Here is a 69059-nt window from a genome sequence, read left to right on the forward strand (position 1 = left end):
AGTAGTTATGACTTGTGAAGAGTCAATTCAATTGTTAGAGTATTATTAAAAAAAAATTGGCAATGAAAAAATATAATACTTATGGTGCTAGCACCATATGTACCACTCAACCGACACATTAAGATAAAACATGGTCGTGGTCCTTGCATAAGTTAATTATAGCATCTTCAACCATGATCCAATCTACAACATTTTACATGGTTAGACACAAATTTTTATATGTTTTTTTTTTCAAAAATAAATAGTCACTTTATCTCTTATAATGCATTATTTTTCATTATATATATATGAGATATAAATTTTGCACATTTACTCTCTAGAAATAAATTATCTATCAATTTAATCATCTATTAAGGACTAAATTGATTCAATTCAATTATACATTAGAGACCAAATTGATCAACAAATTCATTTTCAGTGACAAAATGTGTGATGAATAATTACATTGTGAAAGACCAAAATAATTATTTACTCATTTTTTAACACTTGTCTATAGCTTAACCAACATCCATATTTTTTGTATTCAAGGGCTAAAATCATGTTACAAAGTGTGTTATGGATATGAGGATCATAAATGATGCATGATCAATGAAGATTAGTAAAAGCAAAGAATCTGACAGTGCACATTCACTTGTATGTCAGGTTTTATATTTTAACTAGATTTGTGTTTGTTGTCAGATAACATAAGAATAAGAGTTTGTTCTAAAATGGGGTTTGTCATTTTCCATGAGAAAGATTAATATGCAAGCATTTATTCATGTCTAAGATAAGAAAGCTTAGGTAAAGGTAAAAATGATTTGAAACAAGGGAATTTTCATTGGTCCTTTATAGATGTTGACTTAATTGGACAAATTGTATAATAGTAGAACAAGCCCTACAACTTGTCTTTTTCTTGCAGGCAATACAATCCTTTACTTTCTTCTTTTCTTTTTTCTTTTTTCTCTTTTTTTCTCAGATTGAATGTCACATTTATTCTTTTTGTTTTTATAAGAGATTTAAGGTCACATGGTTTTAGTATGTATGGACTAGAGGACTAGTATAAGGATATTCAAAGAGATTATGTATTAGGGTTTTCATTTTTTATCCACCTTTTACTTTTCTCTAGTTTTCACTATGTCTCAATCCAATGAAAAATTGTCATATATTTAGAAAAAGAATATAAAATAATATTTTTATTCTATCTGTGAGATATGATCGGTTTGAGAAAGTTTCGGGAACAAAGATTCTCATTATAAAATGTGAAGGGTGGGTTAGAAGTTAGTAAAATAGATTCCACATTTTACTGCATTTGCATCATTCCATGGTCCCTCTCAACTCTCTTAAGCGTGTCTATTTATTCTATCTCATTCTCCCTTCCATTTCCTCATACAACTTTCAAAGTTCAACTTATTGTAACTACTTCTCTTCCCTTTATATGAAGCTATTCTAGTTTTGCATGTAGCATGTTAGCTATAGTTTATGCATTGTGCTGACTCCATGGTAGCATTTATGCAGGAACATGGCTCTTCTTGGACTACTTCTAGTGGGAATTCTCTCCATGCTCTCGTGTGTTTATGCTTATGGCTATGGCGGTTGGACTAATGCTCATGCCACTTTCTATGGCGGAAGTGATGCTTCAGGAACAATGGGTTTGTCTTTCTTATATAATAACTCAATATGGGTTTCTCATTCTTTAGTTATTGTTTACCCTAATTGTGAGAAAATGTAGTTAATGGAAACATATTGAGTCGGAAGCATGGTTCACGTTGTTCACATTGCATAGTGCAATTTAAAACACTGGTTATACTGCTTTTAATAGCAGTTGTCGTAATGGTTTCGGAAACTCCAAAAACTTTCATGTTTCGGCTAATTACGAACATATCCAACCAACGTGGCCACAACTTTTGTCATGATATGGCATCTGCGACTACTAAAACCTAAACATACAGGCATTTATAGCGGTCGTAGACCCAGATTTAAAACCTAGATCTGTTATATAACTTAAGTTTCTTTACTTGCTTAGTAAAATCTTTATGCAGGTGGAGCTTGTGGGTATGGAAACCTATACAGCCAAGGTTATGGGACTAATACTGCAGCATTGAGCACGGCCTTGTTCAATAATGGCTTGAGCTGTGGTGCATGTTTTGAAATTAAATGCGTGAGTGACCCAAAATGGTGCCTACCTGGCTCCATAATAGTCACTGCCACCAATTTTTGTCCACCTGGTGGGTGGTGTGACCCTCCACAACACCATTTTGATCTTTCTCAACCCATTTTCCAGCACATTGCTCAATATAAGGCTGGGATTGTACCAATCATTTACAGAAGGTAACTTCAAAATATATCTTTTCTTTCATCATATGGTTTTTACATCGGCAAGGATCAGTTTCTCTATTTAAATTTTCCCTCGTTTACTAGTTAAGTTTGGAGGAAAATAAAGGAAAAAAGAATGCTAGAGAGCTATGAAATAAACTTATTAAGATGACTCTAAAGAATTCATTTTCTTCCCTCCAAAATTCAACTTACAAACAGATATTTAACGACTTAATTTTTTTATCAGACGAACCTATTTTTTAGGGAATAAATTAGGTTGAGATCATGTAGCTATATTTGCTTTGACCATGTAGCTAATTTTTTTGTTGGGTCATTGGATTTGAAGGGTAAGGTGCAGAAGAAGAGATGGAATGAGGTTTACAATAAATGGCCATTCATACTTCAACTTGGTCCTTGTCACAAATGTTGGAGGTGCTGGTGATGTACATTCTTTGGCCATAAAAGGTTCAAGAACTAGATGGCAAGCCATGTCAAGGAATTGGGGCCAAAATTGGCAAAGCAACTCCTACCTGAATGGCCAAAGTCTTTCATTTTTAGTCACAACTAGTAATGGCCATAGGGTGGCCTCATACAATGTTGCACCACCTAGTTGGTCCTTTGGACAAACCTACATCGGAAGACAGTTCAACTACTAACCGAATGTTTAATTTATGCTTCTCGATAATAATGCTGATTTTAAGGTTATAGTTGAAACTGCTAAGTCGTATGTGGTACTAGTTCTGATATATAGTTGAGTGGTGTAGATGTTTTTGAGTTGGGCTCAATGAAGATGGAGTAGCCCATTTCTTCATATATATTTTGTTTTTTTTTTATGTAGTAAGATTTTAAAGAAGGTGCACTTGCTTAAAAAGAAGAGGTGATACTTTCTCTAGTAAGAAAGAATAATGTTAAAAAGGTGATTGAATGTGTCCTTGTAGAGTTATTGAAGGTTGATGAATGTGTCCTTGTAGTTATTTAAAATTGATGAATGTGTCCTTGTAGTTATTGATGATATTGATGAGTGTGCCCTTCTTAAGAGACAACATATATTACTTTCATCATGGGTTGATTATGTAACTTACCTTACCTAGTGTCATTTGTTTGTTGTTTTTATTGCTATGATTTTTAAGATTTTCACTCATACCATAATACTTCCTGAAAATATGGAAAATATAATTTAGAATAAATATATATTTTAGTTCATCATATTTTTTGACCCTTATTAGTTTAGTCTTTTAGAAAAGAAATGACCTAAAATAATCTCAAAAATTTTAAATGTGTCAAATTAATTCTTTTTAGAGTCAAATTAGTCTCTACTAAATGTTATAAAATATGCTAAAAATGACTAATTTGACTCACATTTAAAATGACTAATTTCTTTTTTTAAGAACTAAACTAATAAGTCAAAAAATATGATGGACTAAAATAGGTATTTCCTCTATAATTTAATCTTCAAAGATTTCAAACATGACTCAAGTTAATCCCTTTGTTATTATATGACTGTTTATGTTACTAAAAGGGTATAATCTATCCTTGTCCTTGAAACTATTTTCATTAACTTGCTTATTCTTTCACCCACTTTTACATTTTTTAACCAACAAATGAAAGCATGGTGCAAGCTATATGTGTAGCAGAAGGTTGTGACCAACCACTAGTGGCTCTTAGCATGGGCTTCATTGATTGGGATCATCTAATAGTCTAATCCTAGAATTTGAGGTAAATAAGGAGTTTGATAATTATAATATTATTTTATTAAAATCCAAAACATTAAAAAATTATTTATGTCACATGTTACCATATTCATTCATTCAATACTAAGAGGATCTCTACTAGAGGGAGATAATGGGACCAAAAACATTTTTACTTGGTAGTTTGTATAACAATAAATAAGCCTAAATCATACTAGGTGATGGACTAAAAACTTTTTTTCATACTTTTTAAAAAACAAGGGCTAAGTATAATATTCAATTTAAAGTATTCTTGAAAGAAATCCCAACATGGATAAATTGAGTGTAGTAATCATGAGTCTTTCCAAAAAGTCTTCCACTCTATAAAATCAAATGTTATCATAAGTTTTGGTAAGTGATTGTGTAATAAAAAAGTGATATGTTTTCTCGTAGGAAATTAAATGTCATAGAAGAGAATATCAATGTGCCACTTGTAAACAAACTCAATTACATATATACATATATGTTAAATATGTTACCTCTGAAACGATTTCAACAATGAAGTTTATCTCAAATCCCTTCCACAAATACAGAAACTTTATCACATTTTGTAGCACCCCACCAAGAACAACAACCCAAGCCACCAGCATATTCAACAATAACACACCTGAAACTGTACAAACACAAGTAAACCAATCCTCACCGTTCAATGTTTACATGGTTTGGATCACTTTAACATTAAGCATTAAGACAATAATTGAGTAACGACAGAATAAAAATAATGAATTTTGTCCACATTATCTGTAACAACTGTCCATTATAGCACTTTAATATAATATAGAAAAAAATACATTATTCATTATTCATATAAATTACTCGGAAATAGTTGAAATTGAAAAGTCGATAATAATTAACACATAATTAAAGAAGTTAATGAAAGTACATAGTGAAGCATGATCCACGTGAGTTACTAGTTATGCGGCAATCCTTATGCACTGACAACGAAGAAGCACTTTCCTAACTTGCGTGGATCTGACGCAGATTCAAACACTGTTTCAGAAAGTTCCTACCTCGTTCATATTATAATCTCTATATATATATATACTTCTACTACAGTACTATACATATTCATACTCAGTTACTCACCATTTTCACTTGCATATACTCTCTATCAACGCATTCATTCCTTCACCAATTTCAACAACATGATGATGTGTTGTCACTCACGTTTTATCCTTCTTCTTCTTCTTCTTCTTTCATCTATGCTCTTTCTCTCTTTTGGTTATGGTATGTTATATTATTTATCATTTCATGTTTTAAATGCTCTATGTTGCTTCTTTCATTGCTAAATTTCATGAGATGAGCCTAAACTATGATTCATTTTCATTAAAAAGTTATCATTTTCAATAATTTAAAACTAAGGGTAGTATAGTCAAAAATGAAATCATTCCATTCAATTGAGTTGGTTTATGACTTTATGTAATGTTCACTGTTTTTCAGTATACATCAAATGCTGAAGGTCAATGTTTCAATTTTTACGAATGATATTAATAAAATTAATTTTTTATTCATAGAGCAAGAGAATATAATTACATTCAATCCAATACTAAAATAATAGAGTACTAATCTTATGTCATGCTTTTAGCTCCTTTAATCACTACAGATTCAAATATATTCTTCAACAAATTGTCACTACCTCCATTTTATAAAGAAAATTAAAGTTTATTAGTGTAGAAATTGATATTTGACATATTTATCTTTATTTAATATTTTATTGGTTTGTGTAAGTAATGGAAAAAAATTAATGAAAGAAATGATATGATAAAAAATACAATAAATATAATTGAAACATGGTTTATCAAATAAGAAATTAATTATTTTCAATATCTATGCATAATCAGTATATCATCTACTATTCATTTATATATTACTTATTTTATTAATGATTGAATTTGAGTAATAATTTATAAAACACTTTTTGCATACATTTTTTTCTCATTTTTTTTATTAGTTTGACTTTATCCTTTATTTATTTAATTCCTTGTTGATGTGTTTTTTTCCTTCTATTTGTAACTTCTAAGGATCAGTGAGAGTGAAAGCCACTTCTGACCATAAGTATTCTGGTGCTGAAAACGAGGTTGGTTTGTTTCTTTGCTTTTCTTTACAACATCAAAATATTATTTGGGAAAATGATATATTTTCCTACTAATTTTTCTAACTACAAGAAGATGACATGTGTCACAATAAAATACTTTAATTAGTAATGATTGAATTATAAATAACATGTATCATTTTTTTATGGGTATGAAAATTTAGTATAATGATATAACAATGCTCTATTATTTCAATAATAGAATAAATTAAAATTCAGTTTTCCTTCTCTTCCTACTTTCTTTTTTCAACCTATGATATATAAACTTTAGTTGACTACACATTAGGAAAAAAATTGGTATTGCCACAAATTTATACACCATTAACCATATATATAAACTTAATATCTATGCAGCACATCATATGTTAATTATAATTAACTATTGAATAATATTAATTAATATATATAAATGGTAGATGATGTGTCGATGTCGATAATTCGTCTAAAAGTTTAGATTTTCAAAATATTAACTAGGCATTCCTTTTTCTATTTTCAGGAATATGATGGAGAAATGGGTATAATGGATTATGCAGAGCCAGAGCCAAATACAAACCCCAGAACAGGGTATCTTTTAAGCCCTCCTTCACCTGTTCCAGCTCCTCCTCCACATAGCTGAATATAAACACAACATTATAATTTTGTAATTGTTTTTTTTATGAAAGGTTTTATAAGTGTTGTATGTAATAATATGTGATTATAATTTAGTTGGAACTTACTTAACCATTAACATATTGAGTTGAGATTAGTTCTATAAATATATATGTGATATATATATCTACAACAATCAAGTTTCAAAAGGTAAACAATAAATCTCTAGACAATGATGTGAAAACTACATTGTTCATATTCATTATTTGTATTATGGAATAATTGAAATGAAAAGTTATAATTGTTTTTCTCTACATGCCTCATTCATGAAAGACAACATTTTTACAGTAGTGCAGAACAGCTATGAGATTACAGTACTAACTTGTTTAATTAAAGAAAGGGGTGCATGTGACCCTTCTTAAGGTCCACAAATATGAGGCCAAAAAGATGTACATTCCACCATTTCAGAAAGGATAGAGAGTGTAAATGTTTTTTATACTATCAGTAAATTATGCATAGTTAATTTATTAATTATTATTGACTCTCAAACAAAAATAATACAAATCAATAGTGGATTGTGTTGACATTATAAAAAAATTTACATTATTAATGCACATATTTTAAACTCCTTCAAAAATGGAAGTTGTCTTGTGATGATTATTGGTGATGGCAAATTGGCAATTGTGCTATCTCTTACACTTGCACTTGTACTTAACCTCCATTTTGAGTAGTATACTATTTTATAATAGGTTCATGTATTCTTCTCCCGGTTAACTTATGGTAATGTTGTTGTTTAATGATTCTGATGTCAAAAGTTTCAATCATTGAAATAATCTCCTTATTTAAGGGATAAGATTGTGTACATCTATCATCTTTAGGGATGACAATGAAAATCGAACTTGTGGGTACTTACCCAAACCGAACCCAAATTTAATGAGGAAAACTCGATGTGATTGGGTTCGGGTTTTACCTAGGTTTAATTTTCGGATTTGGGTTTGGTAGAGCAAAGGCCCTAACCCGAACACGCCCCGAAGTAATGTAATTCAATTTAAAATTAAAATTTTTATCATGTATCCATTGTTTTTAATTTCTAATTTTACTTTACATACTATTGGATCCTCATACATGAAAGAAATGAAATAATATAAGAGAAAATAGAAATGTTATAAAAAAATGAAACGAAAATGGTATCATATTTTCCTTAGTACATTTATAGTCATGGTTTTTTCGGGTTCGGGAATAATATCTTTATTTTCAACCTCATTGAGTTTGGGTTCGGTTCGGGTTTTGAATTTCGGTTCGGATTTGGGTATGTGGAAACTCAATCCCAACCCACATTGTTGCCAATACTAATCATCTCCAACCCTCATTAGGTGAGAGTCTCTTACATTAGCCGATAAAAGCCCTATAGAAGAGTAATTTCCTTTTGTTTTTAATTTAATAACCTCTTCAACCTAATAAACTTAAAGTATACTCAATACACAACCTATAGTCCTTAGTTAATGTTAAGCACACTCTTTGCAAACCCATAAATCTGCCTTTGGAGGCTTTCTTTATGGTCACTGGTAAGTTTTATTCACAGAATTGATTTTGATAGGCATAAATATTGTTCTGATAAAATAGTATCAAATTTCAAAATTAATTGATCTGATAGTGTATATTACTATGATTTGAAAGGGGCTAAATGATTTAATTCTTAGAATCTGTAGCATGGAATGCAAGTTGATTCAAATTGAAACATTGATTTAATGTAGAGGAAAGTCTAGAAACACCATTGAACTTAATACTATGCATAACTTAGTCCTACATTTCAAAAATGTGCATAAAAACATCTTAAACTTTGATTTGGGTCAAGAAGTCCATTGCTACAAAAAGGTTTAAAATTTGAGCAATAAATTTCATGTGAGTAGCATATGAATTTTGAAGTGTTAAACCTTCAAGAACATTTTAGGTTTTCTATTAACCTTTCCAATGATACTCCATCTTTAACTTCACTCATAATCCCTACTCCACCATGGTACACCATCACCTTGACAACTCTGCCTCGACCTATTGTTGATATGTTGATTACAACAACAACATGGAATCAAAACTAATGGATGTTGGTTCAAGTAGTACATGTTTCACACATATTCCTGACTCGAATATGATTGCATATAGTACGAGGATACATATGAGAAACAAAAAAACAACAAGGAATCGATTTCTAATGGACACTAAGATGAGTATAATGGTTTGGTTCATATCGATTTCTAATGTAGTGTAAATAGGTTAGGTTAAACTTTACCTTAAATATACTGAATTTATATAGCATATAAGAATATGTGTTTGACCTGTTTACATATTCAACAAAATTTAAAGGCAAAAAAATATTTGAAAGTCCGATCTGACTTATTAGTCTATCTAATGTTTATTATATTATAAGATCTTGAAGTAGGTGAATATGCCTACAACAAATAAGCTAATAAACCTAATTTTAAGTATATGCATTTAACCCTTAGAATTAAATTATATTTTTATGTACATTTTATATTAAAATTACACATATAATAATATTAATTATTTTAAAATACTATAAAATGAATATCATTATATAATATAATTAAATAAGTCATTATATTAGTTTAATAGACATTTCAGATGATTTAAAGTTAAGCTAAATATGTTTTTTAACAAGCTTTAACATGACATGTGTACGAAATTTTGGCCAAACCAAACATGTTATATGCTAAATAATAAAAAAAAATATAATCCTATTCACTTTAGTTATTATTTCTCATTATATCATTAATAAAAATATAAAGTTTTATAAAAAAGTGAATATATCATTTATTATGAGTAATGTGTTAGTATATTCTTATATTTAAGAATTAATAATAAATAGTAGACTACCCACCATACCAAAAAGTAAGATACAATTATTATTTTTCTGTTGAAGAAAATCTAAAATTGGAAGAAAGAAAAGTGCATTTAAGTCTTTGAAAACAAAAAATGTGTGACACTTTTCCATTAATAATAATAATAATCACTTAATCACTCTTTTCTTCTCTCACATCTCTTACCTTTGCTTCTTCACCAGCCAAGCTTCTCATGGATGCATCCTCAATCGACATCTTCCACATTTATCGAAGATTTTCTGGTAATTACCCAATTCAATTCTTCATTTTCTTCTTTCATTTTCACTTTTTTTCTGGGTTTCATGCTAGTTCTTGATTCTCTCCCAAAATTTAAACTAACATCAACAAGTGATGTTTATTTTGCTTTAGTTTTTTATATATTATTTACTTCTTTCTATAAAAAGAGACAAATGTTTGCGCAATTGTAAGGTTGTTGCTCAGTTAACTCTAGAAAGAGTCTTTTCGGAATCTCGTGCACTTGTCCACCTTTTTTTATGTATTTTTTTGTGTGGAAAAATTTCATTTTGTTATGGGAATCTTTTGTAGACATAAAATCAGGACATGGGTGTATGATTGGGAAAGAAGGGTACAGGCAAGATAGTGATGTTCAGAAGGCTAAGCTCTCAAGGGAGGCATTGACACAGCTCTCAAATTTGGTGGAGTCCCAAGTGAGGTATGTCTTTTTGAATCTTGCGATTTTAAAGGGCGGCTTAGTCCACGAGGCTCCCACTTAGTGGGATCTGGGAAGAGGACATGATTTTATCCCTGCAAGCGGAGAGGATGTTTCCACTTTCAGGATTTGAACCTGTGATCTCTTGGTCACTATGCGTCAACCTTACTGTTGTATCGAGTTTCACCTATTGAATCTTGAGATTTTCTTAGGATAAATTTGAAGCCAAGTAGTTATAATACTGATGTAGTAACGTGTTAGGGTCCAATCCATCGATATGGACTTGAGTTCCACACAAGAAGTATGGGATTCAGTGTGGATTTTATATGGCCTTGGGCATTCCAACCACAAGAGTAACTTTTGTGGTGTGGTTCTCTTATGCTTTTTATATATTGTTTTGCTATTAGAACTTACTTTCAATGCACTGCCAAAGGACTAGTGCAATGGCAACTAAGAACTTACTTTCAAATTGTAGGAATTGTATGATTCACAACTCAAATTGTAGGAATTGTATGATTCACAATTCAGATAGTAGGGATTGTACAACTCACAATTCAGATAGTAGGAATTGTACAACTCACAATTCAAATTGTTGGAACTGTACGACTTACCACATAGATGTGGTGGGGTGAATCGGAGGCGTCAGCAAAACATTGCCGTCTGTTCCAAAAACAAAAGCCCCTTAGCGCCCCGGGACGGGAGTGGGCCCTACGCGCAGGCAACAGCAGCATCGTTGCCGGAATCGCACCACACCTGAGTCATGGAATTTGGTGGTGACCTGTAAATTTCTGGATAGAAAGGATTCGCGGGTGCTGCACTTTTGTTGGTCCGAAGTTGGACTATATAGTTCAAAATGGAAAGGGTCTGTTTTTTCCTTCTTTTAAATTGACCTTACAGTCATGGTGTGGTACGTTTTGATTAAGTGGCGACATTTAGATTTTAGTCTATTTCAGTTTGTGCAATGCTTTGACAATTTCTAGTCTAAGTGGCACTCTACTCCTGAAAATGCCTATTTAATCAAGCAAAATCCATACTGCTAGAGTCACACCCAATTCTTTCCATAATTTCTCTCATTTCCACTTTCCACAAATTGTAAGGGTCCGAATGAAAAGTTTCTTATTTTCTCTTATTTCCTTCTATTTCTACTATGAATTTATGAATGTTTTATTCATATAGTGAATATATACTCATAATATGTACTCCTTATATATCAACCCTTTTTGTTATCTTTATCAATCCTACTATTTGATACGATTTACGATTCAGAGTAAAAAATTAGCCTAGAGATTCAAGATTTGATAATCTTGCTAATATATATTTTACTGTTTGTGCTTCTTGGAAGAGAGTGAGACTCAACGCAATAGTAAGGTTGTTTCTCCGTGACCAAGAGGTCACGAGTTCAAAATCTGGAAACAACCTCCCAGGTTGTGAGACTAAGGCTGTACAATCCTCCCCATACCCCACTAGGTGGGAGCCTTCTGCATTGGGCTGCCCTTTTCCTGTTTGTGCTTCTTGGCTTCATGTGTAACTTGATGATGCTGGCTATTTTCCTAAGGCTAAAACTTTGGAATTTTGACACTAATTTATTTATAAAAATGTATTAGAGAAGCAATGGGATTAGCTCAAGTACTTTATTAGTGTGTAAGGAATTATATATTGATGATCAGTAGAAATGGTGGCTATAGATTGAAATTAGAAAGATAATTTTTGATGAAATAGTTGTACAATGAATTTGCGTCATGTTAATTAATTTAGTACGGGACTCTTGGTTGAAAATCTCTTCCATTATTTTTATGTAGATTATTTAATAGTTTTCGATGTCAAGCAATACATGCTGCATCTAAGAGACCGTGATTAATAAACACATTTAAAATGGTGTGCTTAGTTGCTTATTTGGTTATGGTATTTAGAAAATATTGGTGAATATTAAACAACATCTGGAATAAGAGAAAATTCTATTTGACTTCCCTGGGAATCATTCATTACAACACCCACATCGGAAATGTGTTATGATGATGTGGCAAAGAAAATGAAGTTTACAAAGAGAAATTGGTAAAGAATCCTTAAATTTTAAAGAGGTTTGATGAAGTATTAATGATTGAAAAATCTGTGATAATGGAGTAATAGAAATGTGTCATATGTGGAAGTAAGGTGTCACTTAAGCTTCGGGAGAAATTTTATCACACAGCTATAAGACCTGCAATGTTATATGTGATTGAATGTTGAACGATAAAATGTGAACAAGAGAATAAACTCAATGTAACAGAGATGAAAATGTTGTATTGTTTGAGTAAACACACTAAACAAGATAAGATTATGAATGAATGCATCAGAGAGAAAGTTGAGATAACTCTTATTGCATAAAAATGGTAAAATCATGCCTTAGGTGGTTTGGGCATGTGCGAAGGAGACAATTAGAAGCTCCAATAAGGAGAATAGATCAAATGGAGGTTAGTCAAATTTCTAGAGGCAGATGAGGGCCAAGAAAAAGCTTAGGAGAAACAGTTAGGAAAGACTTAGATATCAATGCTTTGTTGATGAACATGATTTATGATAGAGCATTATGGTGTCGTTCGATCCTCGTAGCCAACCCCACCTAGTGAAGCTAAGATTTGGTTGTTGTTGTGGTATCGCTTGATTTAGGAATTGAAAAATATATATGGTTATTTAGTTCTAGACCAACGGTAGTTTGGACTTTTAATAAAAATCTTTGTAGTATATTTCTAGAGCAAAAGTAGTTGGGACATAGGTACATACATTGTCTGATAGCTTTTATTTTATGGTAATTTGAGTTCTGAGATGGTACATGTCATGAAGTTATAGGAAAAAATCTTTGTTTCTTATTTAAGGCTATTCTTCAAGGAAACGATGTCAATGAACACTAAAGGGAAATTATTTTCTCGATAGTCAAGGCAAATATGATCATGCATTTATGTTTAGTAATTGATGTTTTGTAAGAATTTGTAAGCAAACTGAAATTCTCAATGAACAATGGCAACTTTTATTTTTCACTGCTTCGTTAAGACAATTGCTTTCATGACAACTTAGATAGATGATGTTGGAACTAACTACTTATTCAGTTTTCTTGGCGATTTTATTTGATGTCGCAGCATCAGATAAATGTATGAAGCTCCAAATTATGTGTATGTTTTTATGTTCCCTTCTCTGATGATCACCTGTGTTCTTTTACTATGTCCGTGGTATTTTTTATAATTGTTTATAATGTATTGAACAATGAAGGCTTCAGCTCAATCCTGGCGGTTTTCATGTTGTCTTTTGGTCTCGTGTGCTTTGCATTTGGAATCTACATTGAATCAATACTTCTTTTCTATTTTGAACTTTCTTGACATGCCGAATTTTCCAGGGTAACAATTTTTGATGAACTTTCAATGCTCATGTCAAGGGTGGGCGTGATGGTGAGTTTCGAGTTCTTTGACATTTTGTAGTTATGCAATTTCAGATATTTTTATCCTTAAAAGTCTCTTTCTGTCTTCCAGTTCACAAGTAGGTTTTATCATTTCCTTTCCTATATGCAATAGTTGGATGGATAGAACTGATAGAAGTAAGATGATAGAACTCCTAATTCTAAACTGATAGAATTCTATTTATAATGCTATTGTGATGGACCAGACAAAGGTCAGGTGCTGGGACCGAGGCCGAAACAGCATAAGGAATGGTTAGTCTACACTAGGAGAAGTAGGAGAGAGCGTATGTGTCCACGTATTGCGAGATATAGGGAAGAGAGCGTATTAAAGTTTTTATTCATCATTTTGGACAGAGAGTGATCTCTGGGAGCCTTAGGCTCTGGTAGGGTCTTTTCTATTTCCTGAAGAGCTGTTAAGCTCATTTGTTCTGAAATTAAATATATTCACTCGATATGCCATTGGAACTTCTAGAAAAAAGTGAAGTATTAAGAGAATGTGTGTTCTCCATACTATATAAGGTGAGAGAACAAAAAGAGATATGACATGTTTCAAAGATTCCCGCGCTTATTTTCTGCTCTTGTTTTATGATAATTAATTTGAATATGTGCTTCCTTTGTTCCTCATTCCAGGCAGATTATTCAGAATTCTCTCGGTTCTATGACTTTGTTTTCTTCATGTGTCGTGAAAATGGTCAAAAGAATATTAGTAAGTATCCAAGATTGTTCTTTCTACATAATTTTCTATTTATTCAATAAAGTGGTGAAGCAGTATGCAATACTCACTCTTATAAAGAAAAAAGTATTTAATACTCATTGGTCATTCTTTCTACATATTCTTCTATTTATTCACTTTTTAAATTTTGATAATTTACAGCTGTAAGCAAGGCGGTAACTGCATGGAAATTAATTCTGTCTGGGAGGTTTCCACTGCTTCATCAATGGTGTGACTTTGTTGAGGTACAATAATGCATAGAGAATTCACTAACTTATGTGGGGTTTCACTTTTCACCGATGGGGAAGGGTAGTGTTTGAGAGGGAAATTTCACCAGTTATATACTTTGCAGGTGATGTTGTGTACTAGACTACTAGTAAAAGGATGGTAATTACAGTGTTGAATCAGAGGGTGTTAGGTAGGGAAGAAGAAAAGAAGGAATAGAGACTCAAAATAATGAGATTGATAAGATGATAATGTGATAAAGAGACAAAACCCAGTAGTCCTATTTACTTATTTATTAATTTTTTATAGTAGAGTCATAGTTCGAACTACATAAGGAATCAAATCATGGAATACAAATAGCAAATAAATTCTAAGAGATCATCTAGTTAATCCATGTGCCAATCTTTTTGGTCAACCCATTAAGGTTGTGTTATTTTGCTTTTCTTTTGTTTGAATCTGATCAATTACTTTTGTTTAGAAAAACCAACGATACAATATCTCTGAGGATACCTGGCAGCAGGTTCTGGCTTTCAGCTGGTACACACGTGATAGCTTGGAAGGGTATGATCGTGAAGGTACTCCTCTTGTTTGCGTTTTCAATTAACTGTCAACATGTTTATACACACTCTCCATGTTATGTAATTAACTCATTTGTATTGCAATAATACTTGCATAGTTATTTCAATTCTTCTTATTGTGCTGTATCGGCATGTTTGTTTTGGATAGCTAGCATATGGAGTTTAAATTAAGCTAATCTCATATTGAACAAAGAGATAAAAAAATATGTCTTTTACAACCTTGGGGAATCTACATTGAAAAACAGTGAGACATGATGTTGTGACTCATTTTGATTTTTTTTTCTCTTGCAGGTGCTTGGCCTGTTTTAATAGATGATTTTGTCGAGCATATGTACAGGTTTGATTTCTCTTTGCCAAAGAAAGCTTCTTAAATTTTTATGAGGATTTTAATGGCAATTCGTTGTTGTGCTAGGGTTACATAAAAATTGTTTTGGTTGTGTCCAAGGCATTGGTTGATACATATAACCCCTTAGGATGTCAAATATTCAATTTGTTAGTATTTATCGGTTGTGGATGATGCCCATATTACATGTGTTAGAGTGAGTTACTGGGTTAATTATTTTCGTTAACAAAGAGATTCAACTACATGAGTTAGTTCCTAGAAGTTATGTAGTCTTTCATATTTTGCATATTTTGGAGGGTCGTATATAAAATGATGTCTCAGAGGGGTTAACCTATAGGACAGGGTCAGTATAAGGGTGCTGCAATTTGTCTTTGATTTTATGGAGCCTTTAGCTGGATCTGCCGATCTCTTTAATTGTTAAGCTGGTGGACTCATATGTGAGTACAAGTTCTTTATAATTGCTACAGAGTACAGATTCACGCACATCTTGGTTTCATGCAGGATTGGGTGATTTTTAGATGTTGTAGATGGGAATAAGAATTTCGGGAAGTGTCAATTCAAATAGTAAAAGAATTGGGGGATAGCAGATCACTTAGATAGGCTAGTGATCAGTGACTTGCTAATGAAGAAGAGAAGTGCCTTAAGTGGTTTAATTGCTGTGGTACTTCCTGTTTGGAGATGTTAGAGATATAAAATCAATTTTGAGCCTTTCCCTTATGGCTTAAGAGTTTACGATAACAGGTCTTCAACATTCTTCAGGCCTGAGTGCAGGGCTCTTACGTGAGAAAGTGTGTTGGAGATATAAAGGCATAACCTTCAAAATCCTGGAATTGTAGTTTAAAGAACATTTCTGGAGGCACTAATATTTCCAGAAAACAAGGGATATAATTTTTTGGATATGGGTCTAAGTTTGGGATATGGTAAGGGGGTAAGTTAAAGCGTATGGTGATATCTATGAGCTGGCTTTGAACATTTTTGGTCATTTCATGCTTTGCAATTTCCACAAAAAATGCAGTAAATGAAAGACGATCGTGCATTTTGAAAGGGTAACCATGGGTTGTGTTATATTCTGTTCATGGTGTCTCAATACGGAGACTGGGATACATGAACTTTACAACCTTACGTTTTCGTCTTGTTATATTTAAACGACAGACTTGTATAGGGTTTCCTTTCCACATTCCAGTTGGGTTTAGTTTTCCTTGCAAGTTCTAAACCTTTGCCATTTTTTATGTTTATGATTGATTTCAGTCTAGAATTTATTATATCAGCATCTCTGAACTTTGTTAAGTATATTATTATCCTGCAGAATACCGGCATCGGGTTATGTTAATTCTGACATCCATTGTAACTGTGATGACCCAGAATCTCAGTCATGTGTTTTTGAGGACCCACTTCCTGGTATGTTCATTGAAATTAAAATCATTCACTGACATAAGGAATTTGAGTCTCAATCAGTGGCAAATGAATTTGTTCCTGACTAAGGTTTTCATACAGGACTAAGATATTTTTCTGGTCTAAAAAGGAAGTCTCTTGAGGACACAGGAAACAATGACATGGAATACTTAAATGAATCTGATGAATTGATTTCCTCAAATTGTAAAAGAAGTAGAGTTCATGGTGCAGTGGATTGGGATGATAATTCACAAGAAGAATGCATGGAAACTAGTAAACAAAATAGCCCATTTTGCTCATCAAAGTCTCCATGTGCTGTTGAAGGTTGTCTTTCAAAAGGATTTGCAGGGCTATTCTCAACTAGTTCATGTGTGCAATTTGGTAGAGAAAGGAGGTCTTCCTTTAGATAAAAGAACCCATTATATTTTAAGGTATATAGAAGTTTCTTTTGCTAGTTGATATGTGTTGTATGTATTTCTAATGGCCATAATAATCATGTAATTCTAGTTTCTCCAGTTTCTCATTATTGTTAACTAGTAATTTCATGCAGTTGAGTGTGAAATGGTGATCCATTGCCATGGACAAAATGAATAAATGTCTTGTATTTTGATTTTTCTTGATACAGTGAAGTCTTGGTATATTATCAGCTGGTTCTGGAACATGATTACATGAATCATGTTTGCAAGAAACATGGATCGTTGGTTGGATGGTTGGTGGTACCAACACAACCACATGAATTAAGAATAATAACATGACTAATCTAAAACAAACTTACATTGATAGAATAGAAACAAATCTTCATATTATTAATTGTTATCAAAGGGCTAATTTCAATCCATAGAATAAGAAAACTAGTTAGGCATGTTTAGAATATAAAAACATCCATAATTGTGCAACACATTTTTCGTTCTTAAATGGATCTTATTCATTATTTTATATTTGTTTACATTTTTCAACAATTAAGTAACTCAAGTCAAAATTACTTCCAATGATGTAACTTTATTTTCGTTCTTAAATGGATTTCACAAACTAATCCCACAACTATATTTCTTTCTCTTGTAACAATTTTTTATGTTTTTTAATACTGATTCACAATTTTAAGAACGGTGCTTATTTAGCTTACCGTTGCGAAATAAGAACAAGAACGACTCATCTTCAGTAATGAACTTGGATGAAGAACATGTTTATTTCACTGTCAACGTTTTTTTACAATTATGGTGCTCTAAGTCTAGACAACATGAGACTAGACATGGAGCGACATCTATAAAGATAATTAATAAAATAAAATAGTCTTTTTGTTGACCTCCACCTTGCTGCTTTGGTCTTTGATTTGACGTGCAACTAAGATGGTGAGGTGTGGGTATAAATTAGGTTTGTGTCTTCGTCTTCTCTACTTAAAAACTTATTCGATTAGACATGGGCTCTAATTAGAAATGACAATCTAACCTGAATTCATGAATATCTATCTAAGCTCAATCCGAATTTAACGGAGGCAACCTGTTTTAATTGTTTCGGGTTTTTTCCCGATTTTAAATATTTGGTTTGGGTTTGATATAAGTGATACCCAAACCTGGCCCAATTATGATTTGTATAATAAATATCAAATTATAGAATTATCTTATATATGACATATATCTATAACAAAAATGGGCAAAGAGGTCTAAATGATAAAGGGCATGGCTTTGGGCGAATTTGATATACGTTTGGATTGCTTAAAACCAAACGAAGATAGGGATGGTTGTCTCTTTTTTAACCCTGTTATGGTAGGGTTTAAGTATGAGATTTTAGATTTGAGGTTGTATAAGCATAAACCTAGCTCTGACTCGCCTCATTACCATCCCTAAAACTGTAAAAGTATATAATAGAGTGATTGAATTATATTAAAATCCAGAGTAAAACTATCTAGAAATCATGGAAATAAGTATATATAAAACGGACCCATAATGTCTAAAGGTGGTTCGTTGATACTTTTAAGGTTTATATGATACTTTTAACTCTTATTGCTGATTGGTTTATTCAGATGTAATATTTTTATTTGGATGCCACTGATCTAGTGATCTAGTAAAAGTGAAGCACAATGTGTGCTTTCTGTTTACACTATCTTAGGGTGGTACCAAGATGGTAGCAGTCTCAATCCAACAAACAAAAAAGCTATTTCCTAAATTTGAACAAATAGTTACTCAACAACAACCTTATTATTGTATCAACTTTCACCCTCATAAAAATTGAGTTTTGAAGTTAAAAAAACAAGATACTACCAAACAACTTGCAGCTTAAAAATGAGCTTTTCATACAACTAAAATATGAATCTCTAAATCGATTGAAGGCTCAGAAGCTATAAGACACGTGTCAATATCTGGTACATCCAATCTATCAACGGCTTAGAAGCTTATAATCCTAATCTATGATTATTATTCGATGAGTGTGGATTCACTTACTCCATATGAGTAAGTTTTTTAAACTTACTCTCCATCTTATCCATCAATTCTATGGACATCTCATGGTTTAGATTTATTCACTAATTAAAACCATTGGATTTTCTTAGAATTGATGGCTAGGATGGAGAGTAAGTTTTAAAAACTTACTTTTGGACTAAGTAGATCTCTCCTCCTTTTCAATTACATGTGACAATGATAAGAATAGAATATTAATTCAATCATAACAGAAACTTTAGCCGAGGGTATAAAGTTTGCTATAGAAATTTTGCTATACCACAGTTAAATTCAAATGCTTTTTTTGCAGTTAATGCTTGTTTCCTTGCACTATGCACTATAAATAAGTTGCAACTTTTCTATTTGTTAGATCCTGACAAATAGATCCATAACATAAAACATCACCCCTCAAAGATGAAAAAAAAACAATCTATTTCATGTGATAATATCATTCAGCTATCTCTGTTTCAAACAGTGTATGTCAGAATTTCATTAAACAGCCTTAAATGTCAATCATATTCATGGACAATCTTTAAGAATACTATCCAACAAATTCTACTTGTACAGTTAAATCCTTGATTCCAGCTTCATATAATAAATTTGAAACCTGAGACTTAGTGGCTGCCTTGTCAGTATCTTCTGACACATGTAGATGCAGTGTTCCAACAACATCTGTGTTTGTGAAGCTCCATACATGAAATTTTTGAATGCCGTAAACGCCTCTTACCTTCAAAACATTAGTTAATGCACTTTTTAGCTCATGCTCATGTACCCTAGGAACTCTTTGGAGCAAAATTTCTGCTGAATTTCTGAGTAAAGGTATTACTGAGGATATAACTAAAATGGAAATGAAAATTGAGCAGGCGGGATCGGCAACAAGCCACCCCTTGTACTTGATTAATAGGGTCGATATAACAACACCAACACTCCCCATCGTGTCTGCAAGAACGTGCAGGAATATCCCTTCCATATTGTGATCAATATGGTGATGGCTGTGCTCTTGTGGCTCTTTTGCCTTGGATAATGTTTTCTGCTGTGAACCACAATTTATTTTAGAAGAACAATCGGATCCGGCTGCACTATGACCTTCCAAGAGGGGAACTAGTGATGCTTCATGACAATGGTGGTCATCATCATGATGGTGCTGATGGTCATTCTTATCATGATAATCACCATGGTCATGGTGGTGAGCATGGTCATGGTGGTGATCATGGTCATGGTGGTGATCATGGTCATGGTGGTGGTCATGGTCATGGTCATGGTGGTGGTCAGGTGGATTGGCATCATGCTTGGCGCTCTGATTGCAGTGTTTGTCTGCATGACACTCAGCTTTCATGTGATCACTGTCATGATGGTGGTGATGGCCAGAATCATCAGAGCATACGGTAAGTGTGGCTGAGTGACTGTGTGAATGTGAATGTGAGCAAGATCCGGACCCTCCATGGGCATGATGATGTTCCTCATGAAAGAAAATTAAGCCGATAACATTGACTACGAGCCCACCAATTGAAACAACTAACAAGCTATTAGTTGATATTTCTTGAGGATCCAATATCCTCTCAAAGGACTCCACCACAATCAGTGCTCCCACAAGAACCAGAAAAACAGCATTAATATATCCTGAAAGAACCTCAAATCTTCCTCGGCCATAGTTGTAGTGTTTATTTGCAGGTAAACGAGATATATACGAAGCATACAGCCCAATTGCCAAAGCAGCACAATCAAACAGCATGTGACATGCATCTGATATCAAGCCAAGGCTATTGCTCATAAATCCTGCAACAAATTCCACAACCATATACCCAGTGTTGATCAAAAGAAAAAGCGCAATTTTCCTGGACTTCCTTTCACTTAAAACATGTCGTATTGGCTTCAAAATCATGTCACTCAATAACTCCGAAGACTCCTCTCCTGACCCACGATCATTCGAAACAAAAGGATCCAACTCCCTAACCGCAACATAGAGCAACAAACCGCAAACCAACAAACCCCAAAGGGTAAGTTCAGGAAAATAGAAAAGTTCTAATACAATGGTACAAACAAAAGTGACCAAAAACTCCTTCTGAGAATCAATGGAAGTTACCAACTTATCAGCACTATAATTCTCACTCAAAAGCACACCAAAAACAACAGTATTGACTAAAGGCCATGCTAAATTCTCAAAGTCCGCATTTTTTTCTTCAGATTCAAACAAGAGAAAACTAATAACAGCAGGAACAAAAAGCACAAGTGTAGTAAAAAACAATGTAATTAGCCGAACCCTTTTATAACCAAGTTGCTTAATCGTTCCCCAATCAATCGAAAATCGTTCATAACAACCTAAAAATCCAGACATAAAAGGAAGCAACATTGGCCAAATCTTCAAACAATTCCCATTGTAAAAAACAGGTTTTCCCCATTTAGGAAAACATTCAACTTGATCCCAACCAAAAGACAACATGAACAATCCCATAAACAACACCACAAATCCACGAACCCTAGAAACCTTCACATTCCTATTCCGGTCAACAACAACCTTTCCGGCTAAATTTCCGGCGAATTCAGCTAAGATCATCGCCGCAGTACCGCAATACCTAAGAGCTTGAAATCGAAGAAGAAACAAAAGAGCGAGAAGAAGAGATTTAACAAGAAGAATCCTAAAGTGAGAGTGCGTGATTGAGGATAACGCAAAAAGAGGCTGATTCGGTTTGATTCGATAGAAAGGGTTTCTAGAATTGGAAGAAGAAGAAGAAGAGGAAAAGAGAGAGAAAGAGAGGGTAAGGAAAAAGGAGAGAAGAGAAACAAGGAAAGAGAAGGGGAAGAGAGAGAAAGAAGGAGAAGAACGAAGAAAAGGAAGAAGAGAATAGAGAGAACGAAGTGAGAAGAGAAGAAGGAAGAGGAAAGAGAGAGAAGAGTTGTTGGATTTCGAATTCAATGAAAGACGCTGTTTGGATGGAGTTGGAATTGGTCTTGGAGTGGAAGAAGAAAAGGTGGTGGAACTGGTGCTGCGCGGTGTCACTGAGAGGCGGTGCGGCCGATGTTGGTGGTGGTGGTGGTGGTGATCGGCCATGGTCGGAGGATATGCAGTTTTCAAAGGGGAAATATGAGGAAGATGTATTCCTTCACATTGCTAATATCTATATCTAAGTCTTTGCTTCTACCTTTATCACATACAATATGTTGGATGTATATAAATATTTATATTATCAGCGTTACTAGTGTAATAAACGGACCGTACCGAATGGTTCGCTGACTAGACTTGAAAACGGCTTTGGTTTACAGTCTTAACTGAAAGAGCGTTGAACTATTTTGAACCACAGAAATTTCGCATGACTATGTTAAACCTGATTAAATCAGATTAACATGTGAAGTAAATCAGACGGTTCATTTAAAAAATTAAAAAAGTGTAACACTACTCTAATCTTCTGTTTTACTGTAGTCTAAAAAAGACGAAGAGATGTTACTTCAATGTAATTTTCTATGATTATTAATTATATAAAAATTTACATTTATATATAGTTATATATTTATAGATAAAAATTATTAATTATGTATGAAATCACTCAGTCAGATCAGACAATTTAACCATTTAAATCAATTAAATCTAATAGTGGCCTCTTTTGATTTGACATCCAGCTCGGGTTTCATAACATTGATCAGCGTATAAATATATTACACTCTTATATTTAATCTAACTTCTAAAAAAGTAACAAGCTAATGTCTTTTAGATATCATAAAAAAGTAACAAGCTAAACTATTTAGATATCATAAATATATTAAATGGTATGATTAATAGCCATTTGACACATATAATTTAGTAACAACAATATAGATAATTATTTGATTTATGTTTTATTGATTCCGTCAACTTAGAAGTCATATATTTCTAAAAAATCTAATGGTTATTGTATTGGATTAGCATGGATCATTTAAATAATAATGATATGTCAATTAAAATTTAAAAAACAACATAAGTGGTTATTTTTTATTATTAGTAATTTAAAATTTCATGTATGTAGGAACCAATTGTATCAAAAGTTAAAGTTTAAGGAGTATATGAAAAAAATTAATTCATGATATTTACTTGCAAATTTAAAGGAGTTTTATGAATTTGCTTTAAATATTATTACACTTAATTTTGAATGTTTTATTTTCATATTTTATTTATAATCAGATATGGTGTATTTTATTTAGTAGGAGAATATTTGAAGCAACAAAAATAACAAGGGTTTTTAATTAGAATATTGTTGAACACTTGTCACTAAATATAAGTCACAAGATGATGATTCATCAATGCATCTCACTTTTGATTACATAACCTGTTTTTAAAATTTTATAGTTGAAAAAACTTGTTCTATAACTGCATTGTTAACTTCAAAAGAAGATAAACTAATGTGTAAACAATTCATTTTTAACAAATTATCTGAAACATTATTGATTCATTTCAAAGAATTAAATCCAATATTATTATGTTTATCAATGATGTAAATCTCAAGTTGATTATCAAACGTCACCAAATCAAATGAACAAAAATTATTTTGATAAAATTTTGCAGGTGTTTAATCAGTTTTGTCATATCAAAACTAGAGTAGAAGTCAGCTAGACTCAAACAAAATATACATAAAAATAATTAAGTATCTGCCTTGAAAAATAATCAAGAAGTTCCTAAATTGCATATCTATAATATTACAAAATAATTTAACACGATAATAATTATTTATATTTTATGAAACATGTTATATTATTTACAAAAAAAAATTGAGGGTGTTCACACCCTCACTAACATATAGCACCGTACCTGCAAATAATATCATTAATTTTTCTTCATATTGATAAATAAATATGTATAGTACCCATCACCCAAACAAAATACACTATGTTATTCTAACTCAAGATATAGCTTCCCTTATATGAGGTACAATAAAACACTAGTAATTTACTTTGCTTTTTATATTTTTAACTAATTCTACTGTTTAGAAATAAAACTTTAGTTTTGTGAGGATAATGTTAGGTATATATTATTCTTAGATTCCATTAAGATGGAGTATTAATGTCAATGCTAAGATTCATAAACATTCTGTACATCATTTAACATTTTATTTGTATTAATTCGTTTGAAGAGATGATAATAATTAAAAATAAATGATAGATGATGTAATGATAATGTATTATATACAATAATTCCATTTTTTCTTCTCATTTTTCTATTTTATAATCTATACTTTCATTAGGTACATTTGGGAATATGACAATTTTGTGTTGTTATTTTTGATGTTTTTGTTAAAACTTATATTTCATTTTACCACAAAGGATAGCTTCATAAACATCAAAGAATAAGATAAAGTAAAACACCATCCATAATCTTGACAACATGTTTCTTTTTTAAATGAAAAGGGAAAAAGAAAAGTTTGAGTCAAAGAAATACTTCAAAAGTGTATAAGTAATAAATATACCATTGACTGATAGTTTTTTTTTTTTTTTTGTGAAATTATACAAATTACTTATATTTTTTTTAAAGATACATAAGTCATCCATAATTATATATACATATGTATTAGAGATAAGTGTAATTTTTAAAATAAAAAATAATGATGAGTTTAATTAAATCAAACAAAATATGGTATATTGCAAAGATAAGTCAAAATAGTATAAAAGTCAATATTTATTCATTATCTTTGGTATGTTACAATCTGTAGCAATAATTTCAAGGATATGTCTAAATCACTTTTATACTAAACTGTAACTAATCAAATAATGAATAAACATTGACTCTTATGCTCTTTAATTTTGTTTTCATAATATAACATATTTTGCTTAACTTAGTTACATTTATCATCCTTTCTTATTTAAGAAATTATATTTGTAATATATTATCTATGTATAATTAGAGGTGGTTTGTGTATATTTAAAAGAATGTATTATTTGTATAATAATTTCACTAAAACTCAAGGGTCATTGTAATTTACTCTAAATATATTATTCGAGGCGTCTCTAATGGAAATATTACTCGTGTGATTGATGTAATTTACTTTTAATTATATATAACATTTTCAAAAGATAATAAATAAATATTAATATAATCAATAGATTTTATATTGATTATTAAATATAAAGTAATATATTACATTAATATATAATTAATAATTAACCCAAGGAAATGTTATAAATCATTAATTATATAAAACTTAAATTAATTAAAAGGATAAGTAACTTTTAAAAAAAACCATACTTTAACATAATTAAACACTCAATTGGTATCAACAAGACATTGATCTAATAGTATAATAATACTTGTTAGGATAGATAACTACATAGACGAGGGAATATCATTCGCATTTCCAACACAATATATACTCAATTGGTGTTTTTTTATATATTTTTTTGATAATTTAATTTTGGTTATTTTTTTAAAATATTTTTTAGAATTGTGTATATTAATTAAAAACTTTATAAGAGTGAAAATGGAAAGATAAGACTAAAGTTTAGAATATTATTTCCACCTTATAAACTTTATGAAGAGAAACATATTGACCTGAAAAACCAGTTTCAGAGGACAATATAAGGTTATAAACTTTACAAAGAAAGAAACAATCATATCCAAATCATACCCTTATTATTCCATAGGACAATACATTGGCAACAATATTCAAATCAATGAACCAAGATGATAAAATACATAGCAACATCAAATATATGTAACTATTCTGAAATAGATTACAATGTACACTGAGAGAGATAAAAGAGCAAAAATATGTTGCCAGAAAAGAAGTGCTGAAGCTTCACTAACTGCATAACCCCTCAAGCTAGCAATTGCTCCTAGTAAAATAGCACTTGGTGTTGTGTACTGCAACAAAAGCACAAATCTATACATAGCATCATCCAAAACTAGGAGATGAAGTTTATCGGCCAATGCCACGATCCCAATTCCGAGAAGAGGAAGCACTAAGAGTCTTGCTACAATTATACCAATTGTAGTTCTAAGTCCAAGCTTAGATTCATTTGGTCCTTCACCAATCATACCCCCTAATATGAGCATAACAGAAGGTACCATTGCCCCACCTAGTATCTCCAAACTGTCTTTGATGAAAGATAACGGTGCATCGAGTCCAAAGAACACGGATTTAAGCTGAGGCACCATGCCGATGATGATAGCTAATAGGGAAGCAATTGTCGGGGGTTGAAGTATGTGCTGGATTGGGGTTTGTTCGGCAACGATTCTAATCCTCCTCACAACTCTAGGTTCAGCCAAACACCTAATGGACCTAGGACTGTTTGCACTGGTTTCTGTTGTGGTTTCAAGATCGGGAATACTTGTTGAGGAAATACCCGAGATGCTCTTAAAGATCCTAGCAATAAAGGGTGTCTTGGAATGTTCATCCTCCTTATCCTCAATGCCAGGCCACTCAGCTTCTACGAGAAGTGGTCTGCTGATATCGTTAAGTGTCTGCTCTTCAACAATTTCGGCTCCTTCCTCAACAACCTCATAATACTGCATAGGAGGCTCCATCATGTGATAAACGAGTGTGTAAACAAGTATTACAGCAACCCATTGAGAAAAGGAGACATAAGCCACCCCTCGGGTGTAGCAACTTGGTCCAAATGGGTTATCTTTAGTATGACAAACAGATACAACTATCGAAAGTGCGAGATTTCCGGTGTTTCCGAATCCTGTCATTATAATAGTAAATCTTCTCAACTCTGGAGGAGGGCGACATATGAGCACCACTAAGTACCCAAGAAAGCAACCAATTGCCGTACTCACTAGTACATTAACAGGGATAAACAACCAATTCCCAAAGTTCTTAAGAGTAATACTTTCACCGAGCTCGGTAAATATAAGGCAAGGCAAGAACAGAGCAAACACAAGCTTACTAAGGAGTTTAAATGTAGCTTTGGGGATGAATTGTTTTCTCGGGTTTGCGAGAACCAGTCCTATAACTATTAGGCAGAGCAGCTTCAACAGAGGCATTATAGCCATTGCCACTCTTGCAGCACCTGAATTCATATTATATTCATATGAACCAGCAAAATCTCCTGACATGTTTCAAATCAAAAACTTGAAGACAAAGAACACAATCCACTCCTGCAATAAATCATACAGTGAACACAAAACTCAGATTCCAACAACATCACAAGCAAAGTCAACTGCAAAAATTATCAACTACCAACCATCAAAATCAAACTATATGACAATACAAGATCATTGAAAAAGACAAAATTGGTTCCAAATTATGTCAGCAAAAAACCAAACCATTTAATTAAAAAATAAAATTTTGGAAAACACCCAAACAGTGTTTTAGATTGCACTCAACAACTACGATTCATCTGCAACATTGCAGTTACCGGAGTGTCGGCGACAGCATCGTGACTACAAGTGCAGTCGCATCAGCCACATTTTCCTGCAACTTGCGGTCATATTTTACTGCAACCGCAATTTAAAACACTCCACTAAAGTTCAGAATTGTCCAGAAGAACAACACTGTAGTTTGAATTACAACTCCAATAACTAAGATCAATAAAAATATGATAAGATCCAAAGGTTGTGACCAAAATTTTGATCAATAAAATAAAAATTAAATAATAAAATTAGTGTTTATTGATAAGTGACAAATTGAAGAACAATATTCAGAAAAAAGGGGTGAAGAATAAGAAAACTTACAAATCAAATTTGGAGACCCTGTTGGGAAAAGATTCAAGCTTTCACGTTTATCTCACTACCTTTGAAGAAGATAAGACTCAAATCACAAAATTGTAAACAATAATAAAGGGTACAAGAAATTATCAGGTTCAGCTAGGAATAGAAACACGTGAGTTTACGTTGAGACGTATATATGTAGAGATAAATAATAAAATTCGAATGATACATTAAATATTTAATTTTAATTAAAATTTAATTATTAATTATAACACAAATAATAATGTGTTGTATATATCTCTTTACAAGTATTTTTCAATATTTTAAGTCATGAGTTTTTCTACCTATTTAATTAAAAGATTATTCATATTAAAAAATAATTAAGCATGGTAGAATTTGAAATTGAGAAAATAAGATTATTGGAGGAATTATTTGTCTTTTTCTTCAGTCTTCTTCAATTTTGCTTGTATTGAAATAGAAACATTCTATAAAATTTTAAGAAACTTTCAGATAGAATAATCAATCTGCTTTTATATATTAATTATTATGAATAAAATAGTATAAATATTAGACTGAATATGCATTTTAAATAATATAAAGTATGATGAGTATAATATGTATATAATAATAGTGTAAAATTTATACACAGTCAATGTATTATTTGCTATTCATTTTGTTTTACTTTTATTTAAGAGTCAATAATAATTAAAAAATGAATGTGAATAATATAACGACAATATAAAAAAGTATTAATATCTCTTTTTCTCAAGTATGATATGTTTAGCTAAATATGTTTTTTTGGTGTAATACTAATGGTATTTTATCATATTTGGTAAGAAATTAATATATTGCAGAATCCATAATTTATCCTCTCCATAAGTGTCCAGGAATGGAACCTTGAAATATATTCTTTTAAAAAGCCTTAATCTAACTTATTTATAAATATAAAAGTCTAACCCAATTTATTATAGAGTAAATCATAAGCTCTCATTTTAATAATCAATACATGACTAAATATATGCTAAAAATAGTGGTCATATTTTGTATCCATTAAAGAAATTGTTGGAAAGTAGCAAAATTAAAGTGACATTCTATCAAAGATATAATATATAAGGAAAGGGATTCATTCCCGTACATAATGACATATGGCAAAAAAATATTTTAACAACTATAATTACATATTATTTTCTATTAAAAATAAATAAAAACTTTTGAAAAAAATTTCATCTTCATATTCCAATACTAAAGAGGAGTTGAACTCAATATATAATGTACCAAAAACAAGATAGAATATAACACTTATAACTCATTAGTCTGAATTTCTAATATTTTATTTTTTAAATATTAAATGAGTGAATTTCATTGATGCCAAGAATTAAGTGTGTCATGTCATGTGCCACTTCTTCTGATCAGTTGAAAAATATATATTTAAGTTAAAACCAAACCCATTTCTCAAATTCCTTCTTTTTTCACAACACAATAACAACAATCCATAGTTACACACATACCCATATGCCCTAATAAGGTTCCATTTTTCATCCTCATGAGTTGGGAACCACATATGCACAGAATTATATTCTTATCATATTATAATCTCACAATTTATAAATTTAAACTATAAAATTAATATATACCAAACGCACGGTTAGTGTCCAAGAATACATGGTGTACTTTAGCATGAACAAATTGCGGTCCAAAGAATATTCTAATAATAGGGATCTCGATTTGTACTAGTTTGTAAGAATATTATTGATTTTCAAAATTACAACAACAATCAAGTCTTTATCCTACTAGGTAAGGTCGATTTTTGATGACTTTAGTGACTCTCCTAGGCATTTTCTTATGATTATCAAAATTATTGGAAAATAAATATTATGAATAGATAATAGTATTATCAATAGGATGATAAAAGCAGATAAATTCAGGTCTGATACAAAGCATAGGAACAAAAACAGTTAATTTGTGCTATTTTCATTCTTTCCTCACAAGATATGTTACATAAATATGCAGGAATTGAAGTATTGAAATTTGCAAATCAAAATATGCATATACAGAGTAATGGATATGATCACAAGATAATAAGTTCCTAGTGAAGCAACTTTTGCTTCATTGCATGCAACTCTACTATAACATCTTTTATGTTCATTCTCTGAGCAGGGAATTCATCAGAACAAACAACTCCAATCCTAGCTAGAGATACCAGACACTCCTTGAATTTATCTTCCATCTCTTGTTGATGTTGTGTAATCCTCATTTGTTCTTCATGATATACGGTAAGCAATCGCGCATCGGCTACCTCGGTTATTCCTTCTGGAATTGCCATCTTACAGTAATTGTGTAGGCTTAGACCCTCACCAAACATGCTATCTGTTGGTCTCTTTCCGGTGAGAATCTCTAATAGAAGAATTCCATAGCTGTAAATGTCTCCTTGTGGTGATTCTAGGCCACCTGCTCCATACTCTATTTGATTTGAAAAAAACATTATTTACACAATAATGAAGGAAAGGACTATTTACAACATTTGTATTGATCATAAACCAATATTTGCGAATATTAAGGTTTGTGGAACACTTTACCAGGGGGAACATATCCAATGGTTCCTTTGATTGTAGACGATTTTGCTTGCTCTCTGATTGAATAAATTGCATCCTCCTGAAGTAGCTTAGCTAATCCAAAGTCTCCTAAGTGCGCAACTATGTCATCGTCAAGAATGATGTTGCTCGGCTTGATATCGCAGTGAACAATAGCTTGCTGTGATTCGTGCTGAAGATAATCCAATGCATGAGCTACATCAAGAGCAATACTTATCCTTTGTTGAAGGTTGAGGTTTAGATTTTGAGGCTCGTGTTGCTCGTTGTTGTGCAACAAGTTTTCTAGACTTCCATTTGGCATGAACTCGAAAACTATAGCCTTGAAATCTTCGCCTTTATAATCAACACTTGAACAACAAGTTAGTATATTGACAAGATTCCGATGCTTGATTTTTCCAAGAGCGTTGCACTCAGCAACAAAACTCTTCGTTCCCCCGCGTGTTTGAAGATTCAACACTTTTATAGCAACAGGTCTTTCAAAGTAAGGAAGAGTTCCTTTATATACAGAACCAAAGCTTCCGGTGCCTACTAAGTTCATTGAAGAAAATCCGTCGGTTGCTTGATGTAGCTCTCCATAAGAAACCCTCAAGTACTTATTTTTCATTGATGGCGAAGAAGATAACACTTTGGCCTTTTTCTTGAGATAATAGAGACTGATCAGAATTATGAAAAAGATCAAAATCCCACCACTTACAATGATGATGATCAATCTCTTTTCATAAGACCACTTGTGTTTCTTCGAGCGCGAACTAGGACATGCTGGAAACTTCAACTGAGGTATCCCACCACAAAGATCCTTATTTCCAATGAGTGAAAATTTTGTGATATTACTGAACACTCCTCCTATTGGAACTTCGCCATAGAGATGGTTAAAAGAGAGGTCTAAAGTATTCAACAAGGTCAGATTTTCTAGTCTGCTTGGGATTGTTCCCGAAAATTGGTTGTTAGAAAGGTCTAAAAGTTGCAGAGATCTTAAAGTGGTTAAGAATGAAGGAATAGTTCCTTGTAAGGAATTGTTGGCTAGACCAAGCATTGTTAATGTTGTACAAGCACCAAGTTCCATAGGAATTTCACCTGAGAAATTGTTGTATTGTAGATAAAGCATTGAAAGGTGATTCATGTTACCAAATCCTGAAGGAATTAGACCAGTGAATGAGTTCTTTGATAAATCAAGATTTATCAAACCTTCTTGATTACCAAATGTTTCATTTGATATATCACCACTTAACTTGTTTCCAGAAGCATTGAAATAATGCAACATTGTGCAATATCTAATGTTTGATGGAATTCTTCCTTCAAAATTGTTACTATTCAGATATAGCTCAGACAACACAGTAAGATTTCCAATGCTAGTAGGAATATTACCAGATAATCTATTTTGTTGCAAATCCAAATTTTCTAAAAGTTTAAGACTTTTTATTGAATCTGGTATTGACCCTTCAAGGAAATTTTTTCCCATAGCAAGAAAACTTAAGCTGATTAGTTGTCCAATTCCTTCAGGTATTACACCAGATATTTGATTATCCTGCACTATAAATGTTTCAAGATTGGTAGAAAAGTTGCTTATAATATCTGGTAATGCACCACCAAATTTATTGGCTTCAAAAGTGATAAGTTCCAGTTGAGTGCAATTGGTTAAAGAGTAAAGAAAATCCAAATCATGAGCTTTTCCACTTCCAAAACTATTAGCAGCAATGTTAAACAATTCTAGTTCACTTAAGCTTCCTAAGGTTAAAGGAATTGACCCTTCAAAAGAATTTTCTACAATCTCAAGCCATTTCAACCTTGTAATATTGGATATTGAAGATGGAAAAGTTCCACTGAATTGGTTCTGTCCAATAAGGAATATCTCAAGATTAGGAAAAAAAAGGTCTATATTTGATGGAATAGTTCCAGATATTTGGTTTCCTCCTAAATCAATAACTTCAACATTTGTAAGGTTGTAAAGTGAATCAGGAACTATACCTGATAAATTATTTGAAGATATAAGCAAATGTTTCAAATTTATCAACTTACCTAAAGTATAAGGTATACTTCCTTCTAAATGATTCCTTCCAAGTGATATTTCCACAAGGGATGAAAGATTTCCCAATGAAAGTGGAATTGTACCAACTAGATTATTTGCACCAAGAAGCAATTGAGTAAGTTGAACCATAGATCCAAACCATGATGGAACATTTCCAGTGAGATTATTATATATAAGGCTAATTACCTGAAGACTTGAACAATTAGAAAGTTCATGAATAATCTCTCCTTTGAGATTATTATGGCTTAAATCAAGAACTTGCAGCTTCTTTAAATTACCAACTTCTCTGGGAATTTCACCATGCAAGTTGATATTAGAAAGATTAAGATTTTGTAGGAAAGTTAAATTTCCAATGGATGGTCCTAGAGTACCACCCCAATCTTGATTCTGCAATTGCAAACTAGAAACTCTCATGTTACTTGGACTGCAAGTAACACCTTGCCATGTACAAAATGACACAGAATCATTCCATGATGGTAAAGAATCAGAAATGGAATTAGTAAGTTTTTGTTTCAAATCAAGCAAGGCTAGTTTATCAGTATTTGAAGCCAAAGATAAAGCCTTTGTAGCTGATGGAAGAATATAGAGCAAAAACATGATAAAGGGTATCATTACTTTTCTAATAGCCATCATTTTGAAGTAGGGAATAGAAAGTGGAAGTGGAAGTGAAAGATGAAGATAATATTTGGTTCATGATGTTCCTTTCTTTTATAAACATTTTTTTACCTAAGTTAGTGAAGATATCACTTTAGTTTGGATTGACTTGAAAGTCAATGTGAAAAATATGAAAACTACTTTAGTTTGGATTGACTTGAAAGTCAATGTGGAAAATATGAAGAGGTCACATCTTTATAAGATGTCTCGTTCTCTATCTCAAACCAATCAGATATTATCAGGTGAACAAAAAGTAATATTTTGATTGATTTGGAGAGAGAATAAGACATAATTGAATATAAGTGATCTCTATCCACCATATACACCCTTTCTAACACATTAAATTATAACATAAATTGTTCCATTATATTTGGTCCATTTTATCAATAATGTTATTTAGTTGTCCATGAAATATTTATATTTACTTTATTGAGAAAAATAATGTGGATCAGTTGTTATGTTGCTGTCTCTTTTTTCTTCACATTATTATTATTATTTGGGGATTTTAAGAAAGTCAACAATGTATGTTTGATGAGTAAGTATATATTTTCCTTTAAAATAAAGTTTATAAATCCTTCTACATAAGAAAGGAAAAGATACTACTTATAAATTAATCATTATAAAAAATATCACACATAAGCTTTTCTTATAACATGAGATTTTTTTAAGAATATATATCTTTTTTCCTGTAAAATATACTAAAAACTAATAGATTTATATTTTGAAGAGAAACTTTCCTTTATTACATTCTTGTTATTTTATGGCACAGTTTTCTATAATCATTGCAATAACTCGAGAGTCAATAAACTCAACAGAAGTTGACATTTAAAGATATCAATGCAATACTCTATAGTCAACCAATACCTAGAATTTCATCCTAATAATTGCAATTATTTCAAAGTCAATAACAGAATATTTCACACCACATGTTGCATTCATTATAAACTCTTGACGTCTTAGCTGAGAAAAATTGAAATATAAAATATGATAATGTTATATGATAGGCATCTCTTTTTGATAGGGTATCTATGTAGTAGGTTTGAGATATTTTTGATATAATATTGTATTGCATACTTACACTACTAAACTAACATCTTACTAGTTGCTCGGTACAAGTTGCTCGGTATGAGATTGTGATTAGATAAAATAGTTTCTAAAATTCAAATTAAAAAGATAATTAAATTTTAACACATACATAAAGTTGACTGAATTAAACAAATATAAATAAATGCTAAGATTAGGTTTAAAAGAAATGTGAATTGAGAAGAAAGTATTCATTGCAGTTTTTATATTGGAAATATAGTATGTAGTTTTTTCAATAAAAGTATTGTATTCTTATATTATGACATCAATCTCAGAGAAGAAACCCAACAATTAAATGGAAAGTTTATCTCACGTCGTGTTTGACATAATCAACTAATCAAGTGAAATGTGCATAATGGTGTGGACATGATATCAGGTATATAATGACTGCTGTGCCTTCAAATATAAACACTCCATTTTTATATACACAATTTATCACCTCAATCTAATGGGTTTGAGGAATGAGGATATCTGGCTGCTAACAGGATTATAATAAATCATAAAATAATATGTGAGACTCAAATAAGAATGAATATTTTGGCCTAATATAACACACGATAATTCAATGAAATATTACACTATTATATAAGATCAATGTTTTATTGTTAAATAATTCAATTTTCATGTTATTAGGTATGCTTAATTACATAAACACTGATCATGTATTCTTATGCTTGGCTCTTGCAATCTAATTATTTTAAGTCACCCGTGACAATCTAGAGAACTTAATATTTTCAGCATATCAAAATTAAACTCAAATAATGACTAGTGGTTTTTTTAAGAAATAAAAACAGAGTGAATAACAATGCATTGATTTAGTGATATAAAACTCTACTAAATCCTTGGATATCATACTCGACCAAAGGTCAAATGTTCATTTGTTGAAACTTGAAAGCGGCACTTGTTGATAAAAACAATCACACATCTCCAAAGAAATTAATTTATTAATTATACTAAAACAAAAACTATTAGGCATTCTATATTTTTTTTTGTTTCTCACTCACACGTATCCTCTCGCATCGAAGGCAATCATGTCCGAGCCAGAAATATCCACAAGTATGTAGAGTTAACTCTCCCATCAGGTATTTTTTCCATCCATAAGACTCAAACCTAAAACCTTGCTTAAGGGGAATCAAACATGTACTACTTGAACCAACACTTTTTACTTTAGGCATTCTATATGACCCACACTTTTGCATATTGCACTAAAAGAAATACACTAACCCACTGCATATCCAAAAAATATTAAATGAAACTGAAACTAAGAAAGGTGGGTGCAAATAGATCACCCATAAGCTTTTATTTGAATAAAAACTGTGTCCATTACTAAAACATGTTTGCTACTATTATGCAGAAACTCTGCATTTTTTATAAACTCTCAGGGAGTATAAGATTATTATTTGGAAATTATTTTTGCTTCAACTTAGAGTGTAGTTCATGCTTCACTCAAACATATATTTATGATCAACTAGAAAAAACTATGAACGTTAAACACAAGTAGATAAGGTTAGATCTCAATGTGATTACAGAGTACAGACATATTAACAAACCTGAATCAACACAATCACTCCATCTGAGCACTACAAATATGAACTGCAAAAAGTATAGAAAAGGAGGGGAAAAGCTGCCTATACAATCACACAATCACTTAGATAAAAAAGCTGAAGGTTAAATTAAGTTAATTGTTTCCATTCCTCACCTTCTTAGCTGGAACTTTCTCTAAGCAGAGGATATAACAGTCTACGTCAGAAGCATACCGATTCCTGGAATTCATTTGTTATCCTCGATCCATGGCCAATATCATTAACACTGGTCCTCAGCATGCTAGTTACAATCCTATAATCAATTTGACAAAAGGAGGAAAAAACTGAGAAGGGCAGAAGAAGGATGCCTTTGCAAGTTTACTCTTGAGTCCCACTTTGTTGTCATTGGGTGCTGCGAGTCAACCCTCCACGTGTTACATTTCTGCAAAACCAATGATATCAAAAAATACCATCAAGAATTAGATTCATGTATGTTGATGATTGATCAACATTGTAAAGAAGTATTGATGAATGCCACATGTAGAGGGTTCTAAGATAAGAAATCATGAAAGATAGTTAGCCTAAGAGAGCCCAAAATTGCAACAGTAAAACCAACCCAATTTACTTTCTTGGTTATATGTAAAGTACAGGGGCTAATCATGCAACACCAAGTGGCTTTGTGTGTTTCTGAAACAACAACAACAATAATAATAATAATATAAAGACAGAATTCAGCTGTGAGATGCTACGAGGACATGTGTCACATGACAACGTGAAATGAACAGCCGTGTAAGATTTAATTATGGAAGAATGATTTTGAATATAAATTTGTAACATATTGCTTGATATTTTTAATACCGGACAAACCAAACTTGATTTTCTAGGCTCTTGACTGATATGTAACAATTTAAATATGGTAATTTTAGAAGTAATTGTTAAGCTCTGTTACGTTTGCAAAAATTATTAGACTAAAATTGCAGCGTCTTGGTACCGAAGTAAGAATTGTCTATCAGGTAGCAAACTAGTGGAGACATTTCTACGGACAAAAATTCAAAAACCATACATCAAAGCACATCCCAAAGCCTATTACCCAGGAAAATGAAATACTTTATATGCATGGACCATGGGCAGTTAGACAGAAAACCCTTGCAAAATATATCTTCAAAGGAACAGTAAAACAAAAAACAGAATGAATCCATAAATGGTAAAATGCCCAACTCAAACCATTTGCAGAAAAAAGCAAGTAAAATGAGCACTAAGGCAATAACTATATCTATTATGGTGAGGAATCCCATAAAAGTATCTAGATTAGTACCTTCCAGAAATCAGCTGATGCTGAGCACTGTTTACAGGGGCCTTTACATTGCTGAACCGCTTTGCTCTGCTATCTTGTTCTTTCTCCACACGCATAGCAGCCACCTCCTTCTCCATGGCAGCTACTTCCCTTCTCATCTTCTTTGCTTCAACTTCCATGGCTTTGGTCAATGTATCTACCTTCTTTGCTAACATCTGGTTGATAATGACCATTTGAAACAATTAGCTAGGATTATAATTTTAGAAATTAGAAATAGAAGATTATTATCCCGAAACAATTAATAAACTAAACACTTACTTCGATTGCATCGTCTTTATCTTTTAGGCTTTGGTCTTTCTCATGACCAGCTTTCCTCAAGGCCATGACCTCTTTCTGCAGCAGGTCATACAAAACACCTGGGACGCTATCCCCTGTACCCACTGTTGGGGAGTCACTTGGCTTATCATCGGAACTTCCTTTCCAATCATCATTTGCCTCTCTGTCTTTAGTTTCTTCAATAGATTGGCTGACTGAGTAACTAGGAGGTGTTCCATTCAGCAGAATTTTACTCCTTTCAAGTGACCTTGTGCCACCATCAAAAGATTTGGATGTTCCTTTAGCATGTTTCAAAATAGTGCTAGAGGATAGAGATGACCTCGGTTGAGAGGATGGTGTTCTCTTCGGCAAAAACCCATTAGATGTTAGTTTTGAGAAGTTATCAGCTCCCCCTAGGGATTGACGACGAGAAGAGCCATTGCTTATACATCTTCCCTCTGAGGTTCCGTGATTATTACTGTTTGAATTTCCTCTCAAACTGTCCTCTAGCACTTTAAGTCGTAAAAGATATTTTTCCTGAAAATTTAAGAAAAACTTGCCTTGAATAATGGAAACTAATTTCCTAAGTTAATAGATAGGCTGTAAAACCAGATTATTACTTTCAACTGTGCCTCAGATTTTGCAGTGCGCTCAACAATAGCAAGCTTGTCGCGGAGCTGCTGCATGTCTCCCTACAAGCAATAATAAGTGGAAACTGTATTACAGCAAAACCAAATGCAGGAAAGTTTATATCAAAAAAGAAGTGGAAGGAAGCAAAGATAGAGTAAAAGGAGCTCAACTCAACCATTAAATCCAAAGGAATCTTTACCTGCAAGAATCTACGTTCTTCAAGCCATTGTTTGACAGGCATCACTTTATCATTAGCATCTTTCCATTCATTTGCGACCACAACAGCTACTCTGTTTGCTGTTACCTTGGCACGAGCCAACTCCCTGTCAAGAGTTTTTCTTTCTTCCTAAAGAGTATCAAATAAAACACACAAAAATAAATATGCTATTAACTTGAGGCAATATGTGTATATGACAAAGAATAAAGCAACTGGTAGATTGAACTTTCTGAAGACTACATATTACATTCATTTCTTGAACTTTCCGCTGATAATCTCTCACAGCATTTGCAGCTGCGCCACCTGCAAGGACGGCCTCTTCTAGCTCCCTAACAGTTTGGGTGAGCTTTTCAACCTCTGCCACCTTCTGTCTATGCATTTTGTCCAAAATTTTATTTTCTTCCTGATAAAAATGATGATGAACAAGAAGTAAGAAGTTACATATTTATGCTTCTGATGTGCCAGGAGAGAGAAACATCATACAAGATTGCAAAATACCTGGCAAATCTCAATCTGTTTACTTAGCTCTTGATTTTTGTTTTGGAGATCATCCACCATGGAGGCCTTAGCCAAGGCAACCTGAACAGTTCTCTCAGCTTCAAGTAGTGCTGCTTCTTTAGATTTGGTAAGACGATCTAAAGCTTTGTTATCATCTTGAAGTTTAGCCATCTGCAAGGAACAAAAAGAAGGAAATAAAGTCAAAAACCCTCATGACAAACCAGACTCAGCCCCCTCCATCAATTCTTTTTCAAAGGTATTATAATATGAAGTCCATGAATAAGGTAATACCTCTTGCCGAGCAAGCTTGAGTTCAGCCTCCAAAGGAGCAAGAATTGCTTCTATCGGAGGCATGTCATCATCCTTCTGAGCAGCATGGACCCTTCGAAGAGTGGCTTCAGCTGCAAACTGAGCTGCCATTGATGCCTTCTTTTCATCGTTTATTTTCTTTATTTCAAGATTCTGCCAGAAATATTCTATTCAGTGAACATGTCATGTAACTTAGGAAAATGACCCATGCTAAAGTTGATAAAGGCCCCGAGAATTACTTTGCTTTCTAGAAGAGACTCCGTTAATTTTAGCTTCCCTTCAACCTTTGACAGTATTTCAGTAAGCTATAATTCAAGCAAAAAGCAGAAAAGTAAGTTACTATTGAAGCAGGTTTTAAGCATGCAACAATATTAAGAGAAAGTAAAACCTGCAGCAGAAATATGAATAAGCCAAAGCATGGTAAAAGAAAAAATTCCAATGAGCTCAACTAAGACAAAAAAAAACAATGCAAAGAAAAGAATGATTAAACTGAACCAAGAAAAAATTAAATTATTACAAAACTCCGGCGAAGTACAAAACTTAGACATCACCAGCAGCCAAAACATAATGACTATATTTATAGAAAATTATAATTATTATCAACAAAACAGAAGAGTACAACTGGACAAGGATAAGATACTCTCATGAACTGATAAATATAAAACAAAACAAATTAAGGAGTCTAGCAGTGCAGTAATGAAAATACAATTGTTGCATAACTACGGTCAGATAATACGACAGATAATAACCCTGCAATATAAAGTAATTATATTAAACAACAAAACTGTCAAATATCATGACTTCATTTATAGTAGACAACACAAATGTTGATAGTAACTTGGACATTATCAAGATGTAAATACAAATCTAGAATTACGAGTAAATGTATAGTGCCATGTAAAAATTGAAAACACCACATTTTTCATTTTATAAGTACTACAATTTTCTTTTTATCTGCCGTTTAAGGTGGTTGCAAAATAATTTAAAATGTCACTAAATACCTTGATAATAACAAAAAAAAATAACCACATTTGACTATATTACCCTTTATTGACATACTAAATATTATTATCACTATTAATATTCTCTCACTTATAAACATTAAGGGTGTAGTTAGAAAAAATTATTCAATGCTTCACTAATTTTCTTAAATGACAGATAAAATGAAACAAAACAAATTTTATAATGCAACTGAGAAGAAAGAACGGAGCAGTGGTGGATCTTGCATACACTTTTTTTGGAGGAGCTACTAGACTTAATCAAAAGTTAATGAGTTTCCTCTTAAAAATGCATTTTTTATGCTTGTTATACCATTTCAAGATAATTGTACCACTCCGAATACACCTAAAACAAGTCATATAAAATTTACAAGAATTTCATAAATCAAGTACCAAATCAATAGAAATGTTCCATTTTCTTTCCGGATTCACCCATTTTAGTAGAATAAAAATGATCAACTTTTTATTCTCATGCCATATCCTAACCTGTTTATAAAATACATCAAAAATCAAACAACATCAACAATCAAGCCTTACTCCCACACTACATGGGTTGAATGATGCCATAATATGCACTATTATTGTCGCGTAGCCGAAAATCAAGGCGCAACTACTGACCCCAATTTTCGGTTACGTGACAATTATAACATGGAATCAAACAAAGAATAAAATGCTTATGTTCTATTTCGACTCCTACACTTCAAATAAATGCTACACTCTAACATAGTAACCAAACACAAATGTTTCCAATTAGGCCAACAATTTGATTATACTTGGTGTAACTCAAATACAATAAACAACATTTAAATTAGTAATTACTAAATATTAATTAACGTAATAACATCTACATGGATTATACTTAGGACAATCTTTAAATAAATAAATAAAATATAAAAAAATTAGATTGACCTCTTCAACTGCTTTTTCTCTAAGCCTTTCAGAAAGTCTCAATGCTTTGATTTCAGCTTGCGCTTCTGATAACTCTCTATCCTTATCTGCACACACACACACACAAAGAGAAACACAATTAACAAACACGAAGCTAAGAAAAATTCAGCTGAAGAACTCTTCAGATCGAAACCGCATTTTCGCACCTCGAACTTCATTCTCGAGCCGATTGAGCTCAACCTTCACCGGATCCGAACCGTGCAACAGGTTCATGAAGTCATCGGCGTCCATGCTCGGCGGCCTCATCGAGCCACGTCTCCGTGATGACGAGCCTCTACCTTCCTTGCACGAACTTGACACCACCACCACCTCCTCCGTCGACCGGAATCCCCCGTCGCTGGTAAACTCCGCCATCGCCGATCTGACCGGTGCCGAAAACCTACTCTATCTCACATCCAAATGCTGAAAACCACTAGGCTTCAAAATAAGATATATAGATATACATATATATATATATATATATATATAGAGAGAGAGAGAGAGAGTAAAGAGAATGAGAATAACTGCTTTTGGCTGTTTCTTTCTTTTGTGTGTTTGTCTGTATTAGAGTGACACTCAGTTAATAAGAGAATAAGGTTCACTCACTATGCTAAATATATATATATACAAAATATCTCTTCCTATTCTTATTTAAACTTTCACCATTCCTTATCATTTGTGTTTCAAATTTTCAATAGTTATGTAATAAGGATAATAGGCCTCAAAATATTTATTTCTCTGTATCACAAATCAATCATATTATAACAAGTAATTAAAATAAATTATTTTTTATTTTTATGTTTTTTTTCTTAATTACATGACATTTTTTTGATAGAATTTACATATAATGAGACACCAAATTTTGGGACAAATAATCTCCATTCTAGTTCTTGAGGATAAGGAATGAAAACACTTTAGAGTATATTCTTTTTTTGTCATAACTCTTCTAAATCAAATTTCATTTGTGAGTTGAGTTTTAGATAAAAAAAGATTTTAAAATCATGAAATATATATATATATCTAAGATCAACTCATAAATCAATCGTAATAGGTTTTTTTGTACGATGGAAATTACAAGAGAGTAAAAAACAATAACAACTAGGAAAGCAAAGAAAGATCCAAGTCAGGAGCTCACTTTTCTTTCCTAAATAATGGAGCTCACTTTTTAACATCTATCTTATAGAAAAAATTGTAACATAAACATACTATATTTTAGAATAAAACTACTATTTTACAATAAAAAAGAAATAACTGATTTTGTTGAGAAATGATTCCAAATTTTGATATGGAAAATAAATTTAAATTTCATAAATTATTTATAACACTTAATGACGCATGTGAATAAAAACTGTGAATAATTATACCCAAAATATATGTTTATATTGAATTGAGTACTAAACAAAGTAGTCTAAGATTAGCTCTTACTCGGATTCAATAAAGAGGTCCAGTTTACTAACATGTTAATTGACATTTTCATATCTGCCGACCCATATTCTCATTGTTCGGTCGAAAAAAATGATAGAGTTTGATTATAATTTAATTTGAAGAGCTTATATTGGTAAGACTGCAATAAATTTATACAATTACTATACCAATGATATGACAAAAACTCACAATCAAAGTTTTAAGCCTAGAAAAGCAACAAAAATCAAAATATAAAACAAATACAAGACAAAAGAAATACTAGTAATATTTATCATAATAACAACCTTGATATTGCATAAATCTCCTCCATTTACTAAATATATTTTTCCTTCTTTGCTTTGATATCCTTAACACTTATCCATTAAAATTTAACAATGTTAAGGCTTAAGTTTAAAACATAAAAATAACACCAGACTCATACAAAGAGGACATTAATTTTCAATAGGGTCATTAATTTTCCATTACAAGTGTTTATTTCCCTTGAGAATATTGTACTTGCAAAGAGGACAAATTGCATTCATCTTTAGCCATTTCAATATGCATGCAGAATGGAAATGATGGTTGCAAGGAAGAGCATGAAGCTCTTCTCCATTCTCATATGAACAGAGGCATATGCAGCATTCCTGAAAAGCAAAACAACATGAATGAAATGCTCTACTCCGATTTAAACCGACATCAAAGTTCAAACATTTTTCTCGGTTTCTCTCCTCCTCTGTTGCTAAAATAACTCAAGAAATAGTACCGACAGATTTTTGTACCCATGTATCAGGATTGCGATATCTCGGTATCTTCTAAGTTAAAATCCAAGCAGGAAAAGAAACAAAACAAAACAAAACAACCAAGCATTTATCCCACTAGGTGAAGGAATATCTTCGCATGGTTCATGCAGGAAAAGAAAGAAAAAAGTTATAAAAAAAGAGGCAGAAAAGCTTCTAATCCACACAACAAGATTTTAGATATATTCTCATGGTCTATCATGTTATTAGACTCCATGTCTTTAAAGCTATTTGGAAAAAAAGTGAAGTGTTATTTGGTATGAAGGCTATTTTACAAAATGGTTAGCAATGAAGTGAATTCATAACCTACTAGGTAGTATCTCAAATATGAACCAAAATAAGCATCTGAACCTACTATTTGAAGTTGGCAAAGGCAATTTCAAAACTCGGAAATTTGATTTATTATTTTTTCCCCTTTGGGTAACCAGATTTTGACAAACAAGGACATATACAGCAACGATATGAATCATTATGCGCATTGACGAAAGTATAAATCAGTTCGAAGAAAAGATGAACCACACAAGGGTGAAATAAATTGTGTTTTAAGTAATGCATACCATATCCTCTGGTAAAAGTATTCTTTCCTTTGCTAAGTAACCACTGCCATTTTCTATGGGAAACATTGCTCCAGCTCCCGTAGTAGCCTTTTCGTCGTTGCTTAATATTCGAAATCTGTATCTTGGAAGTATAATAAGATTTGCATCGGACGCAGCTTCCTATATTATCCAAAATGACAAACCAAAACAATTAGAAAGCGTACAAGTTGTTTGAACTTTGAAACTTTTCTGTCAGTCTAAAATGTTCTGTGTTCATACCTGTAATGCAAGAGCATAGAGAAAAGCGAAGATGCACGGAAAAGAACAACAGACGGCAATGCCAATCAAGCATGCCAAAAGAACACACAAGATCACAAAGAAAACATCAAATCCCAGAAAGACAACACCCAACCTGTACAAATTTTAAAACATATATTCCCTTTCATTAATGTCAACAAACTTTGCAGAACTCGTCATACAATCTATCAAATAAATATAATCAGAGCGATGTCGTATGTTGCACATACACGTACGGATACGGACCAGTACCATGTAAGGAGAAATCAAAATAAGATTACAACTTATCCCTAATATACAAGGAGGGATTACATGGATAGTTTCTTCGGATATTGAACGAATATAGTAAGCATTGATATGAGTGGTTTTTATAGAAATTCAGAAGGAGCATAAAAATGTAGACCATAGAAAAGGATATTACACTTGCTTGCAGGTTGTGCTGACACATAATAGAGTACATAATCTGTAAGAAAGAGCATTAAAGTGAAGGATCATGGTAAGAGGGGAGAGAGGATTTGAGATGAATTTAGCTGTCAATAACTAAATCTGAGACCTGAAACCGATCTCAACTGTTTTATATAGTGGTCTAGAACCCCAGAAAGTAGTGAAAAAGCTAAGTCTAGAAGCGACTAAAAAATTTAGTGATCAGAATTATAACTGTCATAAGCTATTATGAGGGATTATGCAGAATCTTGTCATTTCAGCACTTAAGTTAGTGTTCGCCCTCACGGGACTAACGAGCAAATAGCAAATAACATGTGTGTGCGTGAGTTCACATGTGATATAAGAACTTTTATAATTTACAAACGTTATTCGTATGAAGTTTGAAAAAGGCGGCGGACTGATCTGCTTTGATCACGGAAAAGCTCACTCAGTCACAAAATTGGTGCAGGTCAAGAGACCTACAGCTCAGATTGGCCTTAAGGCTTACCGGTAAAAACGCGGGGCATCTTGCATAAGTAAATCACCACCAGAGACAACCAAGTAAAAGCCCACTGACCACCAAATCGCGATCTCGATCATAAAGTTGCATGACTCCACAATGTTTCCTGCTCTAAACTCAAACTCGCAGGATTTTTCAAGATCACTGTGTTGAATCATGAAATCAGTGGGGTCATGTGATTTCCATGTCTGCTTGGTCATGAAATTGGTGGTATGGGTTTGGCCTGTGCTGTGAATCTGGTTTCAGGTGTAGTTATTGTCAACCTATATGTATGCATTTTGAACTAGTATTTAATTCAATATCCTCTGTGACTTTTAAACGATACAGTGAATTAATTTTTCCGATATGCAAATATATATGTTTGAATGTAGTTTTATTTAGGATATTTTTTTCGGTTTCTCACAGGTATCCTCGCACTGGAGGCCATCCTGTCCGAGCCGGGAACATCGACATGTATTTGCTATCAAATTGCTTCTCTTATTAACCCACCAGGTCAGTAGTGACTGCAGTTTATTACATTTCCTGCCTAACCCATGAAACTTAGAAGTACAGAATATTTTACACAACATTAAGATAAAGGGGAAACAACAACAGGAGATATTAAGTTTGTCGGAAAGTAAGTCTCACACCTAGTACGGCCCACTTATGTCGGCACGTTGAAAAGCAAGTCTCACATCGCCTAATAACATAAACTAAACTCTCACCGACAAGAGAGAAAAAAACAATTGTTCTTTTCCTCCTCAATCACATGAAAACACACAATCACTAATTTCTCCAAAAGCATACCATAAATTCTTTCAATCCCAGAAACATTCACCTCATGTTATGAAATCAAAACCATATAATCCGAAATAACTAAAAACTCGAAGAATCAATTAATCCAAACAACAATTCATCTAAAAACCACAATGAAACCAAAATACACTACAAAAATGGCAAAATTAAATAGAATTGAACCCACTGTGAATGAGATTAATTCCCAGAGCTCACATCTCTAGCATCATCATGATCATCCTCATTGAAGTTTACAATGACACATATACTCAATCATGTGCTTGGAGGAGAAATTATTACAAGAACGTGATTAATGCATGCATGAATGAAGGGTGAGGATTTTGTTGGAACCATAGCATGAATCCTCCAACTTCCATGTAGAAGTGAGAGAAAGCTTAAGATCTATTTCCAAATTAAATTTTGGAGGAGAATAAAAAGAAATATATAATAAAAAATTCTATTACACTTACCCAAGAGAAATCGTCTACCTTTTTATATATATAAGGATGTTCATAGTCATTGTTGTTATGCATATCAATCTGTTTTTGTATCGTTTCTAACATGTAGTTTGTACATTATAAATGACAAATATATTTTGTGTTAAATATTTATAATTTGCAATTGAATTTGTTCGATTGGTATAATATTTAACTTTTTTAAATACATTTTTAAAATAAGAAGATAATAAAGGTAAAATAATAAGATAATAAAGGTAAAATAATAAGATAATGTTATACAATTTTTTTGTAGAAATAAGAAGATAATAAGGGCAACAAAGAAAATCACAAATCACACCATAGATTGATTATTTTGTGTTTTTCCTTTATTAAGTAGCATAGAAATATAGATATTATAATTTTCATTTATATATAATCTAATTTATTTTATCATTTCATTAAAATATTCATTAAAAATGAATTACGTTCATAAATTTATTACATATATTTTCTTTTTTATGCTATAATTAATTATTATATATTTACTATAAAACTATAAAATATGCAATTAAACTTGTTGGACTAAAAAAAATCAAAATTTCAGGATTTGAGGCTAATGGGTTTGTGTGAACTTACTAATGGATTTTTGTGTTGAGAAATATACAACTTTAAGATGCTTTGAATCATAGCCATGGAACCAAACAAGTTAAGATGAAGTTTTATGGAAAGTTGAAGAAAAGTTGTTTAACCAAGGAGGCATGACAAACTAGAAAGGGGAGTATCCCACTTCAATGTTCTTTTGTTCTCTTACTTTGTTTGGTGTGAGAATAAGTTGCTTAGGAAATAGAAACACTATTAAGTATTTTATTTGATTTTGTAAAATATTTCTTATCCCCCACAAGGTTGAAGTTGTATATATTTTGGTGGGGTTTTTTTTTTTTTGCTCACTTAAATTGATAGTGAAATTTGGCTTAAATTTTTTGGAAAATGGGTCAAGAAGAAAATTATTCCTATCACGTGGGTTTTGAGCTTAAGCCTTTATTGATAAGATAGAGTTAGAGAAGAAAAAAAAAAAGTTAAAGAGAAATTAAGAGTTTCTTCCATTTGGTTGAGAATAAACAGAGAAATGAAAAAGTAAAAAAATGTGTGGGTCTCACAAAATTTCTCTATTCCCACTTATTATGAGAAGAAAATGAGAGGAAAATGAGTAAATTTATACAGAAGTTAATTATTCTCTCGAATAATTAATTTCCTAATTTTGGATCTTACTTTCTATTTAATTCATAATAATTAATGTTTTAATTATGGATTAGTAATTAAAAACTAATATTTATCATAATATTTAAATTTGCGATAATTATTACTTAATTTGAAAATTAGTAATTAGACTCATTATTATTTGAGAATTAATATGATACTAGTTAGCATATCATTGAAAATATTTATTTTGGAACATAAAAACAATTTGTTTTATATATTTTATAATAAATTTATCATTACGTCAATTGATATAATGGTTCAATTAATAATTTACTAATTAAACCACGTATCATTAAATTATATATTAATAATAAATTTATAATTTATAAAATATAATTTGATTATGGAAATAGTTTAATGATTTACTATATTACAAATAATTAACTAATTCAGTGTTTGAATCCTTAAAATATCATTTTGAAAAGTATGAAATTTATCATAGATAAACCAGTTTTGGTTCGTACGATAAAATACAATTTCATCCAATATTTTATGGTTTCTACTATTTAATTACATATTAATATATTTGATTATTTGTTGTACCATATAAACTAACTCACTAGTTTACCGATTAAATGGACCCTCACCTCTATGGTATTTCTTTTTAGTTTTCTTTAAGTATTTTTGCACTGGAAATAATCTTATCTGAATTGGGAATACCCATAAGTACGTGAAGCTAACTTTTTTAGTGATCATTTATGTTATGTTAGTATGCATAACTCTTCCAACAAAATATCAATTTACATAATATTTATAAGCAAGATTTTAATGTGAAGCTTTCATATTTAATAGACAGAAAAAAATAATATAAAAATCCCTCAAAAATAAAAAATTCCATCCAAGTACTTTTTTTTTTCATCACGAAAACGGAAACTAAAAAAAATAGAAAGGAAATTTAGATCTGAATTCCAATTTTCCCATCCAATCTCATTTCTACGCAAATCCAATCAAATCAATTCAATTCTCTCACAAACGATGATTTTTCGTTTCTAGAAAGAAATGATCCATATACGAATTTGATTTTCGTTTTCGTCTTCGATTCCTCGATTTTGCCATGGCGGACGCACTCTCGGTGGTTCCGGCAGCCGTGCTCCGCAACCTCGCCGATAAGCTTTACGAGAAGCGCAAGAATGCTGCTCTTGAGGTTCATTTCTCTCTCTCTAAGATTTTTTATTTTTTATTTAATTTTTTATTCTATTTTGCGATTTTGTGATTTTTTGTTATTAGGTTGAGGGTATAGTGAAACAGCTTGCTGCTAATGGTGAACATGATAAGATAACCGCTGTTATCAATTTGTTAACTACTGAATTCACTTATTCGCCGCAAGCAAATCACCGTAAGGTAATAGAGAATTGAATAATTTTGCATGATTTTTTTTCTTTCATTTAAGGTAAATGATTGATTCAGATAATTTTAGTTTGAATTTAATATTTTGCCGATTTTGATTTCTGTGTTTTATTTAAAATAAATGAAGGGAGGGTTGATAGGTTTAGCTGCTGCTACTGTTGGATTGACTACTGATGCTGCTCAGCATCTTGAGGTGAGGGATTGCTCACAAGCTCCTTGAATTTACATGCAAATCAATATTTTGTCCTTTTTAAGAGTGATGTTTTTGGTTGAAGACCAGTTTTAAATTGAGGTTGAGGTTGCATTGTCATTACAGAGACTCCCGAGACTGCAATATTAAGGTTCCGGAATGCAATTTAAAACACTGCCCTTAGTGTTAGACCCCGACAAATCTGAGTGGAGTGGGGAAGAACCGTTTAAGGGGGCAATGGACGTTTATTTTTTTCATGCACAAGACTCGATTAAGAGACGTTGTTTAAGGAGATTTAAGCTTCTAGCCTTTTGACCAACATGCATTCCTTTTGTAATTTTTATCATCAAACTTGCATATTATGGATTATAATTAGAACTTAGAACTCTTCACACTTGGGAAATTATGCAACTACCAAACAACTGTGCGAAGCTTGTTAGGTATAGAAATTATGCAACTACCAAACAACTCTAACTTCAATTAAGCAAAATCATGAAACTACCAAACAACTCTAAGTTCTATTTTTAGGCTCTACTTTCTGACTTCTTATAAGTTGCTTTGAAGTAGAAAAAAGGCAGGTTAAATATAAACTATATAAGAAAGTATCTAGTTTCATATACCCCTTTCCACGTTTTTCATGGTGCATTTATTCCTTTTTTTCTTCTGCATGTAGCACTTTTTACCTCCTACTGAATAAGGGCATAGTGTTATTTGCTGCCTGTATGAAGATTAAAACTGTGGACTACTTGTTAGTCACATTGGCTTCATATTTCAGATCAAAGTCATAAGCTCCATAGGGGATGCTTTTCAATTCTGCTATGGTCATAGAATAGTTCCTTTCCAATTTTAAAATTGTATGCAATTAGGTGTACAGAATCTATTGTTGTAAGTATGTTTAATAATCGAGTAATAGGTTTAATATTTATGTACTCGCCATGATAGGTTTAATTTATATGTAATTGTCATTAGCGTTAAACATGCCAATTACTTTTGGATGCTAGCTCTGTTCTTTCTTGTTGAGCTCATACTAATATGGTTCAAAGTATCTGGATGTGGAACTAAAAACAAAAATGTGATTTTACCTTTATGGATACAGTTAAAATATGTTGAGTTTTATCAAGCTAGATGATATGAAACAGTTAGTTGCAATATGTTCTTTTTGGATTAATTTATAACAATTATGTAGCAAATCTACCATTTTTCTTATGTACGTATATTGTATTTGACAGGAAATTGTGCCCCCAGTGTTAAATTCTTTCTCTGATCAAGATAGCAGAGTTCGTTATTATGCTTGTGAAGCACTATATAACATAGCTAAAGTGAGTTTTTACTTATGCTAACCTATCTCAGTTTTAAACTTTTAATATGATAATAATATACCATCATTCTCAATGCTAATCTTCTTTTGATGGTAGGTTGTGAGAGGAGATTTTATTATATTCTTCAACCAGATATTTGATGTTTTATGCAAGCTATCTGCAGACTCAGATGCCAATGTACAAAGTGCTGCTCATCTCTTAGATCGACTCGTGAAGGTATAAGTTTATCCTGAAGTATAATAAGCTGTATTTAGATACAAACATAAAATATTTTTCTGAAGAACGATTAATTTAGTAATGATTTGAATTGATGTTCCCTTTGAATTAGTTGATGATTAAACATTGCTCTTTTAAAACAGGATATTGTGACTGAAAGTGACCAGTTCAGGTGCACCTTCTTCTCACCTCTACACTATATATTTCCCTATATCTGACGTTTTAAATTTTCAAAAGATTTGTAGATATGGAGATCTCTATATGTAACTTATGCTGTTTCATCCCTTCCATTTTTCTTTTTTGATCTTCAGTATTGAAGAATTTATACCATTGTTGAGGGAGCGCATGAATGTATTGAATCCGTATGTCCGCCAGTTTTTGGTAGGATGGATTACTGTATTGGACAGTGTCCCAGATATTGATATGCTCGGTTTTCTTCCTGATTTTCTTGATGGTAAGTGTATATTATGAATGGCCTTTTTTTCTTTTTTCTCGAGTTTTTTTGTTGGAAAAATCAATGTAGACTAAGTTGCTAATCATTATTATAAACACCTCAGGTCTGTTTAATATGCTGAGTGATTCAAGTCATGAAATACGTCAACAAGCTGATTCAGCTCTTTCTGAGTTTCTTCAAGAGATTAAGAACTCCCCAGTAAGGCTTCTGATAATATATTGTTTTCCTTTTTGTTTAAGTCGTTATGTTTCTAACACTGTTCATATCCCAATTCTGGTGTTATCTCATTGTTTTTCCCTATTTGCTGCCCGGGCAAGATTATTCCATGCATTTCCTCTTTTGTATGATTCCCATCTTTTAGGGCTCATCTATTTCTTGACTCCTTTTTGATTGTGCATTTGTGTAATTGTGTTGTTCAGCTGTGCTGTGCATCATTTTCAATTACTTTTTTTACACAAAAGCAACATGTTTTGTTCATTTGTCATTTTCTGACTCAAGCAGTGCTACTCTTGAAGTCTGTAGATTATGGTCGAATGGCTGAAATACTGGTTCAGAGGGCAGGTTCTCCAGATGAATTTACTAGGTTAACAGCTATCACATGGGTAAGTGGTATTACAATGTATTTACTCATGACTTGTTAAACTAGTGTTTACTGCTATTAAACTCTTGCTTAGTGTTGTCATCTTCTCAAAATTATTAGATACAGTTTTGTTCATTATTATTATTATTAAATAATGCCCGTGTTTTCTTGCTGAAACAGATAAATGAGTTTGTCAAACTAGGTGGAGACCAGCTGGTTCCATATTATGCTGATATTCTTGGAGCCATTTTGCCTTGCATATCTGATAAAGAAGAGAAAATTAGAGTGGTAGGCTTACTTGAGCGTTGTTTTTTCTTTCCTTAACTCTTTTGAAGGGTTTTCAATTTTTTTAATTTTGTTTTCTTCAATGTTTAATTTCATTGTTACCTTCCTTGTAAAACAACGAATCTAACATATTTTTTTGGCCTGTGTGTTAGGTTGCTTGTGAAACCAATGAAGAGCTACGTGCAATCAAGGCTGATCCTACTGAATCATTTGATGTAGGAGCGATCCTCTCCATTTCTAGGAGGTGTAGTTTTTTAACCTGGGAAAAAGGCTAGGTTTGAATTTTGTAATACTTGTAAATTATGAAATTGTTGATGTAATGATGTAGTGCTTTGAGAACATGAGAAGCTATTGGGAATTGATTATGATGGTCCTTTTTGTTTTGCCAACTCCAGTTTTTGTGTTAATTGTTCTGTAGAATGACTTAGGAATGGTTTGACTGGTTAGGCAACTATCTAGTGAATGGGAAGCTACGAGAATTGAAGCTTTGCACTGGATATCAACCCTTTTGAACAGGCATCGTACCGAGGTGACTAGATTGTTCGAATTCGGCTTTAATTTTGATATTTTATGGGTCTGCTATACATCTCTGGACTTGGTCTAGTTTCTTAGTATGCCCCTTGGAGCCTGTCAATTGCATGCCCATTTGGATATTTCTGCAGTCTGTGAAAATAATCTGTTGTTTTTACCCTATATCATTATAGCTTGTTGTTTATAGGTTCACTGATTCACTCGTAGCTCAATATTTACTGATAATGATTTATGCTAATTGCTAACAAACAAATAATATTCTGCTTCCCTTGGTAGTACATAAAAAGTAATATTCTGCTTCTTTTATATTTTACCTTTTGCCTACATATCAAATGAGACTGCTTTCCTTTAAGTTATTTCAGGAATAAAGGATCTAATGTAATTAGTATTTGTCCTGGTTTAATTAATTATCTTACCAAACTTAGTCTTACCTACTTAACCTGCAAATATGCAAACAATTATGATGCATGATGAACAAGTAATATACAACTGCCTACCAATTTATTCTTTGGCATCTTCCTTGTTTGTGCATAACTTAATCTTTCTTAATGTCCATCCCTTTTTTTGAATAATTACATTATCAATTTGCATGGGATGTTTTATAAAGGTTGATCTCCTTTATATCCATGAGAGATTTTGATGTCCATGCTCACTTATTGACTTTTCTTGTCCGAAACAGGTTTTGGCATTTCTAAACGACATATTTGAATCCTTACTCAAAGCACTTTCGGATCCATCTGATGAGGTAGTGTTATGCCGATAGCCTTTTTTTTACTCCAACTAGTTACATTGACAAGTTACCTATGCAACAATTAGAGTTCACAATTGAAATCTAGTAAATGTGATTAAATAAAAGAAAAATCTTTATACTTAAAGGAACATTAAATAAAAATTTAACCATTATAGCAAATGATATCAATTAATGAAAAAAGTGCGACATAGTGCATGAGACTCCCACCTAGTGTGGTATGGGGAAGGTAGATGAACACAATCTTGCCCGGTTTTCTAGGATTTGAACTAATGACCTCCAAGCTACAAGGCAAGCAACCTTACCATTGTGCCAAGGTTCGTGCACTGGGATTTTATACTATTTTTAAGGACTTACATAGATTTTAATAAATAATTAAATATTATTTTTTATAAAAAACATGCAATGCACTATTGTGACAACCATCATGCGTGGTTTGTTCCTGAAACAGTTGCCTAACATGACCACATTTTTTCCTTCAAAAAACAATTGACTGCGTGTTTGGTTTTGTTGCATCTTCACATGTGAGGGTAAGACTGTGTACATCTACTCTTCCCATACCCCACTAGGTGGGAGCCTCATGTGTTGGGTCACCATGTTTTGCTTTTGTTGGAAGCTGAGATAGATTTCTTGCACAAGCCTTCTTGCCTCTTTAGTGCAGAATGAATAAAAAGTGATATTTGTATGTTTCCTTTGTATGTGATATTGTTTAATTGTGCAAACCTGTTATTCATTTGATTTGTCAGTAATCCACCCCAACTTTGTAAATATTAAATAGGTTGTACTTGTAGTTCTTGATGTACATGCATGCATCGCAAAAGATCCTCAGCATTTCCATCAGCTTGTTGTTTTCCTAGTGCAAAATTTCCAGCTTGATAATTCTCTTTTGGAGAAGTAAGATTTTTTCCTTCTTCCAATGGATTATTGTAGTTGTATAATTTTTTAAAATATATTTGTAACTACTGATTTCAACTTTTTCATTCATTAACATTTTAATTCTATATAATTTAATCCAGGCGTGGTGCTTTGATAATCCGTCGGCTTTGTGTGCTTTTGAATGCTGAGAGGGTCTACCGTGAACTTTCTACAATATTAGAAGGGGAATCTGATTCGGATTTTGCATCAATTATGGTTCAGGTATATCTGTGCTGAAAAGTCTGCAATGCACTTTCATTTAGTTGTTTCATTAATATATTTTGTTTCCGGGGTGAAAGAGGTTAAACTGTTTGCGTTTATGAGTAGGATTTGGTGTGCACTTTTATTTGACAACTGGCTAACTTGTTTTGCTTGTGTCTTGCCAACCTTACTGTTGATGTGGATATATTTAAAGTCTATTTGTTTTAGAATATTATATTATTATATTGTATTTCAAAATGAAAACAGACGCCCAAGTTTCCAAAGGTCTAGGCTTTTGTTACTTTTTTGGGAAGGGTGGGTGGTTGCTTTCATTTCTTACCTCATAATGCTGTGTGGTTCTTTGATAGTTTTAAGCGCAATTGTTATTTGTGAGAATTTCTTTTTTTGGTACATTTTGTGATAATCAAGGGTATCCCCCACCTTATGAGTAATGAACTCATCCTTTTGTGTGTGTGGCTGCTTCTCATATCAAGTGTCGCTCCTAGGAGTCGAATCTTGGCGTTTGGCCTTGTACAATATATAGGATCCGTTGGGGCCTTACACCACTGGACCAACTCCGTGTTGGTATATTTCTGTGAAGTTCTGTTGTAGGCTTCAATCTATTTTACAGAAGTGGAGAGAGATTAATAACTGTTGTATAAGTGTCCTAGATGTTGGGATAGACCGGACACTACTACCAATATTATATAATTTTTTGTTTGTTGCCTTTCCATTATTGTCATATTTTTTCATCAGTCTAATGTTTAGACAATCTATGTAGTGAAGGAGTATTTATCCACATTTTTACCCCTTTTAAAAAACATTTCAGGCTTTGAATTTGATCTTACTTACATCATCAGAATTGTCTGAGATTCGATATCTTTTGAAGCAATCACTGGTAAATCCTGCTGGGAAGGACTTGTATATTGCTTTGTATGCTTCTTGGTGTCATTCTCCAATGGCAATTATAAGTCTTTGCTTTATAGCTCAGGTAGGAATTTACAACCTGGTTTCCATTTTAAATCTCTATTTGTCTTTCACATGTGCACACGGACACACATACACATCAGTCAATGTGTATTTGTGGATATTAGTTTTAGATTTATTTGATTAATGTGCCCTCTTTTTGTAATATAAATTTTGTACTTTCCTCAACAGACTTACCAGCATGCAAGTGTCGTGATTCAATCTCTGGTAGAGGAGGATATAAATCCCAAATTTTTGGTCCAGCTGGATAAATTGATTCACTTGCTGGAAACTCCTATCTTTGCATATCTTAGATTGCAGGTGCTTAATTTCAACAGCATGTTTCTTTTATCTGTATCATTTAAGTTTATATATTTTGTACCTATTATTGTAAAATATGTTTAATGTGGAGATGTTGGTTGTGTTTATGACGATTATGGGTAAAGGTCAGCAGCCTCTTATTACTTGGTGTTGTTGGCCACACTACTATTGTGCTCCCTATATTGTGACTTGTTTCCCAGGTTTCACGTATCATACGGCATACCAAATGCTGAATATTTTCTGTTTGGGTCAAACTTCAAAAGACATCTAAGCCTTGATAGACTTAGTTCTGATACAATGCTTTTTTGTTTTTTATTTTTAACTTGAAAAGGGAGATTTAACTTATTACTAGGATGAGTCCTCAGAGGCATTACTTTTATAACACATCTTATTCTGTTTGTCCAGTATGGTAATTTGGGAGAACATTCCTTATAAAGTAAAGAGCAATCGTAAATATTACAAATTGATTTTCATTGACGCATAGTCGCATGCACCAAAATGGATTTGCTGTATTAAATATTAAATTTTAAAATGTGGACTCATTTCTTATAATTGATTTATCCCACTTATATAACTTCTCAAAAGGGTGATTGTATAACTAGCAACAGTCTAATGTAAATCGAGTCTATCATATGGGAACCCTTTGACTGTTTTTGTTTTGTTCCCATGTAATGAAAGAGAAAAGGAAAAAAAATGGGGGAACATATTCTCTGTGTTATCATTTAAGTGTGTCTCCTACAATAGTATAAGGTCATATAGGAATATTTACTGTAGCTCTCAATCCCTTTGTGACTAAACCCGTTATTGTAGCTTTAATCTTGTATTCTCCATATGCTGATACTCATGTTAGCTTCTGTCCTTTCTTCGTTGTGTTCTCTTTTATGAAATGAATTGAGTAATGATAAGTCCTCTTTTTAATTGTAATAATGGAGAGTCAGATTGTTAATTCTTTCTCTCATGTGCCTGAATCATTATTTAATTTTGCAGCTTCTTGAACCTGAAAGATACATATGGTTATTTAAAGCATTGTACGGTCTTCTGATGTTGCTTCCTCAGGTATTTGCAATTTGAACAATTTCTTTTCTTCAAAAGCTAGTGAGGCTTTAATTTTCTTTTATGGATAGGGTGTGTTAATATGCCCTTCCTTTGCGGGGTGTGATTTCTTGGACTCATGCATTGGTTGCATTATATGAATTTTTTCCTTTCCTTTTTTAAGCATTTAGAAGTGACATTATGCAGTGTGTGACCTGTTTCCTGGTGTATATTACTTCATTCTTAATAAAGCTCTAATTTTATAATTTCTATGCCGTTAACCAAATCATGTTAATCATTCAAAAGCAGGAATGTGGTAGACTATTTATTTTTTTGTTGCCTTCCATTTTGCATCATTTTATTTTGAGAGACATTTATTATCCGCCTAAAATAGGTCTTATAGATGGAATTTTTTTTAAATCTAGATGCTACCCTCCTGAATTTATTTGGGTAAAGACATGCAATGATATATACTTAAAGGCTGAGTAGTCAATTTTGTGCAATTGCGCAAGGATAGCAGAGGAGTGGTGCACTCCTGCCCTTCTATGTGACAGGAAGAGAAACTGAGGAGTAGACAGCTCGATCGCGGTGGTTTTGCGGGAGTTGCAGCCAGGATGGGTTTCGTGAAAATGAAACACAATTTAAGGCTGAAAACCCTATTTACCAAATTAAAAACACATGTCAAACCCTCATTTTTAATGTTTAAGGTAATTTCGCCTTCCCCTTCTCTTTGTGATTTGGGCCAAGCCCAATAAAATATTTAGAATCCTACCCCTCCTTCTAAAGCGTTTCTGAAGCCATGAGAAATGCAAAAGACAAAAAAAAGCTCACCTGCTAAAGGTTTTAAGGCCAAGACGAACACAGCCACGAAATGACAATGATTTTCTGTTAGTCCCTGCCATTATCGGTGACTCCCATCAATTTCTGGACTTTTCATGCCATTTTGGTGACTCTCAGTGGTTGTCAAATTCACGATTCGGTGCCATTTTCAGTGACTCGATTCTTGAACAATTATGAGTTTACTTGTTTAAGAAATATATACATTAACATGACATATTACATCCACACATAATAATAACCCCTAACTAATATTCCATATAGAAATTCCACAATAAAGTAAACAACCCTGAGCACCATGAGTAAGATATAATTTAACCGTAAAACACCAAGCCTTGGAGCGATTTGGCCAAGAGATTCGTGGCCAATGTTGCTTGTGACTATGGCGGTTGCACGTAACCTGAAGTGCAACAATCAATGCATATTGATACGAGCGAGTCGACATGGCTGAAGCTTCAACCTGAAGTTGTGGATGATTGCGAAAGAAAAGGCTAAGGCAGAGAGCTTCAAGTTTTTTTGGGTTTTATGGGAGCCCTAATTTGCTGAAAAGTGTCTTTTTACTACTGGTCATGAAACATTATCATTTTAGGTTTTTGGTCATGAAACAATGTCATATTAGGTGTTTAAAGAATGTAAATTAAGTGGGTGAGTGAATTTTTAAACTAGATGGTGAACTCACAAGTTTACCCGAGTTTGCCCAAGTTGATATGAGTTTACTCAAGTTTGCCCAAGTTGATATGAGTTTACTCAAGTTTGCCCAAGTTCATCCAGGTTCGAATTTCCATGGAAGTTGGCTTGATTCTACCACCTAAATGAGTTTACAAGTTAACACAAGAGTTTAACAAACATGCTCCCATCCATTTCCAGCCACCCACCTCACTTGCTTCTTTCCCTCACTTCTGTACAACCACTCATCTCAACACCACAACCTTGCTTCTATTTAAGGATTATACTCAAATAGTGATTATGCCAGAGATAGTGTTTCTTTAACTTTATTTAGGTTGAATGATTAGCTCAGTTGCTTGAAACCTTGGAGGTTTAAACTTATTTTGGTTATTAAGTATGATGAATGTGTCTCTACTTTGGATTTGAATGTTTTATATTAATTATGAATGTGTATTTAATTTGGTGTGTTTTAGTATTTTTTTTAGTGTTTATATGTGTAGCTTATAATCATTTATAATTGTTGTAGCGGCCATCCTACTACCTATCTATAGCATTTTTGGGGTTGACTGCGATCTGCAGTTGACACCCAGCTTAAAGGACATGGACATTATATGTTTGAGATCCAGTTAGTGAAAAAACGTAGGTTTTTTATGCTATTGTTCAGAATCTATTGGTAAAGCTTTGACCCCCTTGTGTTATTATGTATATTGGATGATGCAGGTTCATCTTTATATGCTTTGTATTTTAGTTTTATGTTTTTCTTAAACATTGCATCAGTAATTTAATAATTGTATGCACATTTTTAGATGTGTTTATGCCTTGTCAATAAATTATGATGACAAACTATTGTCTCGACTTATCTCATGGCCGTCTACATCATGCATTTTCTTGAAAAAGTTGGTGATCTAACGGTTTATTGTTTATCTTTTGATTCAATTTTGTATCCACTATACAGCAAAGTGCCGCCTTCAAAATTTTAAAAACTCGTTTAAAAGCTGTTCCGTCGTATTCTTTCAATGGCATGCAATCGAAGAGAGTGCCTTCAGGGGATTCCTATCAGTTTCTTCATCACATGTCTAATGGATCCCAAATTATTGAGGATGGTGACTTAGCTAAAGATGGTGGGAGCTCAAATAATGGAATAAATTTCGATGCTAGGCTACAACAGTTTCAGCAAATGCAGCATCTGCATCGGATGCACTTTAAAGCACAGACGAAGTCTCTCAATAATTCCACCCCATTACCAAAGGTTGGTGAACTTGTCATTATGCATGTTGATTTTTATAAATTTATTTTCTTCATTTTTTCACACTATGAAACACGAACACCGGGACACAACATTATATATATGAGCAACATGATGATTTTAATGTAGCTTCAAAAGTATATTTCATGATTATTTGCATGACTAATTGCATAAGCATTTGCATTACCAATTTCATATGATTTGCATGATTACTTATGAGTTATGAGGGACTACTAATGGTCCTTGCTATCATCAATTTCATGGCAAGGTATATTGTCCAGTGATAATGCGATAATGAGCCTCACATAATGTAAACATTGTATTTTTACCAAAAATGTTGTCATACAGTGATACACTCTACTTGTTAACTATATACTGAAACTCACTTTAGGAGTCTTATCCTTCAGACCTTTACCTTATATTATTCACGTGCAACAAATAACTCAAGAAAACTCTAGTCTATCTAATTCTTCTCAAATTACCATTATTTAGTTTTCTCAACAGCTATGTCATTGACGATGACTAGTCATTCTTTGGGTGTTGGCTAAGTGTGTGAGCCAACAATTTTGTTTTTTTTAAATTGAACATATGATGAGTCGTTCGACACCTATATGATATTGTATAGGCATCGGTGTTGGATATGTGTCCGACACCTGGAAAAAATGTATTTAGAGAATATCTGGAAATGGAAAAGGAGGAGGGAGATTGTGTTTATTCACTGCTTAACATGAACATCTTATGCAGGAGGCACAAAGAGAGGAAGAACCAAGTAGAACACAATCTATTGACCTTAATGTTCCTCCTCATAGATCATCAAAGAGAGGTTCTCAAGTCTAATTGAGCATTGATCTCAAAGTGTATTTGAGCTTTGAATGGCATCAGGTATAATTTGTAAAGTTGTAAATCATAGTAGCTCTTTTATTCTAGCTGTTAGAGGTTGGGATGGTGAATATTGGGTTTTGGAATCAAGCTTTCCTGGGCTATTCTTTTGACCAATATACAACTTGATAACCACATGGTTCTGTTATTTTTTGTGTTGATAACCATGTGGCTAGAAGGGATATATTATCTAGTAATTATGACATATTTAGTAATATTGGCATGGGGTACTGTAAAGGTTCACATGTATTTTGTATTTGGTTTCATTCAGTGGCATTAAGCCAATATCATTCTCTACCTGTTTAATTTGGGTCAATGGTTACAGTTTTTACAAATCAATCATTAACTTACAAAGGTTAAAGTCACAATTCCTATTTTCATTTATTTCGTTTTGTTCTAATTGTTTTAAGGTATTTTTTTGTCCCCAAAATTTATTGATATGGTAACTTACTCATCTTTCATTTTATCAGACCTTGGGTATGTGTTGGCATGTATTGTCGTATCCCCATCTCGTACACGACAATAATGAAAAACAAATCATATCCGATAAAATAAAAAATAATGAATGTTTAATTTTTAATTGACATACATGTTTTTATTAATATTGATAACATATACTATAAGGCATTAGATTCTCATCCAGACCCTGGTTATGTACATCATGTTTTACTTTTTGTAGTTATGAAATATTGGGTTAGCTAGTAAATAAATCATGTTCGAAAATGATTCAAGTAGAGAGAATCTTGTGGTGGATTATGCATCACAAAAGATGGCCTGAGAAATCATTATGAAAGTTACTACATTGGTTGGATGTGACTTAAAGATGTGATGTATTTAATTAAGAGAAAGAAATGTATATATTAATTGTGTAAGAGTTTTTTGCAATTCACTATTCATTTTCAATCATTATTGACTTTTTAAAAAATTAATTCAAATGAATGGTAGATGATGCACTGACTGTATATAAATTTTCACATTGTCAGTATATAGATATTACATTTTTTAATTAAATGTGTTGGAAATGTATAATATGGGTACCATAATCTCCTTGAATAAATGAGTGAATGAGAATCTTGGATTTGTTGGCACAAGTACCTTCATTCGAGGTAGTTTTGCTCAAATGAAATTGAGTCATCTCTAAGTAATTTTAGTCAATTCAAAGTAAAAGAACCAAGTTCTATTAATGATCCACCAAGTCATATAGATATCTATCTCTTCATGATCGCAAGAGGTTGTTCACATAATAGGTGACTTCACAATTTCTCAACATTGTTTTTTAATTTATGAATATTATTTTACTAGTTGGTAGTGCTTGGAACTTATTATAGATTATGGTAAGTAAAATCGCTACTATAGCTTTGTTTTAAAAAAATATTAATAAAAATAATGGAGCTATTTAAGTAGGTTCCCAACCATTCTTTATGTTATTTCTGTGCATAAGTTGTGTAATTAATAATTTAATTTTATTGTCCCGCCTTTTTGCCTTTTTATTAAACAGTACTTTATCTTAAAATGTAGTTTATGTCATGGTCCAATTATATTTACCTTCCCAAAATCTTATTGAAAGTCCATCATATTTTTTGTTTTATCTTTAAATAAGAATAGTGATATATCATTCTACTAATTATTTTAATCACAAGAAAGTAACACATGTTACTTGTAAACAAATCATTAATAAATAAAGTATCTCTTATAATATATGTTATCTTCTTATGAGTAGGAGGATCAACATGAGAATATAGTAGGATGATATATTATTTTTTTTCTAAATAAATGTATACTTGATGATACATGCATGTTTATCAATGAATGATTGGTATTTCCTAAACATTAACTATAGAAGATTTAATAAGTACTCATATATATTTAATTTTTTATACTACCAAGAGTATCCTTTCACTTTTTTGGGTAAGAAACTAATATTCTTTTGGTTTTATAGCAGCCCCTCACAATAACTGTCGAACCCAAGAATCAAATATTTAGATTTCTACATAAATATGCTAATTAAAATACAGTATTTGCCTAGTTACTGATACCTTGTAGTTGCTTCAGGATTTAATCTATTGAAGCTTAATAAAAGCCATGATGAATACTAAGTTGGGTATTAACATTTTCACTTTTTTCTATTGATATATATATTTCTTCCAAAAGTTAAACGAAAGAAATAAAAGTAAATAAATACACAAGTAGATGAATGATAGATTAAATGCTATTTAATTAATCAACTAATTCAAGACCACTATATCTGATGCAGTTAATGAAACACCAATACTGGTAATTGTGCTTTAATCTGGCACTTCATTCAATTCAATTATGTCAATATCCCAATAGACGTGCACAGTTCAAAGTCTCTTCCTTCAAAGTAACTAACTCAATACCATCAATACATTGATTTAGTAGTATAAGTGGATTCTTAAGATCGAGAGTTTGACTATTTAGAAAAACATTTATTGATGAAGCCAACCACAAATCCGAAAGAAATTACTTAGCAAAAAAGTGAGATAGTACAAAAAAAGTAAGTCACTATTGTTCTTGCTTCTCTTACCTCCACGTGTTGTTTCTCTTCTTCCTCTATCCCAGCCACACACTCTTTCTTTCACCTAAAGTCTAAACACATTAACTTACCATTCTCAATATTGGCTCACTTTCAAAATCCTATCTTTCTTCTCCTTCATACTCTCAATAATGGATGAAAGAAGAGATTTTGCACTGACCCAGATGAGAAATTCTGTTGAGAAGCTTGGATCTTCTTCAGAGGTGACCAATATGTTGATTTCTTGTGTAATGTGCTAGCTATGTGTTGTGTTCCAAAATTTTATTATTTGCATTAGAGTAGAAAATAGTGACTTTTGTTTTTTAATATGGTTAATGGTTATCTAGATTACAAAAATGTTAATTTGGTTACTCACTTTATATAATAACAAATTGATCATGTGGAGTGAAAAAAAATATTCGCTGGGAGAGTTAGCCCTACATACCTGTAGTTATGGATGTTCCCGGCTCGGACAGTATTGCCTATAGTACGAGGATACATGTGGGAAACCAAAAAAAATTGATCATGTCGAAAATTGGGAACCAAATAGACATTTTTTCAATATTAGGATTTAGGACAAACTAACTTTTACCCACTGTGCCAAACTTACTTATGTTGTTCCCACCAATTCATCAAAAATAAAATTTACAAGTGATAGTGGCAAAGGAAGTGGTTTATATAGGATCACAATTAGTGGCAAAGGCAACGGTAAGATTGCTTGCCTTATAACTCGAGGGTCATGTGTTCATATCCTAGAAAACAACCTATCGACCTATTCGTTTGTGATGGTAAGACTGTGTATATATACCTTCTTCAGATCCTACTAGGTGGAAGTCTCGTGCACCATACTGCCTCTACTGTTATTATTGAAGTTTATAATTGTTTTGTTTCATAGGTTATGTTTTACAATTTGCAGGGGTATAAGAACCCTACACTGATGAGGTTCTTGGTTGCTCAATCAATGGATCCGGATAAAGCAGCAAAGATGTTTGTTCAGTGGCAGAAATGGAGGGCTTCCTTGGTGCCTAATGGATTCATTTCAGAATCTGAAGTTGTAGATGAATTGGAAACTAGGAAGGTCTTTTTGCAGGACTTGTCTCAAGACAAATACCCCGTGATGCTTATCCAAACAAATAAACATTTTCCTGCTGAGGATCAGAATCAATTCAAGAGTAATTTCCTGCTTAAACTTTATTATATTGCTATACTTTATAAAAATGTGAAGTTAATAGCTTTTGTTATTTGGTTTTGGAATGTTTGATTCTATTACTCTGTGTCCAAAGATGCAATCTTTATGTATTTTGTCCTTAGTGAGGACCATTAGGCAAATTTTCCTCTAGAGGAAGTTTTCAACTTTCTGTGATCATTTGTGTTCACTTGGTTAACTTCTTTTACCCTTTCTTTTGCTATTCGATCAAACTACATTACTGTATTAGCTCAAAACCAACTCCAAATTCCGGAATAGGGTGTTTCTTTGCACTTACATAGAGGGTGAACCGTGAACCTTGGCGCAAAATTAATTTCACCTCTTCCTTTTCATTTTGTAAGTCAAGTATGCTTTAAGAAAATAACTTTTTCAACGGGAAAAATGAGAGAATAACTACTTGAGCAAAGCTATGATATTGAAGAAATATTGAATTTCTTTAGTTCTGCATTCATATTTCATAATGACAGTTCTCTAGCCGACTTCTCTTTTTTGTTTGTTGTTTCAGAATTTGTTGTATATCTACTGGACAAGACAATTGCCAGGTACTCTAATTTACTACTATGGCGGTTTTACCTGTTTCCAAAAGAACTAATTTACTTCGGCTGCAAGATGGAATTATAGAAATTCTAACTTTTTTACTTGATGTGGTTGGTGCTTTATCCACAACTTTCAGTAGCATAAGAAAATCCAACTTCACTTGTTTGACCTGATTTTATTTCCTCTAACAGTCACAGGTTTTATTATCATATTTTCTTCTGTGCTGTTCTCTTATCATACAAAATCGGGAAATTAAGTTCTTAATTCTTTTTAATCTTCAGTGCCTTCAAAGGAAGGGAGATAGGAAATGAAAAGTTGATTGGGGTTATTGACCTGCAGAGTATTTCATATAGAAACATCGATGCACGTGGGTTAATCACTGGATTTCAATTTTTACAGGTGAATTTTTTGTCCTTTTGCATGAAATGTTCATCATGGATATAAAAATAGCAAATATATGTTAGAGAAGAAGAAAAAATGAGATTAGGAATAACTAATAGAGCATTCTTAGTTTCCGTATATATATGCATATATGAGAAATAAAAATCAGCTAAGGACAATAGTATTAGGCCCGACTATTCTAACATGGTACCAAAGCCTATCTCGATGTTGGGCCACTCGTATATGTTCAATTTTACAAACTTCACATTCCAGATGTTCGGTCCTAGACTCCAAGGCGTGAGGGGGCATGTAAAGTGTTAAAGTTCCACATCAGTTGAGTGCATCGGGTCGCCCTCACACCTTAAATCATAAAAAAAGGTGGCCCAATGTTTGAAGTCCTTACTTCGAAAAAATTTCACTACTTAGATCATGTCTGAATTAGTTTAGTGTGGCTTGTATCACAAGTTTTCGGAAAGTCAAAGACAGTATAGATTTTAATCCTTTCTATTGTTTTGATTGAATTGCAGGCTTACTACCCTGAACGTTTAGCGAAGTGCTATATTTTACACATGCCATGGTTTTTTGTGAGTGTTTGGAGATTAGTTTCTCGCTTTCTAGAGAAGGCAACACTAGAAAAGGTACTTGTTAACTATCTTAAGCTTAATATTAATACTTGTGAGAAGTGTTAGTTCATTAGCTATATATGCATTGCATTTATTGTAATCTCCACTGAAGGAAAATTGACCTATGATATCAATATTCCTTTTGAATGAGAACTGAGGACAAGTTTGGTCTCAATTCTCAGAGCAAACCCAACCCATCAATGCAACTTCTTTTGTTCTCAAGCTAAATTGGGGAATCAATGTACTTTCCAGACACTGTGTTATAACAACCACAACAACCAAGCAACATTGGTTCCACTAGGTGGGATCGGCTACATAGATCGCATGACGCCTACTTTTATAAATTATGTTCATTGACAAAACATTGATATCCACATCTTTTCTAGTCGTTTCGCCTATGGTTTTTCTTGGCCTCCTCCTCTACCTATAGAAATTGGACTAACCTTCATTTGATTTACTCTCCTTACTGAGGTTTCCGACGGTCTCCTCCACACATATCCAAACCACCTAAAGCGTGATTCTAACATTAGAATTATCACATCGTTGATCCATATCATAGAGATTCGACAAAGTTTTACGTTGATTTTTGACTTCCTAACACAACCTTAACCTTTTATTCGGGCTTAGGGGTGCAGTCTGCTTTTTATTCATATGAAGAGAAATATATTCTAGTTGCAAAGCTTAGATTTTTGTTGGACCACTTACCTATGAATTTAACATGTATATTTCCAATTTTTAGGCTCAAATTAAACATGTTTAATTTTGATGGGTTTTGGATGGTGAATGCAGATTGTAATTGTAAGCAATGAGGATGAGAGAAAGGAGTTTATAAGAGAGGTTGGTGAAGAGGTTCTCCCAGAAGAGTATGGTGGTAGAGCAAAGCTTGTAGCTATCCAAGATGTAGAAGTGACACCAATGGAGAATGGACCAACAAATTGACTAAGATGAACTGGTTGACAATCACACATTCATTTAGGATCCGCTTACGAACTAAAGTGTCTGTTTACGAATTGAGATTTGGAGGCGAAGGAAGAGAAATAGGTGACTTCAGAGTTATGTGATACACTTGTGAGATAGTTTTGAAGTATTCCATTTTTCTTGCTTCCCTTTCAAAATTCAACTCGCAAACGAATGCTTAGGAGAATTGTTGGGGGAACCTTGATAGTTATAGTCTAGCCCTGCCAATCTGCCATGTATCAGAACTTCCCTTCCCACAAAATTCTTTAATAAAAAAGCTAAGCAATCTTGTCATCCATGCATGTTTGCAGAGTCTTATTGCTTTATCAATATTTATTATGGCTAATGTTTTCATTCAACCCTTTAACTTAGGAGGCAATTTATTTTGAATTAAAATAATGCACTCTTGATTTAAGGCTATGACTTTATAGATCTCAAATATCTTTAACAAACTTGATGTGTTAGAATTTACTGTAGTGCCTTAATAAAGGGTACATTGATGCATAATTTCTTATAAAAACATCTAAAAATTTCCTAATTTTTTGTCCAATTTAGTTTTGGGTCATCTTTGTGGAAAGGAAATCATGAACCAGCATGGTGAACGAGACATATACTTAGACACCTTTTCAACAAGTACTTCCTCAACAAAAGTTGGTGTCTAATTAAGCTCCTCTTCCATTCTTGTACATGTTATATTCAATATACAGGAAACAAAATTTACATTTGAACAAATGCTACAAGGCCAATATGTATATCAGGCTAAAAGTTATACATTGGATCACTTATTACAAGTGGGAATAACAAGAGAGCCTACATAACACAACAATACCCTCTTCCCCAAGGTACAAAACAATGGTCACACTATGAATCAAAATATGCTTGTACATATGTTACAAGAAACAAACATTACACTTGAACAAATGCTACAAGGCAAAAGAAAACTCAATCTAAAAGTTCTACATTTGATCACTTAGTTTACACATGATACAATAATATATACTCACCCCAATGAAGTAAAGAGTGGGCTTCATGTTGGGCTTATTGATCTCCCTGCATAACACAATAATCTACTCTTCCCCAAGGAAGAAAACAGTGGGCTTTTTGGGCTCACTAATCTCAACTGTTCCTTCCAACATCTTAGCAACTTTTCCCATAGTGGGCCTCAACTCAGGCCTATCTTGTAAGCACCACATTGCTGTCTTAACCATTCTATTAACCAATTCAAAATGGGCTCTACTATCATAAACATCCTTAATTTGAGCATCCAAAATGTCTTCAACTTTCATCTCTCTAAACATTTTATCAAAAGCCCAACCAGGGAAATACCATTCCTCACTTCTTACTTGAGACCCTTGTATCTCAAAGTTCCTAACTCCACTCACAAGCTCTAAGAGAACCATACCAAAGCTATAAACATCAGCCTTTGATGTTATTGGATCTGCAGTGATCCATTCAGGAGCCATATAACCAGGAGTACCCCTCCTTCTAGACATGGTTACCATGTCTTCTTTTTTTCTTAATTTGGCTAGCCCAAAATCTGATATCTTGGGACAAAAGTCATCACCTATGAGAATATTTTCAGGCTTAATATCACAATGTAAAACCCATTCCAAACACTCTTCATGTAAATATGCAATAGCTCTAGCTACACCTAGACCAATTCTATATCTCACATTCCAATCCATAACAGGTTTTTGTTCTATGTTTGAATCAGAATCACCACTACTAGTACTAACCTTTAGAGACCTAACCTTGAATAAGTACTTATCCAATGACCCTCCAGGGATATACTCATATACAAGTATTCTTTGACCTTTCTCAGCACAAAAACCCCACAAACGGACCAAGTTAAGATGGTGCATTCTAGCAATGATTGTGACTTCTGCCCAAAACTCAGCATCACCTCCTGCTACATTCTTCAGGCACTTAACCGCGACGACTCGGTGATCCGGCAACTCACCTTTATATACATCTCCAAAACCACCTCTTCCTATGAGGTTGGAGAAGTCATGAGTGGCTGCTTTGAGTTCAGTGTAGGTGAAACGTTTAGGGCCTCCAGCAGGCAAGAGTTCAAGGCCTAGTGTAGTGGCCATGTCTCTATACTTGATGTATCTTTTGAGGAATGACCAGAAGAATGCTACTCCAGATATGAATTCTGCAGCAAAAAGGACACATATAATCACAATGTTTCTTGTGGTTGTGTTTGACTCCTTTGGTGGTAGTGGTAGGCTTATCTTCACAGGGCATGTTGTTTGCAAAACCTCACTCATGCCAATGAAATTACTTGCTGCTGATTCAGATTCATCAACTTTTACAAACATGGCAGTTTCACTACCTGGAGTAACAAATCCAAAAAAGCAAAAAACTAATATAAATGTTATATTTTCATTCACAAGTTATACATGTAATGTAAAGTAATAAAGCAAAGTAGTGAAGCAAGTTGGTTATGGTACATAGTTTTATACTTTTGTTTCCTTTCATAAAGTATAATATAATATAATATAAGCAGGGGTGAGCATTCACCTGGTGACCAGTAACCATATTGAAGCTGTGGTCCTTGCAGCAAAACACAATAGCCTGATCCATCAT

The 69059-nt window shown here is 32.6% G+C and overlaps 11 protein-coding genes across 18 annotated transcripts in view; 5 read left to right on the forward strand and 6 right to left on the reverse strand.

The window, feature by feature from the left end:
* On the forward strand, positions 1349 to 3230 carry LOC109330505 (expansin-A15-like). Its single transcript, XM_019564712.1, has 5 exons — positions 1349 to 1391; positions 1484 to 1628; positions 2019 to 2307; positions 2639 to 2996; positions 3040 to 3230. The coding sequence occupies exons 2-4, from the start codon at positions 1499 to 1501 to the stop codon at positions 2946 to 2948; spliced, it is 729 nt and encodes a 242-aa protein (XP_019420257.1). The 5' UTR covers positions 1349 to 1391; positions 1484 to 1498; the 3' UTR covers positions 2949 to 2996; positions 3040 to 3230.
* LOC109328625 lies at positions 5099 to 6903 on the forward strand. Its single transcript, XM_019562182.1, has 3 exons — positions 5099 to 5246; positions 6041 to 6096; positions 6608 to 6903. The coding sequence occupies exons 1-3, from the start codon at positions 5165 to 5167 to the stop codon at positions 6725 to 6727; spliced, it is 258 nt and encodes an 85-aa protein (XP_019417727.1). The 5' UTR covers positions 5099 to 5164; the 3' UTR covers positions 6728 to 6903.
* LOC109330511 lies at positions 9715 to 17557 on the forward strand. Of its 2 annotated transcripts, none has more exons than XM_019564724.1 (9): positions 9715 to 9838; positions 10143 to 10269; positions 13631 to 13682; positions 14321 to 14396; positions 14565 to 14647; positions 15106 to 15202; positions 15497 to 15542; positions 16855 to 16946; positions 17031 to 17557. In XM_019564724.1, exons 1-9 carry the CDS (start codon positions 9790 to 9792, stop codon positions 17348 to 17350), a joined length of 942 nt encoding a protein of 313 aa, XP_019420269.1. In that variant the 5' UTR covers positions 9715 to 9789; the 3' UTR covers positions 17351 to 17557. The 2 variants fall into 2 exon arrangements, with proteins under 2 accessions (XP_019420269.1, XP_019420278.1); XM_019564733.1 differs by having other exon boundaries at positions 17043 to 17557.
* Positions 19713 to 22501, reverse strand: LOC109330525 (zinc transporter 5). Of its 2 annotated transcripts, XM_019564752.1 has the most exons (2): positions 20738 to 22501; positions 19713 to 20695 (listed from the first exon to the last, which is right to left on the reverse strand). In XM_019564752.1, the coding sequence occupies exons 1-2, from the start codon at positions 22419 to 22421 to the stop codon at positions 19914 to 19916; spliced, it is 2466 nt and encodes an 821-aa protein (XP_019420297.1). In that variant the 5' UTR covers positions 22422 to 22501; the 3' UTR covers positions 19713 to 19913. The 2 variants fall into 2 exon arrangements, with proteins under 2 accessions (XP_019420297.1, XP_019420290.1); XM_019564745.1 differs by having other exon boundaries at positions 19713 to 22501.
* Positions 25946 to 40307, reverse strand: LOC109330560 (protein PIN-LIKES 2-like). 2 transcript variants are annotated; one of them, XM_019564803.1, is made up of 2 exons: positions 40297 to 40307; positions 25946 to 27434 (listed from the first exon to the last, which is right to left on the reverse strand). In XM_019564803.1, exon 2 carries the CDS (start codon positions 27390 to 27392, stop codon positions 26037 to 26039), a length of 1356 nt encoding a protein of 451 aa, XP_019420348.1. In that variant the 5' UTR covers positions 27393 to 27434; positions 40297 to 40307; the 3' UTR covers positions 25946 to 26036. The 2 variants fall into 2 exon arrangements, with proteins under 2 accessions (XP_019420348.1, XP_019420341.1); XM_019564796.1 differs by lacking the exon at positions 40297 to 40307 and adding an exon at positions 28011 to 28171.
* Positions 30047 to 33259, reverse strand: LOC109330539 (probable LRR receptor-like serine/threonine-protein kinase At3g47570). The gene is made up of 2 exons (XM_019564765.1): positions 30563 to 33259; positions 30047 to 30446 (listed from the first exon to the last, which is right to left on the reverse strand). Exons 1-2 carry the CDS (start codon positions 33234 to 33236, stop codon positions 30073 to 30075), a joined length of 3048 nt encoding a protein of 1015 aa, XP_019420310.1. The 5' UTR covers positions 33237 to 33259; the 3' UTR covers positions 30047 to 30072.
* Positions 35822 to 41659, reverse strand: LOC109330547 (microtubule-associated protein 70-2-like). Of its 2 annotated transcripts, XM_019564785.1 has the most exons (12): positions 41577 to 41659; positions 41219 to 41474; positions 41034 to 41119; positions 39366 to 39431; positions 39109 to 39279; positions 38818 to 38988; positions 38567 to 38722; positions 38302 to 38448; positions 38093 to 38164; positions 37476 to 38009; positions 37179 to 37372; positions 35822 to 36305 (listed from the first exon to the last, which is right to left on the reverse strand). In XM_019564785.1, exons 2-12 carry the CDS (start codon positions 41424 to 41426, stop codon positions 36266 to 36268), a joined length of 1845 nt encoding a protein of 614 aa, XP_019420330.1. In that variant the 5' UTR covers positions 41427 to 41474; positions 41577 to 41659; the 3' UTR covers positions 35822 to 36265. The 2 variants fall into 2 exon arrangements, with proteins under 2 accessions (XP_019420330.1, XP_019420322.1); XM_019564777.1 differs by lacking the exon at positions 41577 to 41659 and having other exon boundaries at positions 41219 to 41535.
* On the reverse strand, positions 42792 to 46182 carry LOC109330573 (E3 ubiquitin protein ligase RIE1-like). Of its 2 annotated transcripts, XM_019564821.1 has the most exons (5): positions 45990 to 46182; positions 45017 to 45291; positions 44068 to 44200; positions 43810 to 43968; positions 42792 to 43099 (listed from the first exon to the last, which is right to left on the reverse strand). In XM_019564821.1, the coding sequence occupies exons 2-5, from the start codon at positions 45226 to 45228 to the stop codon at positions 42938 to 42940; spliced, it is 666 nt and encodes a 221-aa protein (XP_019420366.1). In that variant the 5' UTR covers positions 45229 to 45291; positions 45990 to 46182; the 3' UTR covers positions 42792 to 42937. The 2 variants fall into 2 exon arrangements, with proteins under 2 accessions (XP_019420366.1, XP_019420358.1); XM_019564813.1 differs by lacking the exon at positions 45990 to 46182 and having other exon boundaries at positions 45017 to 45439.
* On the forward strand, positions 48358 to 60548 carry LOC109330588 (protein VAC14 homolog). Of its 3 annotated transcripts, none has more exons than XM_019564840.1 (20): positions 48358 to 48643; positions 48727 to 48840; positions 48974 to 49039; positions 50266 to 50355; positions 50452 to 50571; positions 50715 to 50743; positions 50883 to 51025; positions 51129 to 51223; positions 51541 to 51627; positions 51786 to 51893; positions 52043 to 52134; positions 52338 to 52419; positions 53101 to 53166; positions 53948 to 54063; positions 54186 to 54306; positions 55115 to 55276; positions 55444 to 55572; positions 56560 to 56628; positions 56796 to 56797; positions 57061 to 58594. In XM_019564840.1, the coding sequence occupies exons 1-20, from the start codon at positions 48554 to 48556 to the stop codon at positions 57080 to 57082; spliced, it is 1803 nt and encodes a 600-aa protein (XP_019420385.1). In that variant the 5' UTR covers positions 48358 to 48553; the 3' UTR covers positions 57083 to 58594. The 3 variants fall into 3 exon arrangements, with proteins under 3 accessions (XP_019420385.1, XP_019420394.1, XP_019420378.1); XM_019564833.1 differs by lacking the exons at positions 56796 to 56797; positions 57061 to 58594 and adding exons at positions 59063 to 59356; positions 60098 to 60548 and having other exon boundaries at positions 48359 to 48643; XM_019564849.1 differs by lacking the exon at positions 56796 to 56797 and having other exon boundaries at positions 57030 to 58594.
* LOC109330608 (CRAL-TRIO domain-containing protein YKL091C-like) lies at positions 62775 to 66769 on the forward strand. Its single transcript, XM_019564860.1, has 6 exons — positions 62775 to 62989; positions 63682 to 63937; positions 64478 to 64514; positions 64791 to 64908; positions 65418 to 65528; positions 66303 to 66769. Exons 1-6 carry the CDS (start codon positions 62918 to 62920, stop codon positions 66450 to 66452), a joined length of 744 nt encoding a protein of 247 aa, XP_019420405.1. The 5' UTR covers positions 62775 to 62917; the 3' UTR covers positions 66453 to 66769.
* LOC109325652 (receptor protein kinase TMK1-like) overlaps positions 67538 to 69059 on the reverse strand; it is a 9883-nt gene continuing 8361 nt past the window's right edge. The window contains exons 3-4 of the mRNA XM_019558138.1: positions 68994 to 69059; positions 67538 to 68805 (exon numbers count right to left, since the gene is read on the reverse strand). The exon at positions 68994 to 69059 is cut by the window's right edge and continues 1087 nt beyond it. Of these exons, the coding sequence (XP_019413683.1) occupies positions 67538 to 68805; positions 68994 to 69059 (1334 nt within the window). The remainder of the gene's footprint in view (positions 68806 to 68993) is intronic.

This window comes from Lupinus angustifolius, chromosome LG02 (genome assembly GCF_001865875.1).
Source record: "Lupinus angustifolius cultivar Tanjil chromosome LG02, LupAngTanjil_v1.0, whole genome shotgun sequence".
In the NCBI taxonomy this organism is placed as follows: domain Eukaryota; kingdom Viridiplantae; phylum Streptophyta; class Magnoliopsida; order Fabales; family Fabaceae; genus Lupinus; species Lupinus angustifolius.

What these genes read in the sequence shown, in the direction of transcription:
- LOC109330505 (XM_019564712.1), top strand. Translation starts at nt 1,499, where the DNA reads ATGGCTCTTCTTGGACTACTTCTAGTGGGAATTCTCTCCATGCTCTCG. An exon ending in TGATGCTTCAGGAACAATGG is followed by an intron (nt 1,629 to 2,018) that starts GTTTGTCTTTCT and finishes ATCTTTATGCAG; the next exon opens with GTGGAGCTTGTGGGTATGGA. An exon ending in GTACCAATCATTTACAGAAG is followed by an intron (nt 2,308 to 2,638) that starts GTAACTTCAAAA and finishes TTGGATTTGAAG; the next exon opens with GGTAAGGTGCAGAAGAAGAG.
- LOC109328625 (XM_019562182.1), top strand. Translation starts at nt 5,165, where the DNA reads ATGATGATGTGTTGTCACTCACGTTTTATCCTTCTTCTTCTTCTTCTT. An exon ending in CTTTCTCTCTTTTGGTTATG is followed by an intron (nt 5,247 to 6,040) that starts GTATGTTATATT and finishes GTAACTTCTAAG; the next exon opens with GATCAGTGAGAGTGAAAGCC. An exon ending in ATTCTGGTGCTGAAAACGAG is followed by an intron (nt 6,097 to 6,607) that starts GTTGGTTTGTTT and finishes TTCTATTTTCAG; the next exon opens with GAATATGATGGAGAAATGGG.
- LOC109330511 (XM_019564724.1), top strand. Translation starts at nt 9,790, where the DNA reads ATGGATGCATCCTCAATCGACATCTTCCACATTTATCGAAGATTTTCT. An exon ending in CATTTATCGAAGATTTTCTG is followed by an intron (nt 9,839 to 10,142) that starts GTAATTACCCAA and finishes AATCTTTTGTAG; the next exon opens with ACATAAAATCAGGACATGGG. An exon ending in TTGGTGGAGTCCCAAGTGAG is followed by an intron (nt 10,270 to 13,630) that starts GTATGTCTTTTT and finishes CGAATTTTCCAG; the next exon opens with GGTAACAATTTTTGATGAAC.
- LOC109330525 (XM_019564745.1), bottom strand. Translation starts at nt 22,421, where the DNA reads ATGGCCGATCACCACCACCACCACCACCAACATCGGCCGCACCGCCTC.
- LOC109330560 (XM_019564803.1), bottom strand. Translation starts at nt 27,392, where the DNA reads ATGTCAGGAGATTTTGCTGGTTCATATGAATATAATATGAATTCAGGT.
- LOC109330539 (XM_019564765.1), bottom strand. Translation starts at nt 33,236, where the DNA reads ATGATGGCTATTAGAAAAGTAATGATACCCTTTATCATGTTTTTGCTC. An exon ending in CATTGGATATGTTCCCCCTG is followed by an intron (nt 30,447 to 30,562) that starts GTAAAGTGTTCC and finishes CAAATCAAATAG; the next exon opens with AGTATGGAGCAGGTGGCCTA.
- LOC109330547 (XM_019564785.1), bottom strand. Translation starts at nt 41,426, where the DNA reads ATGGCGGAGTTTACCAGCGACGGGGGATTCCGGTCGACGGAGGAGGTG. An exon ending in TCAAGCTTGCTCGGCAAGAG is followed by an intron (nt 38,989 to 39,108) that starts GTATTACCTTAT and finishes TGTTCCTTGCAG; the next exon opens with ATGGCTAAACTTCAAGATGA. An exon ending in ATAAAGACGATGCAATCGAA is followed by an intron (nt 37,373 to 37,475) that starts GTAAGTGTTTAG and finishes ATTATCAACCAG; the next exon opens with ATGTTAGCAAAGAAGGTAGA.
- LOC109330573 (XM_019564821.1), bottom strand. Translation starts at nt 45,228, where the DNA reads ATGACCAAGCAGACATGGAAATCACATGACCCCACTGATTTCATGATT. An exon ending in GATGCCCCGCGTTTTTACCG is followed by an intron (nt 44,201 to 45,016) that starts GTAAGCCTTAAG and finishes AAATTTGTACAG; the next exon opens with GTTGGGTGTTGTCTTTCTGG. An exon ending in TCTATGCTCTTGCATTACAG is followed by an intron (nt 43,969 to 44,067) that starts GTATGAACACAG and finishes TGGATAATATAG; the next exon opens with GAAGCTGCGTCCGATGCAAA.
- LOC109330588 (XM_019564833.1), top strand. Translation starts at nt 48,554, where the DNA reads ATGGCGGACGCACTCTCGGTGGTTCCGGCAGCCGTGCTCCGCAACCTC. An exon ending in TTTCGGATCCATCTGATGAG is followed by an intron (nt 53,167 to 53,947) that starts GTAGTGTTATGC and finishes AATATTAAATAG; the next exon opens with GTTGTACTTGTAGTTCTTGA. An exon ending in ATTCCACCCCATTACCAAAG is followed by an intron (nt 59,357 to 60,097) that starts GTTGGTGAACTT and finishes CATCTTATGCAG; the next exon opens with GAGGCACAAAGAGAGGAAGA.
- LOC109330608 (XM_019564860.1), top strand. Translation starts at nt 62,918, where the DNA reads ATGGATGAAAGAAGAGATTTTGCACTGACCCAGATGAGAAATTCTGTT. An exon ending in AGCTTGGATCTTCTTCAGAG is followed by an intron (nt 62,990 to 63,681) that starts GTGACCAATATG and finishes TACAATTTGCAG; the next exon opens with GGGTATAAGAACCCTACACT. An exon ending in AGAAGGCAACACTAGAAAAG is followed by an intron (nt 65,529 to 66,302) that starts GTACTTGTTAAC and finishes TGGTGAATGCAG; the next exon opens with ATTGTAATTGTAAGCAATGA.